Genomic DNA, 72089 nt, shown 5'->3' with positions numbered 1-72089 from the left:
TTTGACTGGTGGTACAGCAACAAAAAATATTTATTGCGTCGTTCCATATCGATTTTTTCCGACCCACCCACTCACTTCTCAATTATGTATGTATGTACGTACATGCGTTTTGTAACTTTCCAATGAATTTATTATAGAAAGAAAAATTATTATCGAATCAAATGCTGTTGTTGTTGCTGTTTTATGAGTTGTAATTTTTCGAGGCCATATTATGTGGCGGATGTTGTGCGAAATTGCGTAGTAACTTAATTACAGCTTACATGAATTTTAAAATTGCAAAAAAAAAAAAACAGTGAAAAAAGTTTTGTAATTTAGGTTAATTACTTTCTAACCTAAAAACAAATAAATTAGTTATAAAAAAATCAAAGTAATTTCTATTACAAAAACACATACAAGACCCTGCTATCAAATAAAATACGTATGAATAATTTTATACTCAAAATCCCTAAAATTTATACATAAAAATCTTAGCAAATGTTGGCCCCTGTAAAAAATTTTCTTAAAAAATCCACACTTTAAGAGTCTTTTAAAAAATATTCACGCCTATGGTGGTCCCTGAAAAAATATTCTTTAAAAAGCCAAGTCCTCTAGTCCCTGAAAAAATATTATTAAAAACTCTAAATTAATAATCCTTGTGGGTAGCGTCTTTAAATTGGATACGAATTTCAGGGTGCATATTTCAATGTAATGGTGTGATATATCCTGGTGTACTATACCAGTTTCCAATTGATCTTCCTTTTACATGCAGTTGCTGTTGGTATTTCGGTGAATATTTTGGGATATTCAAATCGTCTTACCTGCAAAGAAAAAAAAAAAAACGATACAAATATATATTAAAAAATGCCATCAACAAATTTTAAAAACAATTTTATTGAAACAATAAAAAATAATTTAATTAAATTACATTTATGTTTTTTTCTTTCGAACCCTCTCCCCTTTTATAATTCATTTCCTCAATAAAACAAAACTAAACACGTTAATGGGTGGATTACCCTCTATGATGAACCACATCAGAGACAACAAAAACAAAAAAGTTCAATCAAATGTGTTTTAGTGAGTCATTGTACTCATGATTATGATTAGGAGAGCCCCCATACAGCCAACATCCATCCAACCATCAATCCAATACACAGCACAATCGAACATACGATCGGCCAACACAAACAAACAAAAAAAATGCAAAACATCAAGCAAAAGCAAATGAAACATCACCTTCCTGTTTCTTTGTCTTCTTCTTTTTCTTGTTTCCCCAAGTCAATCATCCGGCAAATGGTGCGGCGGTCCCCACATCGAATGACAGACAGACAAACAGACAGCGAAGACAAAAAGTCATTTCATTTTACATTTGAATGCAAAACGTCAAATCAATATTTGGCGCATTTTGTTTTGCAGCAATGCGTCTGGGGCTCTGGCAGTGAGTGAGTCAGTCACTTTGATGATGACGACGACGTCGTCGTAGTGTGAAAACCAACAAAGGGGGTCAGTCAATATTTGTGTTTGCAAATGTGGTGTAAAGGTTTGACTGCCTGCCCCGGTGGTATGACATGCATGCATGAATGCGCGTTCCCAGCACCATCATTGTCATCGTATCATCAAATAAATTTATAGGCGAAAGGAAATTGGCAAATGGGGGGAAGTCGACGAGAGAAGTTGAGCCAGCCGTCAAACGTTTGTTAGGAGCTGGCTTTAAGTTGGAGAGATCCACACGGAAGTGACGCCATATTGTATAGTTTTTGCTATATCTATCTGTTCGACTGTCTGTCCTGCATCATGTCAGTTGGTCGGCGGTTCGTTCATACTGCAGAGTTATCTCCCCATCGTCAAAATGTGGAGATTTTGTTTGTTTTTCGTTTTTTTGTCGCTTCGAACACCACACCAATGGCAATTCACATTTGTCGATATTTGCAATCTCTCTGTTCATCGGTGTTGTTGTTGTTTTTTTCGTACTACTATTATTGTTTATTTTGTATGTTTTTGTAGTTGTTGTTGTTATATTTTATTGTAAATATTTACATTAACAATTCTCAATAAATATACATAACCTATGGACACGAACGGTTGTGTCTGGAGAAGGAAAAAAGTACAATAACAACAAAGTTACCCTCCTATAGAATATACATGTGTAGATATGGTATATATACACATTTTCATATATATATATATATATATATATAAGGTATTTATATTCGAGTAAATAAATATTTGTATAGGTACATATGTATGCATATACAAGAATAAATAACAAACGAGAAGCAAACACGTAAAGTATATATTTGCATTTTGGTGAAGTGTTAACATAAAAAATTGGGGAAAATTATCACATGGGCTAGTTGTTGATAGTTTTCAGATTAAAAAAAAAAACACGCATTGTAGAGGTCATTGCTAAAATATTCTTGTTTCCAAAAAAATCCACGACTATTAGAGTATATACTGAATACAGAAAAAATGTTCTTTAAAAATCACACACCTATGATGGTCCTTATAAAATTCCTTGCCACACTCTTAAGGTCCTTAAAATCATTCTTTAAAAAATCCACGCCTGTGGCGGTCTCTGAAAAAATACACACTTTGTAGAGATACTTGGTTAAATATTGCTAAAAAATTCCGTTTTTTGTTGATTCCAAAAAATATTCTTTAAAAGTCCACGACTTGTAGAGGTCCTTGAAAAAAACAAATATTCAAAAATGTAAGCCTATAGTGGTCCCAGAAAAATTATTTTAAAAATCCACTAGAGGTTTGATTCCTGAAAAATATTCTTTAAAAATATTACACCTATGATAGTCCCTAAAAAGAAAAATCCTAGCCAATGTTGGTCCCTGAAAAGGTTTTCCAAAAAAATCCACACTTGTAAGGGTCCTTAAAAATATTCTTTTAAAAATTCACGCCTATGGTGGTCCCAAAAAATATGTATAAAAAATCCAAGCCTATAGTGGTACCAAAAATATTCCTTAAAAATCCAAGCCTTGTAGAGGTCCTCGAAAAAATATTATTTAAAAATGTAAGTATATGGTGGTCTAAAATTTTTTTTTAAACCCAATATTTGTAGAGGTTTGATCCCTGAAAAAAATATTCTTTAAGAACCCCACGCCTATGATGAAAAGTATACTTTAAAAAAATCCTTGCTAATGGCGGTCCCTGACAAAGTTTTCTTAAAAATCCAATTTGGATCTTTATATTATAAATATAAGTCGTTGAATAAATAATAAAAATCCACGCTTGTGAGGGAACTTAAAAAAATGTTCTTTAATAAATGAACGCTTATGAGGATCCCTGAAAAAATATTCTTAAAAAACGACGCATTGACAATTGTAATAGAATTTATCGTGACTTTCGTTTTTCTTTATATGGATCTTCTTTTTGTGAATATAATTTCGTGACAAGCTTGTGTAACCGATTAAAGTTCAGTCTTCTAAAACGTATAGTATAAACTCCCCTTTACATTTTGTGAGTTCGTAGTTCACGAAGGAACTAGTTCAATTTAACGATTCACCGCAAGGAACAACTGAACTAAGTTAGGTTAGTTAAAAATAAGGACAAAAGTTTCGGAATGACAACCGAAACTTTTAATTCCTAGCCCCAATATAAACACGGAAGTATTTTAAAACTTCATTACTAAATATTTGGTCCTTCGAGCAGGCAACAATTATTTCCATGGCTTTTACATATGTATCGTTTTTTTAATTTACATCTTAAATAAGATTTGGAATTTCCATTTTCTAATTGCTTTTTTTTGGTCCTTTGACCAGTTTTGATTCCATTTTTATTCTTATTTCAGAAATATATTTCTATCTAAGCAGGTATTAGAATATGAACATTGGTCATTTGAGTTTCCATTTCCATTTTTATATTATAGAAAAATGGAAGCCTGAATTGTGCATTCAAGTACTTTTTGGGGCGTTTCAAAATTATGAAATCAGCTACTGTTCCATAAAAAAAAATTCATTACTGTGAAAAAAATTCATTTGCGTACGTCCCTGTTTCAAATTTATTTCATGTCATCGGTTCGATATCAAAGTTTTACAATTGTTGGTTCTTCAAGTAAACATATTTTGTTAGCAATCACCTTAATTTTTGCGTCACTTCGATTTAAAAATGTGAAAGCAAAATGATTATTTATATATAGATGGGTATATACATATATACGTGTATATCATTAACAACAATGTTGTGAATACGTACGTATATATATATATATATATATATTCCCATCTGCTGTTATACGGTTGATGTCCTTGTCATTGATTTGCGTCTGCTGTTTGCTCGGTCTCTTATGATGATGATATTGACATACCAACCAAGTGCGTCTGCTGCTGCTGCTATTGTTTGTTCCACATTTCACAAAAATAATTAATTTGCATTAAATAAATAAATATTTATAGGAATGCAGTGCAGATATATGTATATATATATATATAAACAATTGTTATTTGTTTGTATATATGTATACAAACAAATGTTAATACATATAAGTATATACAAATTGTTATATGGCACTTTGCCATATATAACCACAACAACAAAAACATCAAATAAAAAAAATGATTATTTGGCAATTAATTTGAACCAGAAATTTGCAAAACACACAAAAGCAAAAAAGTGCAAATATAACCAAAGTTATATATGTATTTGCTGCTGTTGCAGTTTATGAAAGTGAAAGAAGAAGTAGGAAAAAAGACGAGACATATAAAAACAAAATTTTGTTGATAAAAATAAAACAAAAAAAAAATGTCATTTTGTAATTAGTGTTTTAAAAAGTTTAAACAATGATATTTAAGGCAATAAAATTTTATTTTATTATTGATTATTTATTTTTATTAATTACTTAAAATTGTATTTTAACTAATAAAGGGGTTTTTTGTCATCGGCCAAATCGGTAACTAACAAAATTAATTTTTTGACTAATTTTTACTCTGAATTTATTTAGTTGGTAATTTGTGCTCGAAGGACCAATTTGTTATAAAGCGAAGATAGCCAAAGAACCACTTTTAGCTATATCATTTTATTAATCGATGGATAAAGACAATTTATGACCACAATGGATTAATAAAACAGGAATATTAATTGTTTAGAATGGGTCGAAGGACCATTTAAAAAATAAATGCCTCGTTGAATATAGGTATAGGTATCCAATTGGCTATTATGCCTCGAAACGCCTAATAAAAATGAAATGGAACACCACCATCATTCAATAGACTTAATGAAGTACGTCGATGAGTCAAAGCCAATAGGTCGAAGGATCAAAACATATCCAGAGAAATTCCAGCGCTTTGATTTTTCAAAGGATCATTTTATGATACCATTGTATGTTTACCGTTTCTCTTGGCTATTCGGGGGACAAAAAACGTTTAGAACAAATATATCGTCACAAAAAATGATATCGAATAGGTCGAAGGGCCATTTCTGTGATGTATGAGATTCGCTGTAAGACCATATAGGTACCCATTTTCCATAACGGAAACAAAAAAAATATTTTATAAATTTCTGACAGTTATATGCAGAAAAATCAATCAATACAGTCACAAAAATGATATCAAATAGGTACCATTTCTGGGAATTTTCCCAATATATATATATATATATATATATATATTATTTAATATAATATATGTAATATAATGTTATACGAAAAAAAAGTAGATGTAGACAACAATTTCGTTCCTGAAGCGGTCTGTCTCTCTTCGCACCGCAAATATAATGTTCACGTCAGTTATCGCTGTCAATTAACATGTTGAACTAGGCGAAAGGTTGGATCATATGGAACTAGGTGAATCAGAGCAAAAATGAATGGTTGGAGCAGAAGGAACTAAATGAAAGAATGGACTGGACCTGGTACAAATCGTTACTTTTGCGGAATAGTTCCTTTGAACTATTTCGTTCGGGAATGGACAAGACAAAATCCGTAATAAAACAATAATATTAAATGTTTGGAATGGGCTGAAGGAGCCTATAAAAAATAAATGGCACATGAAATATAGGTGTTTGACATTCACTTAGTTCCATATTTTCTCTGAGATCAATCGTTCATTGGTCACTAAATTCTTTCAATTAAACTAAGATTAACTATGCGAACGATTACATTAAATGAAACTATTTGATCTAGAGCAAAAAGGAATGATTGGAGCAAAAGCAACTAAATGAACGAAGGAACTGGAAGTAATACCAATCATCCCTTTTGCATAATAGTTCCTTTGAACTAGTTCGTTCCGCATCGATACGGCTCTAATACAAAATAACTATTATTTCCTGCTTAAATATAACCCTACCTATTCTTTCACACCTTCCTGCAGACGTGAAGACATTTCTTTTGTCAAATACAACCCGGCAAATACCTACAAACCTAATATTTCAAAATAAATGGCGTCATTTTTATGAAGGCAACTAACTCAATTCCATTGTTACATGTTTTGAATAAACCAAATCTTTCAAATAACTCTTTTGTTCACTTTTTTTGTTTTGCTTTGACCCTGAATTGGATACTAAAACGTTCATTGCCTACATATTTTTTACAAGTCTCAAGTTAAAGCCTATCTTAGCCAAATAACAAATGCCGCATTTGAAAGAGCAAACAAACATATTATCCACATAGCACAAAAACACATAAAATTTTATGTTGGCGGTTCGCGTTCGCTGACTGGCTGGATCACAGTCATGGTCGTCGTAAACATTATTATGGCATAACAACGCTAAATGATGAGCCTCCGCCGTAAATTCGTCTGTACACCTGTGTACGCCGCGCATACACATCAATTAACAAGTCATGAATACCTCTACGATGATATTTGAACGGATGGATGGCGGATTTGATGAATTTACAAAAAAAAAAAAAAAAAAATACAAAAATCAGGCATGAAATCCAAACAAAAACCCCTCAAAAGCTATTCCAAAAACAAACACATTTTTTCCTCTTCTTCTTCGTCTTTGAAACGACGAATAGATTTTTTGCTGCTAATGTTTTTCAGGTTATTTTCAGTTGAAATGCTAATTAAGGATGAGGAGGGGAAATGAAATGAAAAGAATAAACAGAATATTGCTAATTACTTTTTCAGACTGGCAATAGTAGTTGTGGTATTTGCCGAGTCATGGTGAAACTATTAGTGGAAAGAATGAACATGCGATTTGGGTTTTTGCGGAATGACAACAACACATGAATTTCTAATGAAATTCCAAGAACCGATTATTGCAAAGTGTGAGGTTAAGGTTGTTTTTTGTTTTGTGCAGAAAATTTTAAATTTTTATTAATGATGTCTCAATTATTTCTAGTCGTGTTTGAAGGATGAAATTATTATTAATGAAGTTTTTGCTTATCGAAGGACCATTTTCAATACAGTTCAATACAACGATTCACTGAAAGGAACACACAGGTCAGGCTAGATATGATGGTTCATAAACTGATGGTTACTAAACTGTAGTTTGTATTGTTTTATATACCATTTAAACTCTCAAAAAAGAATATTTCTAATACGATCGGTCAACGATTGATAATTTAGATAGGTTAGTAGTAAACTAGTTCTATCAACGGAGCCTAACACTCAGAACTCCAGTAATATTTACTGTCTCGAAGGACCAAGTAGTTTCTTTTTGTTTATTGCAAAATTTTCTCCAGAATAGATTTCCCGTCTCCAAAGTTTCATTTGCTTTTAGAAAACATATTTTTCCAATTCACAATCATTTATTGGCAATTCATTAAACTTCGAAGGCCACAATTGACCACCACCAGGCAACACATTGTTGTAAAGAAACTACACAGAAAAAATTGCTCAAGCTAATGAACCTCTCGCTACAATGAACCGACAATAAAAAATCCGAAGAAAAAACTGAAAAAAAACGAAACGAAATGCCAGTTAAATAAAAAACATTGAACAAAATAACAATTTGTTACAATTTCAAGGTTGTCGGTTTTATGTGTTGAGGATTATTGTTTGGCATTTTACTTCGACAGCTTGACTCTGCACATTTTCTCCGCAGTTCTGTGTGCTTTTTTGTTTGTTAGTTGTGAAGCTGAAGCTATAAAAACTCGCTTTACAAAATTGCCATGAAAGAGAAATCATTAAATTGTATGATTTGGCTTGATTTTCGTTGTTGTTGTTGTGGCTTCTTGTTCATTGTTGTGTGTTTTTTTTTTTTTGTAATGCCATTGTAAAATAAAAAATGGATATTAGGGTGTTTGTGGTTATAAAGCGAGGAATCATCATATCATATTTTTATTTTCAAACTTAATGGTATACATAATAATATTTACGATCGTTCAATAATAAAGCTCGAAGGACCAAAATCGATACAGAATGTTTTTTTATACTTGTTTAACAAATAAGATATCTTGGTCGAAGGACCAATATTTCTTTCATATCATAGTATTTGATGTACGAAGAACCAAATCTATTGTAATGGGATTTTATTATATATATGTGGAATGCATATAAGCCACTAATTAAATTTAAAACTTGAGTGGACCATTTAAATTATGAGTTATCACAACTATGAGAACTCAATAAAAAATGAACGAATACAGTAAGGCCTATGCTTCTGCTTGGTTCCATGATGGTGTAAAAATATAAATATATATATTTAAGAAAATAAAGTAAATAGGTCGAAGAACCATTCCGGAATATTTGTGCTATGTGACTACAAAAATAGTCGAAGGACCAAACATACTTTAGTGCACTGAGCAGTAAAAATGGATGATTGATAAATTTTTAGAGTATCTTGGTATAATTGGCAGATGTCCCTAGCCTAAATTGAATATTTCTTTAGGTCGAAGGACCATTTGATGAAGTCAGTAGAGACATAGCAATTCTATATGGAGCTCGAAGGACCAAAAATACCACAATTACGTTTACATGTGATTTGTGAAAAACGCTGAATACTCGAGGAGATGAGAGAGGAGTAGCTCCGAAGCTATATTCCTTAAGAAGCTCCACTTTGTTCCTCTATACATAGGCCTCTCCAGCAGTATCTGCGGAAAATCTTGCAACAAAACCGTGGTTCTTCGTGCATAAATTGAGTGTTCTGCACTAAAGTTGGACAATCTCGTTCCTAAAGAGCTTAGATTTTTTCGAGTCACTCCACAAAAATAATCTAAGCCATTCAGTTAGTTTCATAGTTCAATCCTTCATTGGTACACGTGAATTATCCAGTCAATAAACGAGTATATTAAAATATGCGACTGAATCAAAAGGAACTAGGTGAACGGGGCCGAAAGAAGCGACTGGAAGAAAAGAAATTAAATGAATGAAAGAGAACGAACTGAGTACCGATCATTCCTGTTGCGGAATAGTTCTTTTGAACTAGTTCATTCCGAAACGACAGATCGACAATCTTAGAATAAGTAAGGCCGTCATTCTGCGTCATTCCCATAGAAGGAATGGATCCATCCCCTAGAATGGAATGCATGGATGGAATCCATACCGAAAATAACATTCTACACAACGATGTCTTTAAGGAGTTCCCCAGGCTGTTTATTACCGAACTTAATGGTTTTGGCCCATTTGTATAAGTTTGTCAGGACGAACCGAATATTTTGATGATAAAATTTAATCAAACAAGATCCGATCGACTGACAACCAATGAGTTTCACTGGTTCACACTGGTGATCAGATCGGTTGCCACTCATCGATCTTCGTAAGCCCCTGGCTGAGTAGCAGTGTGCCTTGCCCCTATTCCGATCTCTGGGATCTCAAGAAAAGAGTTTTGACTTTCCGCTTCTCCTTGCATCTTTTGTCCGGGGTCTTCGTCGACGTAACCAAGGCAGTTACTGTGCTATAACCGCTAACGTAGGTCTCATTGCGGTTGTTTGCAGCTCATCCGTATGAGGTTTTTCCCCCGAGTTGCGAAGCCGACACTATTGTGGCGAGTTCTTTAAGATTTAATGGACAATGGATGACATCTACAAGTGCATCGTCAGAATGACTTAGGAGGAATCATAAGAGAAGCTTTCCCAGATATTTTAATTTACTATTTCTGTATACAGAATTTAATCTTTTTGGTACCCACACCAACATTTCAACAGATTGTTGGATGGAAAGTAGTAAATTTGAAATTTCGACCACAAATTCTTTAGTTTTAGCGTGAATGTTATAGTCGAAATATATTTTTCTCAGTTCAATATTTGGAATATTGGACAACATCGATATACACTATAGGATCAAACCCAACAACTCTCGAGAATCTTGAAATTAACCTCAAATCTATATCCTTCATAGGAAGATGTTTAGGGTAGTAATCCTCTAGACTCCTAAACTCCATATTGATATTATTTCAAATCTTTTGGTCCTTCGAGCCAGCCCATATATAAAATATCTCATGATTTGTCCACAAAAAAACTATGTTAATGGCTTATGGGAATGTCTTTGAAATTGAATGGAATTTGTTCTTCAAAATGTATAACCTCCACCCCTCCTCCTCGCCTTTCAAATGGAAAATAGTGGAAAATTTAAAAACAAAACAAAAAATTATTATGTAAAATATCCATTAAAGTATTTCAACCATAAAAGGCAAGGCAAGCATAGCAAACGATAAGAAGAAGGAGCAGCAGAAGAAAAACCAAAACACATTCAAAGAAACCCCATGAAGATGAAAGAGGAGACACAAAAGTAATAAAAGATGTGATGACAAGGCAACAAATAGTTTTTTGTTTCTTGGCTGTTGTTGTTGTTGTCATAGTTGGTGTTGTTGTTGTTGTTGTACGGTTATGTGGTTGGTTTGGTTGCAAAAATTTACATAAAAAAATGTAAATGGATCTCAGCAAAGACATTCTATACCACAAGTCGAACAAAGTCTATAAAAACAGAAAAAAATATTGTTGAAATGAAAAAAAAACACAGAAAACAAAAAAAAATGGAAATCAAATTACAATGCTCTGAAATGGAGAAGGCTACAAAGTATCAGTGTTTCCATTATTTCCATTTCATTTATACAGAGAAGAACCATATTTTGTATTCTGTATTTTGATGTGGTTGTTGTTGTTTTGGTTGTTGCATGGTAACCGCAATAGAGACGACAAATGACAAGTATTTTTGTTGCTGTTGTTGTTGCCTTCTCGACTTATAACCATAGATATTCAAGCAGTCGTGTAAAACAGTCAGTCATTTCGACACAGTCATCGTTATTTTCGCCATGGTTTTCCATGGAGAAGTAAGAAGAGAAATGGGAGGTGGATGGGTGGGTGGATGGATGTTGGTTGCCTTCTCTGTGCAAATATTTGCCCCACCTTCAGCCTCTTTCCCCAGTTTCTACAATGTTACTCAATTTACATTCTTTCTATGTTTTTTTTTGCTGTTGTTTTCCTTCATTCTATTTCAATATTTATTCCCCATATGCAAAATTTTCTGGGTTTTCTTGTTTTTTTTTTTATAGAAATCATTCATACATATGCAAATTGAAGCCGCACACATATTTTTCCATCACTCGTCGTTATATTCCATGTTGATGATGGAAATGGAACTCGATATAAAATATATAGGACCATAGTCGCGTACATATGTTTGTATTTGAAAACAACTTTTGGCAATATAATGGCATTCTTGTGTGGAAGGAATAAATTAAATGTTGTTTTTTTCTCTCTCGATAATTAAATGCCATATTAGATTTCCGTTTGCATATGTGTAAGTGGGTGGAGGAAGCCATTGAGGAATTTATATCTACGCATATTTTTTTCAGAATCAATTTTGTAATTTTTATAGCAAATAAAGAAATGTAGGAAGTTCGAACATTTGTTAGATTTGCCAGGGAAAAACAAATTAAAACCTCCCAGCAAATGCTACGTAAGACAGGAATAAAAAAATTTGGTCCTTTGAGAACAGGGAAATATCGTAACATTAATCTCACAGTTGTTTTAAACCGTATATTTTGGAGGAATGTGTGTGTGACCTTCCCCAAGTATTTTGATCCTTATTCATAAAAGATTCCCAGGAAAAGTTTTTCAAAGTGAGCATAATAACAATAATAATGAATTTTGGTCCTTCGAGCTCAATATTGTGGAATATTTGTTTCAAAATATGGAGTTTGAAATCCTTTGGTCATGTTATTGGTCCTTCAAGGTAATAAACTAAAGATTAATTGAAATTTTCAAATTAATCTTAAAAAACTATGCCTTTAATTGCATATGCATATCGATTTTCATTTGAATCTTGGTCCTTCGAGCACAAAAAAAAAATGGAGTTGTAGAGTTGAAGATTATCAATCATCAAAGTAGTCATCGTTGAGTCCTATCGTCTATTAAATTTGTAATCGGTTTAATGTCTAATCGCAAATTTCAACAACGATAGGATTAATTTTTTTATAAATGGCGACCAATTTGAACATAGCCACAATTTTCTACGATCTTCCAGACAATGTGGGCATTACAGATAATATCTAGATATGTTAAATATCAAAATCATCTGGCTGAATTGAATTAAAATATAGAAGCACTCTCCTGATAAAAAATTGTGTAAGACATTTCGATTATATCTTCTTCTGGAGATACAGGTTGCATTTTTCGGCTTCTAGAACTATTTGGAATTGTAACATCAGGTAAACGATTTTATTTACGTAATCAAGTCCTGACACGTCTCTTATTTTACGTATGATTTTTTTTATATTTTGGTATATATTAAAAAGTAGCATGTGCAATAAATAACAAGTGGTAATATTTTTCATTCAGAGATGCACATAATTTTAATACATATATTGTAGTTCCATTTATAAAAAGAAATTTTGCATGTGAATTAAATTTTTCGATTTTCGAAGGCCAAATTCGGGTTTGATTCACTTCTCAAAATGCTCGAAGGACCAAATTCTATGATAGATAATTTGGTCCTTCCAGTATTTTGAGTAGCGAATCAAACTCGAATTTGACCTTCGAAAAACGAAATATGTAATTCACATGTAAAATTTCATTTTATAAATGGAACTACAATATATGTATTAAAATTATGTGGATATTTGAATGAAAAAAGTTACCAATAAAGGTAATTTCGCGTTAAAATTTGAAATAACCAATAAAATGTGAAATACTGAAATTGATTTTGATAATTTGTATATTGATTTATTTTTATTATCAAATATTTGGTCCTTCGACAAAACCAAATTCGGAATTATTTGATAATCTTTTGTGCACTTAAAAATTTCAACACCCCCATGGAAAATTGTCCTTTCAATCTTTAAATCTTTTATTATTTCAATGCAATTTTAAGATTTGTTCATATTTTTTATTTTTATTAAATATTTGGTCCTTCGACTAGTCAAAAATATTGATATATTTTATAGTTTTTTTTGAGGAACATAGACATTCAACGCTCCAATAAAATGTAGAGTCTTCATAGAGCAAAATATCATTTGAGTCGTTTATTATAACCCCTTGAAAGATTTTGGTCTTTCGTCCTGACAATCATTCGTTATATCGGGCATTAACTGTATAAAATATTTGGTCCTTCGACTATCAAAAAAACCCCGATTTATAGGGTGAAACTAGAATTTACTGACTGGGCTATTGGACAGGCTTGTATGGGCCTAAAATTTAACTTTGCACGAATTTTCTACACAATGCGAGTCATGTCATGGAACCTTAAGTTCAATACATGGCATCAATATTTTTACCACACCAAGATGAGCTGGGGGAATATTTTGGCAACACTTGTGACTCTATGGACCTGACCATTATAAAATTTTATATCTATATAAGATGGTTTCAAAATATTTCTAATCTATCGTGTTTTTAATCCAATTTTGGGACATCTATTCTGTTCTGAGGATGGCGTTTCTCTTCCTAGTTATTTGCTGTCTTGCTGGTCCTTTAATTTCCATTTGTTAATAATTATAAACTTGAAGCATACAGGGGAACAGCAAAACAAATTATTCCCATTAAGTATTCAGAGTGCGCTGTTCATCTTCGACTATATATTTATATAAACTGTGTGCATATATATATAAATTATACATTGTATATAAGAGAAGCAACCACACCAAAAATGCCAAAGCATAAAATGCAATTTATTTCAATTGTACACAATCATCAGCATCATCATCATCATCATCATCATCATAAAATGCAATAACAATTTATACTGCAGCAGAACGAACATACAACAATTTGTTGTTGCTCACATCCTACGGCTACAACAAATACATCTATCTAGAATATATACAGATGTATATCTGAGAGTTATTTTGTGTGTGTGTATGGATCGAAACATTTGAATGGGTAGATATTTCTTTGATTGTTGCAATAATTGTGTGAAATAAATTAAAATTGTCGTTTTGTGGCAATGCAACAATAATGAATGGACAGACAGACAGACAGACAGAATGAATGAACGTTCGAACGGAGCAACGAATGACAAACAACAAACAGATGTTTTCCTATGCTGATATGCTGGTAACATCTGATGATGCTGCATCTTTGTACAGTGGTGGTCAAAAGTGTTGGAAAGGAAATTTGAATTGAAACTAAAATTCCATTAGACAATGGTTGTGAAAATTAAAAAAACTCAAAACGGAAGAAAATACATTCCTCCCAATAAAAAGACTCATTACAATGTAATGAGTGTGTAAAGTAATTTTTGACAGAAGGGCAAGTCGTTGTATTCCACACATAATATAAATGGTATAAATCTCTAAGAAATTTCTAAAGAGTTTGAACCAAAAATCAAAAATTTTTGAATGTAAATATTGAAAATTGGTCCTTCGACCTTCCACAATAACAATGATATTGGTTGTTTGGCACAAATTTCCTCTGAATAAAAAACCGAAATTGAAAAAGGACATGTCAAAGTAAAAAAGACAAAATATGTTGATGTATCAATTTCAATGAATTGTTGACAATTTTACCTCACCACAGACACTTATTTTGGCCAATGTCGGGATAAGGATCGGACTTTTCTCATTACATGGTATGTAAAGAAATCATTTTTCGTGTATATCTTGCTGTCATTACTATGTAATGCATTAAATAATGCTAAACACACCCAATTTTTTGTGCGTCACAGTACCTGAGCTCCCGGTATAACCCCTCATCTCTGTTTTTATTTGGCGGATGATGATGTTGATCAGTATTATAAATTACCCGATGTTATGTGACAATAGAACACAAAAAATAAAAACAAACTAAAACGATGTCAATAGACTTTCAAAGCACCATAATAGCAACAACAAAAAATTGCACACAACAATTGCGCAAAAAATACTGCGCTATATCACGAAAGAATGTAAAAGCCAAGATAGACGCGCGTGATTCAATTTAATTTAATTTTTTCCATTCATTTCAGTTTCATTGCAACAACAAAAGCAATTTATTTTTATTTTTTTGCTTTGGATATTCTTCTTCTCAATTTTCAATTGATTTTGGAATGTGTTACCATGCATCCATCGCGTCAGGGCAGCCATTGTTTTATTATACCACCAGCACCATTACCGAAGGAAGATGCCCGGGAAATGGGAAGCAAGATGTAGAACAAAATGTGATTTTCTGCCAAGAACATGACAGAAAAATCCATTTTTTCATTTCAATTGATGAAATGGCTAAGAAAGAAAATATGTAACATCATAATGGAATTTTCCTCCGACATCAAAGATATATTCATTCGAAGGGAATTGTAATTTTCTTTTGATACAATTTGTCAATGCCAGCCATTAAATGTTGCCAAAATGCAATTATTTTATTTTATTTTTTTTTGAAAGGCTAAAAGAAAATTAAATTACCGGATATCTTCGTCATTGCAATGTTATTTCCTATAAATCCTTTTTATTCTTGTTAGAACAAATATCATTGTATAATTTGGCACTGACCAATCATTAATATCGAAATTAGCTGAATAATTCTCATTGAGGTAAAAAACCCACAGCCTATATATAAGTCTGAAATGTAATTTCAGGTGAAGACATTGAGAGTCTTCTTAATTTTCGTAACTGAGGCGGGATCTAAGGATGCGAATAAATTAGGAGCCTTTACTCAGTTTATCGTTGGTATCATTTGGCCTTTCGAGCAATTTGGTCCTTCGAGCATTTGGTCCTTCGAGCAATAGTTCTGAACATATTATAGCCAGATTTCGGAGTCACAGATATTTTATAAAATTTTAAATACCAACTATTAGACCAAAATCTTCAATTAAATTACAGAGAATTTGACCTAAAAGCAACAATTGAAAATTGGTCATTCGACTATCCACAATAACTTAAAAATTAATTGTTCGAGCACAAAAGAAATTCGATTCTTTGAGCAAGTAGTCCAATCAAATTAATCCCATTAAACTTCAAAAATTTAACTATTAACATCTTATAGGACTTATAAAGCATTTGGTCCTTTTTATATTGATTTTTTGAGCATAAAAGCATTGGGTCCTTCGAGCTATGACTCTACCCATTCAACTTCACAAATTTAACTATTATCACCATATATGACTTCAAAGTCATATATAAAACTAGCAACTTCAAAAACTTAAGTATAGATCCCTTACAGAACTTCGAAGTCCTTGAAACCATTATTAAAAATGGCCCTTTCGAACCAATTTGCTAATAAATTTCGTGAGAGTTTGACCATAAGTAACATTTTTCAAATGTAAGTATTGAAAATTGGTCCTTCGGCCTTCCACAATAGTACAATATTATTCCTACATAGTTTTTATCGATTTCTCGGATAACAAGGGACAAAAATCTTATGGTTCTTGAGTATACAATTTTTTTCGTGCATAACTTTAAAACACTAAGAAATTTGTCTGAAAGTCTTACGAAATTCTAAAGTATTAGATGAATGTAATTAACAAAAAATTAGTCAATTCTAACATTGGCGTAGCAACTGAAGTACAAAAAAGGACCAGGATGAGTGGACTCAACTGGCCAGTTCAATAGATACAACATGACATGTGGCCCTAATGTTAGTTATCTAAACATGAATTGAAATTGTTGATTCTCCTCTGCTGCTACTGATATGGAAAGGTATCCGAACGGTCTGGAAAATTAGATTTTAAATTCCGAATCCATTACAAAAGTAATTTTTCAGAAAGTACAGTTAAATGTTTTTCGGTTCGCAATAATGGACTTGGTCTTTCATTTAGTTCCATATTTGATTTTATTTCCAATCGTTCATTGTGTCCTGTTCCAGAACTTACAAGAATGTTCAATTAATCCAAATTCTTTTCGATTTTCCCTTTTTAATTTTGAAACAATTTGCCCATGCATCCAAAAGGAACTAGATGAACGAGAGCAAAAATTAGCGACTGTTACGAAAGGAACTAGTTGACCAAAAAACCGGAACTAGTACCGACCGTTCCTTTTGCTGAATCCTTTGAACTCTTTTTGAGTAGTTCGCTCAAGTCAAGAATTCCATGTTTCTCCATCGGATAAAGAATACGGTTTTCAATATTTCCGTTCATCTACAATATGTACATTGTGCAAGAATTAGTTATAAAAATTTGAGGATCTAAAGTTATCGTTCAAATAACTTACTTGAAGTTATTTTTTGAAGCCCTCAAAATTAGTAACAAAAACGAAAAAAACATTTAGTTATCATAAAGGATGTTCTGCATTGCAATTTGTAAAATTACCACATCCGCCATTATTGCATTTACCTTGCATTTCCCTCCCTGCCAGGAAGAAAATGCCTCAAAAAAGAGAATAGAAATGAAGAACAAAAAATAAAACTTTTTTCTGTAGTTAGCGGAAAGCCATAAACTTCCGCATCCTTTCATTTGTTTTATTCCCCCCTCTGCATCTGTTTTTCATATATAGAAAAAAAATTCAGACTTAATTAATACAAAATCATGAGACCCATGGGCATCATTGTTGTTGTTAGCTGATGAAGTGAGTGAAAAAGCGGCAAGGGGTGCGCGGATTTCTCAGTTGCATTTTAAAGTTGTATTTAATTAAGCATGGATGGTGGCAGGCAGAAAAAAACAAATTGAAACCACAGCCAAATGGTGAAAATAAAAAGGTAAAAAAATAAAATTGCTGCGGAAAAAACAATGCCTATGTTATAATAAGATTTTCCGAATGAAAGCCATGGGGAAAATACATATAGACAGGGAGGGCAAAAACAGAATTAAAAAATAATAATAATAATAATGAAATAAGTAGAAATAATATAATAACGCCAACCAAACAAAAAAAAAAAATAGATGAAATAAAACCGCCGCCACCACAAATACTATTTTTTCTTTTTTTGCCAAGTATTGCAGTTGAAGGCAACCAGCCATTTCAACAATAAAAAAAAACAAATTGTGCCAAAATCAAGAGAAGTATGCCAATACATAACAATGGGTTTAATTTAGAATAGACATTTTTAAAACAAGTAAAAAATTAGTAAGTTCGATCGGGCTGTACTTTTTATATCCTTAACATTCAAAATACCTAAAATCAAAGGCATAAAAGTGTTAAAAGGCATAAAAGTGTTAAAATTGTTCAAATATGTCTAAATATATTATTTTGTTTTTACAGAAGAGCTTCCTTATAGTACTCCATATCTCAACACTACACACCAATTCTGATCGCAACAGAAATCTAGCTCTATACCCCATTCATACTCTCTAACAGTAATCTCAATTACAAATTTTAAAATTCCAGCTCTATCGGTTCACCCAATGTTGGTACAATTTATAGTACACATTAGTACGAATTTCCAAAACATCCTATATACCCCAACAACAATGATCCCAACTCCAAATTTCAGGATCCCAGCTTTATCGGTTCACCCATAATTCAAATTGTACCAGATTTAGTACACTTAAGTACGAGTACGCTATCTGTATCATGCAACCAATGCAAATCTTATTTCCCAATTTCAGGATTCCAGCCCTATCGGTTCACCCAAATCCAAATTGTACCACATTTAGTACGAATTTCCAAAACTTCCTACGTAGCCCAATCTTAAGCCGCAACAATGATCCTAACTTCCAATTTCAGGATTCCAATTTATCGGATCACCCAAATCGAATTTGTAACATTTAGTACACATAAGTACGAATTTTCAAACTTTCCACACACCCAAATCCTACAATGATCCTAGGTCCAAATTTCAGGATTCCATCTCTATCTGTTCACCCTGAATTCAAATTGTACCAAATTTAGTCCATTTTGTACATATTAGTACAAATTTCCAAAACTTCCTACATACCCCAATCCTACAATGATCTTAACTCCAAATTTCAGAATTCCAGTTCTATCGGTTCACCCAAAATTCAAATTGTGGCATATTTTTAGTACCCATAAGCATGAATTTCCAAACCTACACTCACAACAGTAATCTTATTTCCAAATGTTAAGGCTCCAGTTCTATCGGTTCACCCAAATCCAAATTGTACCAATTATTGTACGAATTAGTACTTTACATATGCCAATTCTATAATCCGACGAAATTGTAAGATTCCAACTCCATCCGTTCCTTCAAATTCAAATTGTACTAAATTTAGTACCGTATAGTACTTTCGTTTACATGAGTACACTCTTTCAAAGCCATCTCCTTACATCGCACAGTGGGAAAAAATACCGATCTAGCGCGCAGAAAATCAAAAAATGAAGTTGAAGGAAACTTTATAACATTAATGCAGTTTTAAAGTAGAGTGTTGAGAGTACTTAAGTCCGTATAAAATAATCCGAATTAATAAGCTAGAACGGAATAACGGTACATTTAAAATAGAAAATTTTTCCAATGTTAAAAATGGCATTTTTTAGCTATAAAATTGCGATGGTCGTGTTCATTCTGTGAATATATTATTATAAAATTTTGTCCATTTTTGATATATAGTATTGGTATTTAATTAAATTGTATAGTTATATAACCCATAAGTTATTTTAATTTAGGTGTTCCGGGCTAAATATATGTAAGGTCCGTTTTTTTAAATTCCTTCAATTAAAATAGGGGTTTAGTATGGAGTGCAGTCGAGTTCAGCTTTGATTTTTGTTTTATTTTTCTTGTGTGTCTGTCTAGAACATCATACTAAATTTTTTCCTGCGACTTCCTGCGATTCTCGGATTTATGGCAATTTTTTTGAAAAAATGCCAATTTGGTGTAGGAAGCTTTTTTAAGGTTTCCTTTAAATAAAATTAAAAATTTGTGAATTTTTTTGATATAATTCATCAAATATGACTTGGAATAGATCACAGCATAGCAGATAAGAAAAAAACAAGTTCAAAATGTCCATCCTAAGGTTCCAGAGTACTGGGTGTGAGTAGGAAAATGAGGGTATTTAAGTAAGCTGCTCCAAACGTTGATTTTAAACTCATGCCCTGAATATACATTTATTCCAAATGTCTTTCTAAATAAAAAATTGAAATTACAACGAAATCGGTTATAAGAGTCTTCTAAAATACCGCAGGTAAAGGGTCCACTTTATGAACCCTGGAAAAATATCATTGGTGTAACATTCATATATACACTGTTTTACCTATATTTATGATTTTCGTGGAGGTGGAGTTTATGGACTTTTATTATACCTGTTATGGAGTTTCCAATGACTGACATGACTTCGGATGACTTTATTTCTTTGTCATACGAATTTCGTTAGGGTCGGATACAGGTATCAGTTAATTATGAATGTAAAAATACATATTATTTATAGACTTTTCTACCTATGAATGAAAAATCCGCATTTAACAAATGTTCATTCATAGATTTTTCTCATTCAATAAGTGTCAAAGAACGGGATTATACAAGTTATAAACAAGTGAATGGCGATTTATTTTAGTTCTTAAACAAGTGAAGTGGAAAAATGTCAATTTTGTACAGAGAGCTCTTTGGCTAAAATCTAAAAATGGCTCTGATGTAAAGGAATATGCATTAAATAGACTTGGAGTTAATGCTACCGATTATGCAAACGCTAAAGGGATTTGTCGAACAGTTACCACGCTATGTACGCGATTTAAAACGAAATGTATGGCCGCCAGAAGGAACAAAAAACAAATGGAGCGTCAGCATGGAAATTGGCTGATATAATTAAATGTGCAGCTTTGCCCATAGGTATGTTGTCTGAAGAAGCCATGGAATCCAGAAATAAGGACTTTCGGAACCACAGGGAACTGTACACCAGACAAATTAGTCGTGAGGAAACAATGAGGGATCTTTTTAATAGGTTGCTATTTTCTTCTGATCCAAAAATATCAAGTTTGTCTCGTAGTACATCTCCTAACCATCGATATAGTAAGCCACTATCTTAAGAAGTCCTTAAACTACTGGAGGATACAATGCTACCAACTAATTCAGATCAAAACTCGGATTCTGAATGTGATTAGTATTTAATAAGTAACGCCTAAATTTTGTAAAATATATATAGTTTAATGTTTTAGATATGTAATATTAATAATAATAAAGATATATATAATAACAATAGTGTTTGCCCTTAACCCACTTTTTACCATCCAAATGTTTCGGAATTTTTAAAAGAAGCTCCCGTTTTAGGAGTACTATTAGTTATAACGAAAAATGTTGCTTATTATAAAATGTTTCAAATGCTTCAAAATAGTAATTTTCACCTAAAAATTTAAGTTTTTCAAAAAAAAAAAAAAAAAATCGGCGCTTAATGGGTTAATAAAAAAAAATTGCCAAATTTTTTCATAAAATAATTAAAATTGTCCATCTAAATCTATTCTTATCCAAAATATCGATAAACATACAGTAAAACATCTACTTTGATTTTCTGCGCGCTAGATCTGCATTTTTTCCCACTATGCATCGACCCTATTTCTTATCTTTGATTCGCATTCCAAATTTCAAGTTTTTAAACTATCGTTCATATGCTACGAAATTGTACCAAATTTAGTACATTTTAGTACCTTTAGCGATCTATAATTTGATATAAAAAAGCTTTTAGTACATCTATTCTGCACTCCTTCATCCTGATCCTCATTCCAAATTTAAGAGTTCCAGCTCCACCGGTTCGCCAAATACAAATGGTACCTTTTTTAGTACTTTTCGTGCCATTCTGGTAGTAAAAAAAAGCCTTTCTTATCTGACACCTTCGCCCAAATTTTTAAGATTCTAGCTTGAGTCGTTTCATCTGGCCGTTGATGAATCGTTAAGTCAATCAGTAGATCAATTATCTTTTAAAGTCAATGAGTAATTCACTTCTTTACAACAAATTGGGCATCCTTCCCGCTAAATATTGCAGATGATATTAATAGAAGGCCTCTGTTTTTATTTTATTTTTTGTTTTGCTGCTATTTTTTTTTTCTTTTCATTTCTGCCGATGATAAACCCCTTTTGCGGGTTCTTTACACTTTTATAATAATTTCTTTGTATAATTTGCAATTTGTTGTTGTTGTTTCTGTTTTTTTTTATTTTTTTTTTTTTTTTTTTTGATCTCATTTTGTGTAGAGTACCGCCCTCCTTCATCCTACCACCCCCTATCATTACAATATGTACTACGTATACGCCACCATAGCTTCAAAGAAGATCTCTGTGAGGAATTCAAAATACAACAACAACAGCAACAACAAGAACAAGAATAATGAGCAGTGAAATCGTTCATTGCCAGCCACACGGCAAGAGTACGTGTCTGTGCCGTGAATTGTGAACGGGTTCATCGTGACAGTTTGCCATTACAGTGTAACAACAACAAAAAAAATGCAGCAACTACAACAACAAGAATAAAATGCAATCAATTTAAAAATAAAACAAAATGCGCGCTTCTTCACACAGCAGCAGCAGCACCTTTTTTACACAGAAAGGTATTGTAATCTGTCTGACCCCCACTCCTCCCATTCCCCAAATCACCTTCCGTTTCCCCCTTGTGCTCTTCGTTGGCTTCTTAACACAAAAAGAAAAAAAAAAACAATTTCGTTGGACTTTAGAATTGCAAATTCACTTTTCTAATTATGTGTCGCATTTTCTTGAACCAAGTAAAACAACAACAAAAACCGATATAGAAGACGAACGACGAACAAATGGCAAAAAAACGGGCAAAAAGACGCGGCATTGCAAGCGTCGTTGTGCAATATTGTTTTAATTTGCTTTCAATTCTGACGTAAATGGGGAAATGTTTTTATTTTTTTCTGGGTGTTGGTAGTGGTGGAAGTCGTCTTAGTTGGCGTTCGCGTTTCTTTTCATGCTTATTCTTCTTCTTGTAGTTCTGTCATTGTCGGTCGACGATTTTTAGGGTCATCTCAGTACAAACGGCAGTTGAAGGTGATTTCATAATAACAACTAAAACAACAACAACAACAATGCTGTCATTTACAAATTACAAATAGTGGGAACAATGAGTACATTAACATTAATATTCGAGAATTTAGCACAAATACATAGTAGCATTATCTGCTCCCAATCAAATTAGAAGGTAATTTATGTGCACAATTAAAAAAATACAATTATTTATTTGTTTATAGAAATGTACTAATCGTAGCCTTTCATTTCCATTGGTTCCAGATTTGACATTTTTAGGGTAAACATATTCTGTATGGTTTGACGTACCATCATGTGTTATGTTTTTACAACGACATGAAAAATCAATTTGTCAAAAATATGAAATTAACACATTAAAATTAGGTAGTTCCGGAACGAACTAGTTCATTGAAACTATTCCGATAAAGGAACCATAGGAACTAGGTCCAGTTATCGTCCGTCCTGCAGTTGAATTCTGTAGCTTCCGAATATTGTACTAAATATAAATTAACTAAAATCAAATATTTTGTATTTTTTGTTCAATTTGTTTGCTTTTTTCAACCATCAACGTATCAACTCGGAACTATATGATATTAAGGAACTGTTTCCATTTTTAAATAAAAGGGACGAAACTGGTGGATTCAGTCCGTGAATTTGGTTGGCTAACTCTATAACACATCCTCCTATCAAGGAATAAATTTATTGTGAGAATACGTCGATATGCAAATAATTTCACAACCTGGGCCAGCCAGTCCTGGTCACCAGGATTGTGTGATTTCGATTTCCTTCGGATAAAAATGTGGCTTTTCCATTGGAAACATTTTCGTGGTTTAGTATAAACGTACTCAGTACAGTTTTACGTACGAACATTGTTGTTTTGTTGTTGTTGTTTTGTTTGCAGTAATTTGTGAACATCTACGTGCAACCCTATTTCTCAAATTCAGGAGTCGAATTTCTATATGACGATGGAACTGTGAAACCCAGTTTTAATGATTTCAGTTTTGGACGATTCTAGGTCAAAGACGAATGACAATGAACGTGAACAGCAAATGCAGTGAAATAGTGACGTCCCCTGGCTTTGCTCTTACCAGCATACATTCGAACAGAGACCTATAATATTCAAACAGAGTAGCAATCGAACATGTGGGTCTTCGAACCTAAGCCAAATTTAACAAAAATTGGTTACCTGCGACTATTTCGTTTGAACGATTTAGGACGGATTGTATGATTTCGATTTTTTTCAGGTGAGGATATCCAATGTCTAAACTGTATGCAGACATAAAAAGAGTCATCGAAATCTGACATTTCCATTGGAAAGATTTTCTCTGTTTAGCATAAACGTACTCAATACAGTTTGTCGTGCGAACGTGTGTTGTGTTGTTTACAGTGAATTAATTTATTAATTATCGTATGATAATTTTTCACAAATTTCGAAGTGGTTTAACACGGCATGAGCGCATCGATGAACTTAAATATTTGTAATGCGTTGTAGCTTCATATTATAGGCCCATGGGAAACTGTTTTAATGTATTCAATCGTGACGTGACTATCTCTGAGACAAACTACTGACACTCAGGTTGGAAAATTGGTCTCGGACATTATATATCCTTGAGGTGAAAAAATGAAGAAATGTTCCTGGAAGAAGCATTTAAAAACAAATCGTTTCAAATTATCGACATAACTGATAATGTGGGGACTGTTCCATACCAATGCCATGTCTTACACATCTGCTTATTTTTAATCGGCCAAAGCCCTCATTTATTGGTTCATCCGTCATACAGCCCTGACGTGACACAATCCCAAATATATATCCTTGAGGTGAAAAATGAAGAAATGAATTACTTGTAGGAACCACTTTCAAATTAAACGACCCATATACTAAATGTTCCTTTGAAGAAGTTGTGTCGCTTTGTAATACAAAAATAAATCCATTAAGTTTTGGAAATACGTCTAGGACCCCCAGATTACCTATAAAGAAACTGGAATGGTATAGCTATCGACATGTATTGATAATTTTTGGAAGAACCTAAAAGTGGATCGATATTGACAATTTTTGGTAGGAAGAGAAATTCAAATATCAAATTATAACTAAATCGTTTGCGCTCTTAATTTTCCAGTTTGTAAATAAAATTTTCCACAAAATTAAGACAGTTATTAATCAAACTAAATAGATTTAATTCATCCAAATCTTTCCCAAATAATGTTATTTCCATCCAATTTGTAACAAAGTCTCTCACAACAATGTCGGACCTACGAACATGTTTAGAAAAAAAAAGTGATAACAATGTGAACAATCTAAAATAAAATAAAAAATTGTGTGTTCACAGTTCTAAGGTGTTCGTTGAGCAAACGGATTGGTACTCCAGTAATTAATTTCTGGGAGTGCGGATTTTTTATCATAGAACAAAATTATTCATTGTTGCAGCACTCTTGCCAATACCCAACAAAAACATTGCACCTACATTTTCAAAATTTCTTTCCTTCATCACCCTCACCTCCTAGTCCCTCACAGTTATACTGAAGAGGTGTGAATTTTCGAATCGAATATCGAACAAAAACTGTCTAAATTCCCGTGAATTTCAAAGGTGGCAAGAGAAGACAAGAAAGAGGTGCAATACATGAACACAAATGACTTAAGCTATTTATTTTTGCAAATTGTCGTTGTTATTGTTTTTTCGTTTATTTTGTTCACAGTATAATTGTCATTAGTGTCAACAGTCTTAATGGATGACTAGAATGAATGTGGCCAATGGTATTAGCAGGCAGGCAGGCAGGCTATTTGGCTGACTGACTAGCCGGCCAGCCGACTGACTGACTGGGTGAAATGCTCTTAAAATGACATCGTTACAACTTGTCATGTTTTGGGCCGCTTTTCAACGAATGCTTTCTAAAGTCAATCCGATGCCCCTCACGGCTGCCTTTTCCCCCTTTTGGCATCGTAAACTAATAATAAGTGTGCGCCACCACCCACCATCACTGAGAGGGTGGTGTATGTATGTCGTTGCCATTGTCGCCTAACTGTTGTAATCTCTAAAAATAGTTTTGACCATTTTGTATAAACATGCAAACAACAGAACCCCGAACGACTTAGCTGTCATCCATCCAACCAACCAACGTAAGCTGCTACAACAACAACAGCAATAAACAAAAAAAGGTGTAAAAATTATTTAATTTGTATGGTTTCATTTCTTTTTCTTCGTTCTACATTCTTGTTGCATGTCAAAATGCTACTGACCGGCCCACCGTCCTAGCAGACCAAGCCTTTTTACAAGGTATTTAAATACCTCGATGGCAAGACTCCTGCTCCACCACCTGCTGTGTACACATTTGTTGGCCAATTTTACATACATATATCGTCTTGCATTAGGGTGTGTTATTATAAACTGTTTGAACAAATATGGCCTTTTTAAACAAATTTCATAACAAGGTCACTAAAAAAGAACACAGGGGGTGTTGTCACGAAATACCAAACATTTCTTGGAAATATAGATTTTTTTAATGCCATGCCGCCAAACACACACACACACACAGTCACAGATACAATATTCAAATGGCAAAATAATTATAAGACCCATAAATTAATACCTAAGTCATAAGTCCATTTGGAAAAGCTAATATTCGAAGTTGGGCCAAAAATTTTTCGTAGAGGCAATGGGTTACAAATATTTGAGGGTGGTCGGTACATGTGATTAATATGTATGTTTATATCGCACTTCTATATCCTGAAACTTGTAATACTCCAATATTTTTCCAAGTTCACAAGAATGCTTTAATATTCCATACTCACGACCTTTAACTGGCAATTTGTAATAATGAAATTTACCTGAAAAAGAAAACAAGAAAAATAAAAAATTATTGAAAATGTAAAAAATTAGAAATATAAAACTTTATTATAACCTCAGCCTTATGGCTAATGAGGGTATGTACACTTTGATAGGGCAAAAATGTGCACCTCAACTCAATATTAATTTCAGACATCATGATTCTTTAGACCAAATCCGTTTCAGATAAATTGGAGTCAATTTTCAAATTTCGGTCCGCCCGTCCGTTTGTCTGGCCGGCTGGTGCACACAATACCTCTCGAAGGGAATAAGCGATTTCATCAAAACTTTGCACATCTTAATATTGCTTCCAATCTTAGTTCCAGTATGAAAATGGGGAATATCGGTTCACACTTTCTGGTACCTCCCCCACAAAATGGTCAACATTTTGCCGAAGATTAATTTTATAATATCATGCGAACGGACTATCCGATTTCAACATAAAAACTTAGTCAAGTGCAAAGATGGGACCCATTGGCCCCTCCTACTGGAACCTCTCCCACAAATGGTAAACACTTTCAATATGTTTTTAATTCCAATATTATGCGAACAACCTGTTATTTTTACCAAGCCGAGATTAAACATGAAGATGAGACCCATTGGTCTACACCTTCTGGTACCTGCCCACAAATGGTCGAAATTTTCAAAATTTATAAATCCAATATTAGGAGAACGGATTATCTGATTTGAACCAAACTTTGTATAACCTAGTATCTTCTCCTTTTGGTATCTCCCTCACAAAGAGCCAAAATGTTCAATATTTATAAATCCAATATCAATATTAAATCCGAAACCTATTTTATATAAACATATGGCCTATATAATCCGAATAATAAAACTTGTGTGTACATCCGAAGAGCTCCGCAAACAATAGGCTGAGGGTATATATCTGTCGGCAACACCGACTGACACTTTCATACTTGTCAAAGTTTTATTTTGAGTGTGATCAACATTTTTGCAGACAATTTTCGGAAAAGATTCTCGTTTTCAAATTGGCTCCATATAAATTTGCCGCCCAATTATCCGTATTTTTTATGTGCGGAAAGCTGATACACATATTTGCAAATAATTTTCGAAATAAGACCCCGTTTTTGGTATAACCCCCAAAATAAATGTGTCGGACCTTTTTTTTTGGCATTTTGAAGGTCTTGGTAGAAATTTAACACTAACATGGCTGTAATATGGCATTCCGTGATTTTGTTTCCAGAAATCTTTTGATATAAGTCCACGGTACGTCCTATTTTAAATCACAATATAAAGTCCCGACTGATTTTAGGACCTTTGAATACAGGGTATAAAAGGGTGAAGGGTATAAAATGTACGGCTCGGCGCGGAACTTAGTAGAGGAAGTTATGCCCTGAATAATTTCGCGATCAAGCTATATCGCCAAGATGCTGTCATGCTTCCTCAATTATCTGACGAATCCTATGTTTTAGGTGTTGAATCCACGTTTAATTGACCAAGTGAAGAAGCAATATATAAATTCAGTGATTCTAAGAGACAATTTGTGACCCCCAATGATTTTTCCCGCAAAGGAAAAAGTTTCACAACAATATCTCTCGGCTTTTCCAAGCCGCGGATGTGACAATTTGTTGAACGCCCAATTTCAAAGAACCTCGAGGAAAAGACAATCCTGGATTTGCTTCAACACTTTGAGCAATATTCTCAGTTCTTTCCATGTTTTTCTTCACATCACTAACTTCTTCGAAGAGCTTGAGAATACACTAATGTCTGCCTGGCGGTACGACAATGTGCTTCATTTTTCAAGGGATAGAAACGCCCTTGCCATAATTCAAAAGTAGATATCCAGTTTTTAATATTTTAAGGCTTTTGCAAAATTTGGATGGAACTAATTGGCTACAATCTGGGATTTATTGTATCCTTGGAAAAAATTGTCAGTATGGGTCCACTTTATAGTGTCCTTCGTTATTATGAACATCACACATTTATTACACAAGGCATTTACAAACAATACCATACCTTCCCCCCGGTTTTTTTCCTTAGACTATTATCAGATTTTTTTCTTTGATGACTGATGATAACTACCAGAGCTACAGCCATTGGTTTTAATTTTTTTAGGGACTGCCAGAGGACAGCCGCATATTTTTGAACACGTTTGCCCTTTGAATTGCTGAATTACAATACCGTATTAGTAGTGGGATTTTAAAACTATTTCTGAAGTACTATCAAAATATAGAGGCGTTTGGTCAGTAGATTCTTTAAAAATATACAGCTATATGTACCTGTTTTAGTTTGGATTTACAAAAAACCCCAAAATGTATTCTGAACTCCAACAACTTCATGAATAATTAGCAATAATAAAAAAGTATTATAAAATGCTTAATTAAAGTAAAAAGTTCTTTCCGAAAATACTTAAATGAAATAAAATTTCCAGAAATTATAGAGAAAAAAAAGCTCTTGTGAATAGCTAGGTACTGAAGATCAGTACATGAGGTCGGCCAAGTGGCTACAATTAAATAAGAGCTGCTCTCTTTGGGGGGAAAGAAGACTTAAGCGGAATAACAAATTGAATACGAAACACTATTCCTCTTAGCACACTTAGCAGAAGTAGTTCCGCATAAAAACAAAGGCTGTTCCATTTGTTTTATTATTATATATATTTTGTTAATATGTGAAATTATATTTTCATGTGAATAATTGCAAATGTCTGTGTGTGTGTGTGTGTTGTATTTTATTTATTTTTTGTTGTTTACCGGTAGCAATTAAAATGTATACGCAATATCGGTCAAAGTTTTCAGCAAATTCACACAAACACATCGAATTATATGCATGCATACACAACTTACAAATGTGTGTGAGTGCAATGCGATTTTTTTATTGTGACAATGAAAGGTATGGAAAAAAATCGTGTTATACTCCTGACTGCAATTTCACGTTCCGCACACATACACACACCGCCACAACAACAACAACAATGAGAGTAATATATTACCCATAATACTTTTTTGTATTTTTAAAAACCATATTTATTATACCCTTTTGTTGTTGTTGCCATATAGATATTTATTTGTTTGTGTTGTCGTTGTTGTTGTTATTGTTCAGCAACAACCTTGACCGTTGAAAAACAATTAAACAAAATTAAAATACAGAAATATTTTAAATAGCAACAACAACCATAACCACAACAAAAAAAAACTTGTACAGAAATAAATTTCAGAAAAAGAAAAAAACAGCAGTGTGACAGCCAGTCAGGCGCTTAGGGGCTGGGGGAGGGAGCTGCACAGTCATATGGATGGACATACAAAGGCAAATGCCATCCGTTCATTGTTAAATGTGTCGAGTGGAAAAAAAATCTACGAATACAAAAATAAAAAGCCCCCGCCTGCAACTCTTACCCCCCACACATACACCCAGAGAGTGAGTGTGAGAGATATCTTCTAGGCAACCCAACCAAGCGAACAATCAGCTAACCGGCTAGTCAGCCAGCCAGCCAGCAAGTCATGCAAACTCGGAACAATCATTAATAAAAATAGCAATAATAGCAACAAAAAACAACAACAAAGAGATGTGCATGCAATCGTATTTATTTATTTTTTTCTATACAATGGAATGAGATTCATTTTTTATGAAAAAAAAATTATGAATTATTATTTGTACTTTGCAAAGCCCGTTTTTTATCAATCCACTCATTTTGCAAAAAAAAAAAAAAAAAAAAAAAAAAAAAAAAAAAAAAAAAATTACAGCAACAAAAACAACTAGTGTGGAGATGAGTAGAAAATGTATATATTACACAACAAGGGCCTTTCGTGGAAGTTTAGGTTGGGTATTGCTTTTGAATGTCCTCCAAATAAAAATCTGAGCATGAGATAAACTACATCCTGTGGCCATATACATTTTGAGATTTGTAAAAATAATAATTAAGGATAAAAACAAACAGATTTGGAAGTGAACAATTAGAAAATTAATTATTTGGAATTTCTTGACTGGAATTTTTGCAATAAAAATATTTATGCGTTTAATTTTCCTCTGACCGGTATTATCTAATTTATACGATCGGAAATTAATAATTCGATGAGTCAAAGATGGAATGGTGATTATATTTGGTGTAAAGATTACTCGCCTAATGGGAAACAAACATTTCAAATTACACCGAATTTCATTGGAATATAGAAATCGAAAAATTCTCAAAATACCGCAAATTGTACGTACCGATGTTTGATAGTATGAAATCAAAACAAAACAAGTGAAAAAGCGTGGATACCCTCCACCATAGATATACTGACCAGCAACGTACACAGGATTTCATTTCGGGGGGGGTCCGGCAGTACAATATGAAAAAAATTCGCCGTTACAAACATAAATTTACTGTGAAAAAAAATTAATTTCGGGGGGCCCGGGCCCTCCATCCCTGATACTGACAGGTACTTGAAATGAAAATATAGGGAAAATACGAAAAAGTGGACCTATATCGACATTTCCACAAAACCGGTTATGTAAACAACAATGCAAACTATAAAACAAATTTCAGAAATTTTTAATGGACAATACCCTCTGCTTTATGGATAATGAGAGTGTATACACTTTGACTCCTTCTGGTACCTCCCACCCAGGGGCTAGGTCTAAATACGGGTTACAGTTCATATATAGTTCATTATCGAACCTTACGTTCTAGTTTTTTATCTCGATATCCTTCGAAGGTGATATGATTACAACAGAGTCTTAGAATCAAACCCAAAACGCGGAACAAATTGCATAACAATTTTAATATAAAAATTCAGCGAATTCGGTTGAAAAACGTGCTTAAGAACCTCAAAATAGCGAAAATTGGAGATACCCTTATATGGGGAATACCAGACAAATTGGACCTATATTTATATTTTTTTGTGGAGATATTTGATACCCAATAAGAACCAAATGTACCAAATTTCAGCGAATTCGGTTGAAAAACGCGCTCAAGAACCCCAAAATACCGACATTTGGGGGGTACCCTTATATGGGGGCTACCAGAAAAAAATGGACTTATATTTATAATTTTTAGTGGACAGATTTGCTACCTAATAAGAATTCAAAGTAATAAATTACAGACAATTCGGTTGAAAACTACGATCAAAACCCGCAAAATACTGAAAATTAGAGGGTACCGTTATATGGGGGCTACCAGAAAAAATGCACCTATATGTATAATTTTTTAGTGGAGAAATTGAGTACCCAATAACAAATCAATAGAGCAAATTTCAGCGAATTCGGTTGAAAAAAGCGCTCAAGAACCCAAAATACGGAAAATTTGTGGGTACCCTTATATGGGAGCTAGGCCTAAAAGTGAACCGATATATCTCATCTTCGAACTTGACCTGCAGACAAAAGACGACTCTGTGCAAAATTTTGGCGATCTATCTCAACTCGTTTAGACGCTAGAGTGATTACAACAGACGGACATGCTTAGATCGTCTTAGAATTTTACTCTGATCAAGAATATGTATAATTTATAGGGTCGGAAATGATTATTTCGATGAGTTACAAACGGAAAAACAAAATTAATATACCCTCCATACTATGGTGGAGGGTATAAAAAATCAAAATGCAAAAAATGGATGTACCGTCATCTGGGTATTTTACCTAAGGGGATCCCTTTTCCCATTCGCGGTTTCAAAATATCATTTTTTTATACTCTCAGCTTTTTGTCTATATCCACTTTGGTTTTTGACCCCATTTGATTTCTGCATGTTCGTCCGTCTGCTGCGCACCATAACACTCGAACGGAGTAACCGATTTAATCCAAACTATGCTCATCGTAATATTTCTTCCAAACTTAGTTCAAGTTCGAAGATGGGAAATATCGGTTCACTCCTTCTGGTACCTCCCCACAAAATGGTCAAAATTGTGCAAAAAATTTATTTTATTATATCATGCGAACGGACTATCCGATTTTAAACAGATTTTGTAAAACATATTATCTTAGCCAAGCCTAGATCAAGTCCAAAGATGGGACAAATTAGACCTCTCCTTCTTGTACCTCCTCCTCCACAAAGGGTCAACATTTTCAATATTTGTTAATCAACTATTAGATTTGAACTTAACTATGTATAACCTATTATGTGTACCAAGTCTAGATCAAGTCCAAAGATAGGACCGATTGGTCCTCTACTTCTGGTACCTCCCCCACACAGAGGGTCAAAATTTTCAATATTAGTTAATCCAATATAAGGCTAATGCAATGTCCGATTTGAACCAAACTTTGTACAACCTATTATTTTTACCAAGTCTACAACAAGTCCAATGATGGGACGCATTGTGACTCTCTTTCTGGTTCCTCCCCCGCATATAGTCAAAATGTTGAAAATTTATAAATTAAATATTAGGCAAATGGTATGTCCGATCTGAACCAAACTTTGCACAACCTATTATATTTACCAAGGCTAGATCAAGTCTGAAAGTGGAACCCATTTGTCCACTCCTTCCGTTAACTCCTCCACAAGTGGTTAATATTTTATAAAGTTGTAAATTTAATTTGAAGCGAATTGAATAACTGATTTGATCAACATTAAATCCGAAACTTCTTTGATAAAAACATATACCTTATATAGCGAATAATAAAACCTGTGTGTAATTTCGAAAATTTCCGCAAACCGTAGACTGTGAGGTTATATATCTGTAGGCAAAACCAAACGAAACATTTTTACTTGTTTTTTATTTAATTTAATTATAAATAGGTTCCAAATTTTAAAACGCTATTCTGAACCTACATAGCTATCGTATGTACATAGATTTTCCTTATTTTCCAAATCCTTAAGAATTAGATTAATTATTGAATTAGATTCAGTTCGAATTGAATCGGGAAAAGGTGGGGGTGGGTTGGGTTTCCCCTTAAGATATCTTTTCGATTATTGTAGCTAATATTTTAATAATCACAACGATATTTTTTAATTTTTTATTAATATTTCTATCAAAAATATTCTTAAAATCTATTCCCCATTATTTATTTCTGTTGGTAGTCTTTAAAAGTATTTCAAAAAATTTTTTTATTTCTTCCGCTCAAGATTATAAGCCTGATATATTGTAATGGCCTTTTTTGCAGCAAATCTTTGCCATTTCAATTATTTGTTTTTTTTTTTTGCATTTTACAAATTAATAGCCTTTTTTCATTTGCTTTCAACAAATTTTCATTCATACATTTCAATTTAGAATACATTTTTTTTCAATTTTTTTCTGTTTAGCATTTAAAACAAAAAAGAGAAGAGAAGATTGCAATTGAAAACAACAACAAAAACACATCATTGCGGTGGCCTAGTTTGTGGCATCCAAAGTACATTGACACTGTAACATGGCCAACCAACTAACTAACAAACTAGCTATGGGAGGGAGAACTGATGATGGCGATGATGATGTTGTTGTTGCTGATGGTTCCGAGCAAAACTTACAGCTATAGTTTTGCATGCAAAAACAAATTACAAAAAAATATATATTCACACATACACTGTCACACACACAAAAATCATATATTCATATTTTACTAATTAAATGTTGTTATTATCGCTGCACAGAACAACGGTGTCGGTTAGTGGCTGGTAGGCAGCCAGGCAGGCAGGCCAACTATAACAACCGGTGACTAAGGAATTGCAAAAAATAAAAATAGCAACAAAACAAAAGCTTCACAGCAAACAATCATGTGACAGAAACGCTCACAAGAAAAAAAAATAACAGCAAAAAATCCAAACTAAACATTAGTTGATTTTTCGTTGTTGTTGGTAAATATATGGCACCTCTGACTGACGCCGGGACTATTGACATGCTGTTGTTTTTTTTTTATTTTTTTGTGGAACCAACTAAAACTAGTTTCGTATAATGAATGAATGTTGAGTTTTTTTTTTTGTTTTTGTATTGTTTTGTGCCAACACAATTATTTGTTTTTTTTCGCACACAAAAAGTCCCCCTCCTCCCTTTTATTACCAACCTCCTTTAAAGCAATTAGGTGGATGGCGTTATAGCATCAAGGTAGTTGCTGTTGTTGCTATTATTATTATTGTAATAGATTTACATTATACAATTTTTAAATGTGAAATTTCTATTGTATTCGTGTGAGTGTATAGAGTGATGAAATGTGAAGAAAGGTCAGCAATGTGGAGATAAGGTATTGGGAACATGAAACACTGGGTGAAGAGGGACAAAATCAACGAATATTGTTGTACACTCAGCCTTAAAGGCTAATGAGGTTTTAGACCTATGTTCCTTTGGTCCAAATCGGTTTCAGACACTCACGAAGGGAATAACCGGTATCATCCACATTTTGTATATCGTATTATTTCTTCCAAACTCAAGTCCAAAGATTGGAATATCGGTCCACCCGTTCTGATACCTCCCCCACAAAATGATCAAAATTATACAAAAAAATATAATTTTATAATATCATGCGAATGGACTATCCGATGTGAACCAAACTTTGTACATCCTAGTATCTTTACCAAGCCTAGATCAAGTCGGAAGATGGAACCCATTGGAGAACTCCTTCTGGTACCCCCCCCCCCCACAAAGGGACTAAATTAGGTAAACTTGTAAATTTAATTTGAAGGGAATTGAACAACCGATTTGACCAACATTATATCCAAACCCTTTTTGATAAAAACATGTACCTGATATAAAGGAAATAATCAAACCTGTATGTAATACCAAAGACCTCCGCAAACCATAGGCTGAGTGGGTATATATCTGTCGACAACACCGACTGCACTTTTTTTAACATTTCAAGTTATTGAATAAAAATTATTAATTAACCCCGCCAGTACCGAAAATCATATTATGGCCCTTAAAATGATTTATAAATCTTAGGCTATATATCGGGTAGTCTTACTAACAACATTATTCAATGACTTATCTATAGATTCGAGACGTTTCCAGCTTCTATCATAGCTATAAAAAAATACACGAAGCGCCATCTGTTTGGAGTAATTCCGTCACTTTTTCTGTACTATTTCAGACACTAAGTGTTGCTTAACTCCATCCGATATTTCCATTGGAAAGTTCGACATTTTTTGCATAAAAGTACTCAGTATGATTTGACGTACATCCATGTGTTGTGTTGTTTACAGTGGCTTCAAAAATAAATTCGATAAAATCTTGAACAAATACTGTAGCAATTCGAGAGATGTTTATTGGATAGTCCCAATTGCCAAAGCATGGACTTATACTCATCAGTCCAAAACAAAGCAGAATTCCACCATCAAACAGTCATACGTTGGGGAGAAAAATAGATTTCTTAACTCCTGGGCCACAGATGACACAATTTAGCTTGTTGTTGCTTAGCCATCGGGTGGGGGAAATGGAGTCTAATATGTCAAGATGATTTTCGATGGGACTTCGGATCATTCACATAGATTTCAAGGACCCAATCAGCAAAACCAAGACGATTTTAAGGATCGACTTTTATATTTTGACTTCTCATTGGGTATCAAATCTTCCTAACAAAAATTATTGATATTGGTCCAGTTTTTAGGTAAATTTCGTTATTAAAATTTGATGTATTTGCTTTTACTCACTGCTCACGTTTGATCTCTTCTTGCTCAGTTTGAATGCATAAATATATATATATATATATACTGTAAACTTCAATCAAATTATCTATAATTTAATTATTTGACAATGTTTTATACAAACCACTGAGCGGAGCAGCATAGCATACCCTATACAACTACCACTGAGCTCTAAGTTTCTGCAGACCTATTTTTGCAAAAATAAATATTAACCTTCATTATAATGCAGGCATTAGAATTAGTCAGGTCAGATCGTCTTTCCCATGGCAAATTTGTGATGTTCGGCTTATAATTATGGCGTTTGGAGCCATATAATATTTCTCCGAAACATCTCCTGATCATCATCGTCGTCCTTGGCCATTACCTGAACTCATGCAAAATCTCCTAGCATCAGTGCTACATTTCCAACTCCTAGTGTGGCAATGGTAAATATAATGGTAAACAATTTAAAAGGGTTCCAATTTAAAGGTAAACCACTTCCCTTGGATGTACTCTCAACTTTTCGGATCTATATCCTTCAGGCTTAAATATATATGCAAATTTGGCCATTTTTCACACAAAAGTCTGGGTCCATATTAAACGATCATAATCAAAACAGTCATGCTTATGCCATTTTCAGAGCTCTTGCCATGTGTAAATATTCGTGATTTTCAGATCAATATTGAGGCCTCTGGATCGATTAGAAAAAACATATAAAAATTACGTTTTTGATCCCGTCCTACATGCAAAATTTCGTGAAGATTAGACCATAATTTTAGCCTAAAAAATATCACACAAACAAATTGAAATATTATTAAAACTTACTTACTACATATCCTATTGGGTGGTGGTTCGGAAATATCACGTAAATTTTAATGTTTATTGCGATATTGATTTCCCCTCCTGTTTTTAAATTCTTCTGGAAATACGGAAGCTATTACTTAGTATTTTCTTGGCAGCTATACTATACAAAGAACATTAAATATTTAAGAGATGCCTCCGAGAATTGAAGCTCATAAAAAATTAAGCAAACTATTTTTGCAAAAAGAAAAAAGAAAAAACGCTCTGCTTTCTAATGCCTGGCGGCTAAGAACAAACAAAGAACGCAGAAAAAACAACAGCAAATACTGCCGTAGGCGTCATCGTTTTCCGTTTCCTGCCTTGGATCTTGGGAACAACAACGACCCAAGAAGAGGATAAAAGTGGGATGCCTGCAATGGGCGGCTGCATTATAAATATCTAACAGGGGAGTATAATGGGTATAACAACCCGCCATGGCAGTCATCTCTAGAGTAGTCTAAGTTAAAAAAAAAAAATCTGGCATAAAGTTTTGTTTTATGATGGCAATGTCTATAATTTATGACTCACACGTGGATTTCCTTGGAAATGTGCAACAACAACAACAAAGAAGAATGAAATGTTTTTTTTTTTTTGCATAACTTTTGGCGAAAATTTCAATTGTTCGTTCCATTTATCATGAGGTATTAGGGAGGAGGGCAAAAAGGAAAAAAACTTGGGAAAAAATGTTGCCAATTTTTTTCTTGTCTTTATTTTTTCCTTCTGTGTTCGCGTTCCGTAAGAACAAAATTTGACTAATGCCAAAAAGGAAAGGAACGAATGCCAGAGATTTTGTGCCAAACAAAGTTTATGCGTTTCGCCGCCGTTACACCCCGCTCTCTTTATGGCAATTTGACAAAAAAACGAAATACATTTGTTTAATTTTTTTTAATAGTTTTTTTTAAGTAATTTGTAAATGTTTACATTGTTGTTATTGGCATGATTAACAAAAAAAAATTATTTTAAATAATTAAATTTAGAAATGTTTGCTGTTATTCTACTTTCCTATTCCGATTTCCCTTAAAGAGGTTTGGATTCAAAACCATAACATAATAAACAATTTTACTGTTATATATATATATATATATGTATATATTTAATTATTTTTTAAGCGTATAATTTACATTAATTGTTTCTATTAATTTATGTTATTAATTCATATATAGAAATATAGTTCAATGCCTTTTAGAGGAAGAGAGATTATGGTCATTTGAATGGCTAATGAATATTTATGTGAAAAAAATGTTTTTTTTTCAAAACCAAAATGATATAAAAAAATATAACAATGACTTAACGAAAACTTTTGTGACTACCATTGTCATTTTGTTATATATTTAAATATGAATATTAAAAACACCATAAAAATATTTATTTATAGCCAATCACAAAAAAATATAAAAACATTCCGTTATAAATAAAAACTGTTTTTTTTTCTTTTAGTGGAATATTTATTATTTTTTTTTAAGTCAAATTATAACAACCGGTTTCTTTAACAACCAACTTAAACTCAATTAATGGAAAAAATAAAAACACCTAAAATGTGACACAAACAAAATCCGTTAACTGTGCAAAAATCAAATCGGGGGGCTGGTATAACGAAATCTAATTTTAAAATTAGCTCACTATAGAGTTGCCCCACAATCATTTTTTTTTCTTTCATCATTAGACATTTGGCTTTTTCAATGACATCACTGTGACCACCACAACCCACCGAACAAATCAGATATCTATTTTAATATAAAAAGGCGGTTATATGGGGACTATCCCTAAAAGGATGCAAATATTAATAATTTTTGGTAGAGGGTAAATTTGGTGGAAGTAATAACATTTTAAATATAGTGCTTCTAAAAATATATATTCAGGTCAGGTATATTTGTTAATCCGAAATATAATAAAGATCTAAAAGAGAAAAAGACCTGAGTTTCGGAATTCCATCAGAATATCATCCGATACTTCTGAATACAATCCAAAACATAACAATCTAAGAGACTCTTTTAGTATTTTCCCGAATCAAACTAAATGCTTTTAAAACGAGTAAACAAGTGTCAGTCGGTGTTGCCGACAGATAAAACCCCTCAGCCTATTGTCTGCGGAGGTCTCCAAAATTACACACAGGTTTTATTATTCGTTTTATAAAAGAGATTTCACATTTAATGTGTTCAATTCGCTTCCAATTAAACTTACATCTTTATAAAATATTGACCCTTTGCGGGGCAGGTACCAGGAGGTGAGGGGGTCCCACCTTCGAACATGATCAAGGCTTTGTAAAGATAATAGGTTGTGCTTGCATTCGCCTGATATTGCATTTATAAATATTTTTATCCTTTTACCCTTTATTTATTCAACCGAAGTGGTTTCAATTTGATATTTTGGATTTATATGCAGGAATATATTTTTATCAATATTGAGATGTTTCGGGGTAGCCTCCAGAGAGCAGTCATGGGCGTTTTTTCATAGAATTGATTGTAATGCTTATGCTTCGGAGGCGGGTTTAAAGTTCCGACCTATTTTCGGTATTTTGAGGGGTTTAGCCGTATTCTCTGTTAGGGTAGAAACTATTTATGCGGACAACTTCTATATTTGATCATATACTCCATATAAAATTTCCGTCCTATTTGCATACTTTTTAAGGTTTAAAACCCTTTTCCCCAGTTTGTTGGCTGTAATTTTTCGAAGTAGGTCCATTTTTTGACATAACTCACATATAAAGTGGGACGTGACCCATTTTTGCTAATATGAAGTGGCTATAATTTGACATTCCAGAAAGTTTATAGTTTAGGTTCATGACTGTTTTTTTTTTCATTTTCCCAAATAAACAACCTAATACCAGACAATGTCACAGTCACCATATGGCTCAATAGGTCTATGTGGAATCGAAAAACGGCAAATTTTTGGTATAAAACCAAATAGTCGGAAAATTTTGAAAATATCCAAAACATAAAAAAAAAATTCTAAAAAAGATGCTAGGTGCTAGATCAATTTTTTTGGTGCTAAAGGAGTTTAAAAAGTGCTAAATCCAGCACTAAAAGTGCTAAATTGGCAACACTGCCGACAATAGACCGGCTCAATAAATTTAGCACTTTTGATTACTAGCTTTCTAATGAAATATTCGGTTCAAAAATTAAAAAAAACGGTTTTTTTTCCTCGAAATTTTTTTTTTACTTGTTTGACATAACTATATATGGTTTTAGAAAATAATTCAGACGAATCCGACAGTTCTACATAATAAAGAATGTTCAACGAATCTATTGAAATACTTTTAGTGTTTTAGTGACAAGAAACGGGTAAAATTGAGAACAGACCATTAGAACATATCGAATATCGATTTATCATCTTTGACGACCCCACATAAAATGTTATGAGCAACATTTTTATAGATTATTGCGAGGATAAAAAAATCGCATAATGTATTAATTGGAGTTCGGTTCCATAAATTAAGGTCGAAATGGACACACATGGAATTGATTGAGAAGGACGAAATATTCTACGAAGAAATTACTCAAGTAAAGTAATCTCATACAATACCTACAAATAAAAATAAAATAGGGTCACCAGCAAAAAAAAAATAAAAATGATCACGCCAAATCTCCAAACTTTGACATATGACGAATTTTTCCTTCTAGGGTTTTCACCAATAGAAATTTTCGACCCCCTAGATCATCTTATGGTAAGGTGATTTTTTTAATCCATAACGACGTGTGTGGCATGAACACACCACAAAAAATAATCGTATGAATTAAAGTCATAGACTATGAATCATAATAAACGTTCTTTATAAATATAATAAATAAGCCCACTATACTGTCTTCAAATAAAAATAATAATAAAAAATCCCACAGTAAAAAACATTTCCAAGAATTTTTTTTATAAACCACTTTTTATTCATTGCTGTGTTGTTTTTTAAGTCACTTTTAATTATTTATAAGACATAAATTAAAAATTATTTGATTGGAATTGAATTGAATTTGAAATGTTTTTAAGCAAAATCAAGCAGCCAATTATAACAACAACAAAAAATACAAGAATTAAAAATAGAAATAGAAATAATTATAATTGAAACGTCATTGCAAGCAGCAGATTGATAAGACACGAAAAGTATTTCTATTGTTTCGGCAAGACGTAATTAATTATTGATCACAGGGGGTGGGAAGAGGAGGGATAAGGCGGCGAAGTGAGTTGTGTGGCCACTTGAGCAAAACGTGCTGATCTCAAGAGAAAATTAAAAATAAATAAAAACACTGGCTTACAATCATTTTTTGATACTTTGGAGAGATAAATAAACGACAAGAAATTAAATAAATTCCTTTCAATAACATTAATGAAAAAACTCAAAAATAATGACTTTAAACAAATTTTAAAGAATCTAATTGTATTATTTCTTTCAAATGTGATCGTCGACAATGAGTGGTGCATACTTTTAGGAGAATTATATGAAAATAATAATAACACTTGTTTACAACTATTTTTTACTAAATTGGAGGAGCTACAAATAAAACTCCTTGAATGTACTAAAAATAGTGGTTTTGGAAGAATTTTAAAAAATCCTAAGATATAATCGTCGACAATGTGTGATGCATACTTTTAGGGGAATCATATGAGAAACGTATGGCCTTTACAAAATACGACGCAAATAGAGCAAATAGAATACTTTTTATGTATTATATATTAAATTTGTATTATTTATTTTTTAATATTATAGATAATTAAAAAAAAACTTCTGCATTGTTATGCTTTTCTTCTAACCACTGTAAAATAAATCTAGAAAAACAATTCAAGTGTTGTTGCCGATTTTTTTTGTTTTGCAAATTAATTATTATTTTTCTCGTCTTTTTTTAACAATTCAAATCGCATAACAAGCATCACAAAACATTCCTCACTTCAATTAATTTCCGTTCAGTTCAGTGAACTTCAAGATTTAGACATGAGCAAGCAATCGAATCAGCCAGCTACCAAGCAAACTGTGTAGAGCTATGGAACGGTGAAAGGCTACCTAGGTATTAATCAGAATAAAAAAACAAATTGTAAGGCATTGATAATCGTAAATTCGAAAATATTCCAAAACACATGTCATCAACATTCGATGTGATTGTTGTTGTTATTGATCACGTAATTTGGGTGTTTGACTCTTTCTTCTTCTTCTTCTTTATTTCTACTTTGCAAACATTTTATTCTTTTATTTTATTTTTTTTTTTTATTTCTGGGCCATGTTATATTATCTTTGTATGGATTTTAGTCGCATATCATATATAATAAAAAAAAACAAGAACAAAAATAAATAAATTGTCAGATTACGTTTATTAGCGTTTTTTGTTGTTGCTCTTCTTCATCGTTGTCGTTTTTAGCATGTGTGTTTATTTAATTCATTGTTAAATTTCATTCCCCGCTTTCCAAAAAAAAAAGATTAGATAAGAAAAAAAAACAAATACAACTTAAAAAGATATCACTCTGAAGTGCAGATACTTCAACTAATCAGAATATCAACAGACACGAAAATTAGAAGAAGAAAAAAATAGAATAAAATAATATTTCTAAATAAAAAATCGCTTTATATGGGTAAGGGAACTTAGGAGCAGAACTCCATTAAAGTGAATAGCATATTTCCGCCTTTTAAAACCCTTAATATGTATCCCAAAACCATGATTTGTATCGAACTTAGAACAAAATTCTGGACACATTTTTAAACTTTTTATTAAAATTTGGGTAGCATGATTGTATTGTCGAGCTTTAAAAATTCAAATGCAGAAAACTTAAATACCCTTTCTTTCCCGGGTTCTTTTAACTTTTCTCGTATTTAACTTATGTGCCTATGTGGGCAGATAAAAGCGATATTCTGATTTAAATATTTTTAAACAAATATATCGAATGCTTTCTTTTTCAGTTGTAGAAAATGCTATTCTATCATCAATTATTAATTCTACGTTGGACACTAATCCAAGTGTGACTTGATTCCTTCCTTGCACCCTAAGAATTCAATATTTGTTGTGCAGCTAAGTTCAATTGTTAAAAATCGTAGAAAAAAAAAAATATATATATATATATATATATATTTTGTGATCGTTATGTTCACAAAATACTGCTCTGGAAAGAGCATTAAAGAAATAGCCATAAGAAGCAAACGAAAAAGTGTCTCATATTTATTTGTTCAGCTAAGAATGATGCAGGTAAACATAAATTGCTGCATTTTTAAATTAATCCATTTTTAATGAATCCAATATTTCAAACAAGTTTAAAAACTTAAAATTGGCGAACAATCATCTAAAATGTTCAATAAGTGAGGAAATGATATTTGTTAATCGTGAAATATTGCTGTTCATATAGCAGCAATGCTATTACTCTCAATTATGAACGTTCTGCAAACTGATCTGCTTGTATCCAAGATCAATTTAATGACGGGTGTATGAAGTTATCTAGTATCTAGAATTGAGTTAATGGACAATGGAAACTCACAACATTTTTTGGAATAGCAAGGGGACTGGGAAGACACAAAAAATTTATGGGGAGACCCAAATAAGGATAAGACAATGAAAATCTTAATCCTTAACAACATAGAAATTAGTAATCTGGCCGGTACTACTACTGGACATAACAGCCTGCAGGCCAACTTACAAAAGATTGGATGCGAGGGAAGCAACTAGCGTAAAGCGCGTGGCGAAGACAGCGAAACATTAGAAGATATCCTGTGTCACCACCCAGCTTTTCAAGCTTCCCAATTCTCAGGAAATTACATCTTTCGTGAAATAACCGACCTTATGGGGTGTGAATGGAAAACCTGAAGGACTTCACAAACAAAATAGAATTAGTAGCAGTTTAGGACAATCAAATCCAAAGATGACTTCTAAATTTCTCCCACCTTTAGAGCGCACAAAAGGCCACTTACAGGCTTTAGTGTATGTCCAAATATAGGACGACGTTTGATGATGCAAACCTAAACTATCTACTATTCTGATCCTGGTTGATTTCCCTTCGATGGCTGATCTTTGAGTTTAAAATTCATTTGAAAATATGATACATAACACAATTTGGATGAAATCGGTTACGCCGCATTCGAGACTTATGGTGTGACCCTGCCAGCCAAACATATAGACGGACCGACATTTGTAAATAAAAAGCTTTCCACATTCTAGTAATACATTTATCAATCAAGTGGGCCAGCAGTCGAGCAGGCAGGCGGATATGAAACAGTCGAGTGGGAATGAATGAGTAGTGTCGGCGGCCTGATTGCTGGTGCTTGAACTGCAATGAAAATCATTAGAGATAAGATTTGAACTTCAATTGAATGAACTGGCTCTGACTGGCTGGCTGACTGACTGTCAATAATAGTCTGTTGGTCACAGAGTCACACGAGTATGTAGATAGCTGGAAATAGCTGAATAATATATTTATTGCTGGTTATAAATATTATTATCATTGTTGTTGGTGCTATTTGGAGGGGGAATAGATCGACCATTATCGTTTGTAACAATCGCCACCATCATCATCAAATAAAGTCATTCACTTGAAATGAATGGCAAGGAGAGGAGGGAGGGGGAGGTAGGTAAAGAATAGAATGCTATATATTTTGTACAAGATAAGATAAGATTAGATTTTTTTATTTTTACATTTTATTCTTTTTTAAGTTTATTATTATTATTGTTATTTGTATGATTATAGTCATTGTGATTACCTTGCCCAAGCGATTAGATAGAACAAGAGATAGTCTTGAATAAATATTTTATTTTTTTATAATTGAGGTCAAATGGTTAAGTTTTAAAATGGAATGGAATTGGTATCGTGATATTTGTTTGATATTTGAAAATTAAAAAAAAACACACACACGCTGTTGAGAGTGATGACTTTGTTTCGAGTGTTTTTGATAACAGTAACTATGCGTCATATCGACAACTAAAAAAAGAAAGATTATGTTTAACTGATAACATGGCTAATATAGTATTGGTCACATTTTTTCTTTTTAACGGATTTTCGTCAATGGTTTATGAATAACATTAGATAATTTATGTACGTCATTTGGATAAGATGGATAATACCCTGTAGGAGGTAAATGATGACAAAATAAGGGAATTCAATTCGAATCAATATCAAAAGCACAAACCTATTCTACAGTTTTTGATTATCAGGTTAGTCCTGGTGACATAGAGGAGGTGATAGATACCAAGCTACGGCTCTGATTGGCTTTAACATGGATAAGTCCAGGCTTATCTTTAGGCCCTCTTTCATACAAATTGTTGACTATGGCCGGATTTATGCGGATTTATGGTTACATAAGAAGTTATTGGATATTGGATTGGATTGGAAGTTATTGGATATTAGATTGGATTCACTCCAATAAATGGGCGTATTACTATAATCCATATAAAAAATAAGTTCTTCTACATCCGGCTGATTTGCGCCCATGCTCTGATGGAAACAAAGATGAGCAGACCAAAGACATATTTTACGACCTGGCCATGAAATTAACATTCTGCTAATCACCGGGGAAAATAATTTGGCTAGGAAAATTCAGCTCCCATGTAGAAACATTCGACAAGGGCATGAGGTTGATTGACTTTGCGACAGCAAACAACATTGTAGTTAGCAGCACGAGATTCAATAATCTCATAAAAAAAGAAATCAAATTGAAAATATTGTGATAGGCGGAAGACAATCCTCCAGTGTTTTAGACGTTCTACAGATCTGATGAACGAATATCGATCTGAACCATTACCTTGTAGCAACCAAATTTCGCACTCGTCTTAATATAGCAACAAATGTGCGATCTAATGTAATACGGAATCCCAAAAAGTTGCAAACACAAAAGGTAGCAGAAGCCTACTCCGCTCAACTTACCCATTTGCTAGTCAAAAGCACTCCTTGTTGCGATAATAATATAGAAGCACAATGGCAAAGAATTGCCACTACCTACCAACTACAGAAAAAACAACATTTGGTTACCAAATACCACCATCCCAGAAACCTCTCACTTGGTACGTAATGCTACTGATGTATAAAACGCAGCATATAGGGCGATCCTGCAGACATTAACAGCACGCAATGCAAGGGAGAATTATCGGGAGAAAAAGAGATAGATGAAACGTTTTTTTTTTCTTTCAGAACAAACGGAATGAAGTCCGGAAATTTTACCAACGTGTCAAACACCAAACCTCCTGTAGAGCTCGGCTTATGGAAAAAATGTTCTGCCTCAAGCCAGCTAAGAAGGCAAGTAATGTTAGTCCTGAAGCTCACTCTAAAAATAAACATTTTTAGAAACTGATTTTTGATACCCGGAAATATCGAAAATCAATTGTGTATATGATTGGACAAAATCGATGGACAAAAAATTCGTTCGTAGTTCGTTTTACAAAAACCGATATCTCAATCGGAGACCACCAATTTGGTATTTTTGGAAACTATGAAAAAATTAATAAAATCGGTGCGCACTTCGTAGTATTTTTACCAACCTGATCAAGTCCCAAAATAAGACCCATGGGTCCTCCTCTAGAAAATGTGTTAAAATTTTGAAAATCAAAATTGCAATATCATCAAGCGCGTCCGATTTAATCCCAGGTCTGAAGATGGTGTCAATTGGTCCGTTCTCGAACCTCCCCCACAAGAGACATACAATTTAAATAACAAATTTTAAATCCCATACCAAGCGAATGTAGATTCCGATTTGAACCAAAGTTCAACTTCTTATAGATCCAAAAAAATGTATATTCGAAACCTACCTATGAATTGGTGATGCACCAGCTTGTATCCTTTGCTGTTGTTGCTGCTGATACGTTGACATATTTGCGGCAGCTTGTTGCTGCTGCTGCTGTTGTTGTTGCTGCTGTTGATGCTGAGACTGTTGTGAATGATGTGAGGGCGGTTGTTGTTGTTGCTGCTGCTGGGACGTAGGTCCATTATCAGCAGATTGTTTTTGCTGCTGTTGTTGCTGCTGCTGTTGTTGTTGTTGTAAATGATGATGGAGATGAAGTTGTTGCTGATGCTGGTGATGTTGATGTTGTTGTTGTTGTTGTTGTTGCTGCTGCTGTTGTTGTTGCTGTTGACTTTGACCACCATTAGGTGGCGGCTGAGGACCACCAACCTGTACTGATGAACGTATGGCTGCTTCCATTTCATGCCGAAATTCATAGAAAATATTTCTTGTTTTTGTTTGTTTTCTATTCTATTAGCCGATTACGCCTCATCATCATCATTACTATGGGCATCATTAGCAAAACAGTATCAGGACAAAAAGGAATCACAACAACGGTAATTGTGGTAGCGGACCGGACCTGGTGCTGGAGGTGGTGATTTTGAAAAATACTCAAAGTTCTTATTAAGCGGCCGGGCAAATAATGTGGTTGCGTCGTATTCTTTTCTGCTGGCCTTGTAAAATGTTGAGAATTGGCTTTGTTGTATTTTTTAATGATTGCAGCACATTTTTGTGAATAATCTTTAATTTAATTTTATTTCTTTTGCTCTGCTTTTTTACAACACTTGATTTTTATTTTTTTCTTTTTGCACTGATTATTATTATTATTATTTTCAGGAATAATATTAAATATTATATATTTTTTTTCTTTTTTACATTTAGAAAATGATTTTTCCAAAAAAAAAAAAAAAAAAATTTTTTTACACTTAAATATTTTTTCTTTCTTTTTTTTTTTTGAAATTTTAGCTTGAAGCCTTAAAACTATTCTTCTTTTATATAATTATTTTAAACACTTTTTATGAAATTTTTTTATAAGATGCGGCTTTTTTATAGATATTTTTATAAGATTATTATTATTTTTTTTTTAATATTTTGCTTATTATTTTTCTTTATCGCTTAAATTATTATGAAGATTTATGATTTTTTTTTTATAATAATTTAATTTTTTTTATTTAAAAAAGAACACAAGTTTTCTCCAGTAAAACTAACAATTTCCACATACTATTTTTTCATTAAGCTATTTTTTCAAATTTTCTGCCGTATTCAATAATGAATTGAATTGATATATATTTTTTTAATTTGCTTCTTCTTCTTACTTTCAGAAAGATATTGGAGAGATATCATTGAAGATTTTCACATCCTGTAAGAGAAATAAAAAATAAATTGATATTTGAAAATAATAAATAAAAAAACGAAATTTAATAAAAAAATATATATTTTTTTTTGTAAAGAATCACACCACGGCGTTTTTTTTTTCTACGTTGTTTTGGGGGTATTTGAAAAGACAGTTTCGTTACGGGTTTTAAGAATTTTGTCGATGCACTTGAGAATTCGTTTTTGTATTTTAAGATTTTCAGAAGGGCCACAAACACAACCGTTTAATTGTGCTATGTATTTGAATATTGTCCCTCGTCATTGTCATGCTTCCCATATAATTCGCAAAAAATCTGAAAAAGAATAGAAAGAAATTGTTAGTTTTTTATACAACAACAATAAAAAATAATATAAATAATAATTATTGTTATAAAAAAGAGTATTTATATTTGTTGAAATAATTTCTACAGTCCAACTCGAATTTTCTGAGATGACAGAGCGAGCTTCGGATTTGCCATGTTTTTTTTTCTTTTTGCTATGTTAAAGCCAATCAGAGTCGTTGCTTGATATCTATTTTCCCAAACGCCATAATTAAAACTACTGACATCAGTTTTAAAATTCAGAGAAGGATAGTATTGACCAACAGAGCAAGGTCCCCTCTCGCCAGACCAAACACACACTCTACAAAACGCTAATACTACCCGTGCAGGGTTATGGATCTGAATCATGGGCACATGCGCAGGCATGTGAGGCAGAAGAGTCTACGGGCCGATTTGCGTCGGCGGTAAATATCGTCGTCGAATGAACCATGAGCTATACCATCTATTCTCTGACATCAACATAGTCAGACGTATCGAGCTGCAGCGACTACGGTGACTAGGTCATGTTGTGAGAATGGATGACGATGCCCCAGCTGAAAAGGCAAATAAAAGCGAGCGAAAATTCGATGGAAAGATCAAGATGTAGATAACATATTGAAACATAGTCTTTCAAATTGGCATGATTTTTTAAGCTCAGCTTATGGAACAACTTTTCTGTCTCAAGCCAGCTAAGTAAGTATTAAAGTTGGTCATTCGTTTGGGACGGTAATAGGCCGGTCCGGTTATATGGATACTATACTTAATTAAACGTGGAACTATGTTAAAAATTTTCAGCGAAGACGTTTTCTCTCCATGAAGAAAACATAATAACAAAACAGAGGTACTTTGATTGGACCATTAAAACAAATTTAAATAGGTGGGACCTTTTTATGGGGGCTATGTCAACAAATAGACCCATATTGAAAATTTCCTGCATAGGTGTTTTTTATTATCCAAAAATCCCAAATGCAAATTAAATACCGAAAATGGGTTGGAGGTCATGGTCTGGGGGTCGAAAATTCCTATTGGGAATGAAAGTCCTTCGTGAGTATTTGATAACCCCAAAAGGAAAAATTCGCCATAGTCCAAAGTTGTTTTTTTTTTTTGCTGGTGACCCTATTGTACTTGAATATATAGCATAATATTTTCATTTGTTTGTATTGCATTTTAAGTGGGGTCCTCAAAGACCAGAAATCGAGATTTTAACATTTTATTGGATAATTTTAAATATTGTCTTGTTGTGTACCACACAGAATTTACCGCCCTATACTGCCAAAAAATCGTCATACGAACCCTAGCGACCTTTTGCTTTGAAGTTCTTCTTTTATGAATTACTTTTGTTAAATTCGAGAAGCCACACGATCGATTACAGTTCTATTGATTGTTTTCTGGTCGCTTAGAGGCCATAATTATGGCCCGAACTCCACGAAATTATACACCAGGAGAGGAATATGGCCAAAGAATAAGCATGACTGTTTTAAAGATCGGTCAATATTTAGCGGGTCCCAGACCCTTGTGTAAAAAATTAGAAAATGAGTATTCTGGGGGTTACATATTTACTCCTAAAGGACATAGACCCGAGAAGTTGATGGTATATCCAAGAGGGGTTGTTGTCCTTTAAATTGATACCAATTATTATTGAAATCATTGAACAATTTTTTCAGTAGAATAGTGCTTCATATCCACCCCACAAAGATTTACATCGCTTGCACTCTTGTGATAATTTGATTTTATTTGCAAATTGATATTTTCAGGTCACTGTGTGAGCAACACAATACATGGTCGTACGTTTATGGCCAAAAAAAAATTCAAATTTTGAATAATGCCACTCAACACATTTTGAATAATGCTCTCACCGTACATCAACACATAGGTAATGCCTGACACAAAGTTTGAAATTTCTAGCTAATAAACTTATTTAGTTACAATATATATTTCAATTCCACTTCGTAAGTATTTCGCGTATAAAACTTTTTAAATTTTTAAGACAATATTATTAAAAAGTGGTTAACTTCCATTATTATAGAAATGTTTAAAAATATAATGTTTTTAAAAACTGATCGAAAAAAATGAAAAAAACTATAAAAAGTAACACACATTCATATACAGATTGTGCAATATTATCTTAAAATGTTTTTGAGTTTGTCTTTAAAACTAATCCTTTAATATGGTTTGCATATATAAGATCAAACGTATTGTATTGACCACCATTTCTGATGTTGTGTGTGACAAAAGTAAAAAAAAAGCCCTATAATTCAAACATTGTGTGGCGTAAAAACCAAATAGAGCCTTTATCAGAATTTCAACCAGACTGATAGCGATGACAATTACCCGGCTATTCAAAAAATTCATTACAACAAAACTGTAAACTTTTTTAACTACTAATTTTTTTATATCTTTTTGGTACTAGTTTTTATAATTAAGTGTCATAGGAAAATATTAAGCCATAAAGTTGTTATATATGTTGAATAAGTACTGAGATATAGAGCTCTAAAAAAAAAGTGCCGAAGGTGCCCCAATCTCCCCTAATGTCCCCAGATTTGAAATATATTTATTCGCCCTCGTACTTCCAATTTTCTAACAGTTTAGTAACACATCAATAGATTCTTAAACTTGTTTTCAAAACTATTTTCTACCACAACAAAATTAAAAAAAAAACGAAAACCAAGTCATCAGTCTTAACCAAAATTCATTACAAGACCTAAAATAATTCGCCAAGTTTTTAAAGAATTTTTATTGAATTACTATCGGATAACTTTGACATTCTCGACAACAATACACATACAAAGAAGAATAATAAACGTAAGAAGAAGAAAAGAAATGTCCTTAGCAAGAAAAAATAAATCCCATAGTCAAAATAAAGGGAATGATGACAACTTTCTTTAATCAATACCAAATCCCCAAGAGACCAACAAGACCACTAACAAGAATTCCAATATAAGGATAAACACACATACACACACATCTATGTATATACTTTATATGTGTATCCATGTGTAGTTATATACAAGCACATATGTCTCTTTGTATATACAATAAAATAAAGAAGAAGAATAAGAAAAAATACTTTTGTTCAATGTCTTGGCCTTTTGCTAAACAACGAACGACGCAATAAAATCCGTTTTAATTTTGTTTGGGGCCACACAGCCAGCCTTCAACGACCTATCCTCTTGACGAGGGATGGTGGATGGATCTCTTCTCCTCTCCTCTCTTCTACAAATATTTCCACACACAGAAATTATAACGAATTCCAATTATGTTGCCACACGAAATCTTTTTCGTTTTTTTGTTGTTTTACTGACGTCAGTGTTAATAAGAAATACAATAACGAAATAAAACAAAAATTGGAACAAAATCAAATAAAGGAAGGAACATTTACCACCTTTAATATATATACATACAAACATATACATATAAACACTACGTGTATATTAAAGTGGGGAGAAAACCCCGAGTATAACAAAAATATTTACGCAGTAAATTTTTTAGGCCTTAATATATTCCTGGCATGAAACCTTTGTCACTCTGTCCCGTCCCTAAAATAAATATTCATAACCTTCGTGGTAAAATGAAAATCAATTCTCTTTCCAGAGGTGGTTTTCCTCTTGTCTATATTCATTCATCCTCCAAAAATATTTTTCCCATCCTTGAAAAAAAAAAATCCACAACCTTGTTGACAAATAGAAAATGTCTCCACCTTCCCCGGGCAAATTAGAAAATTTTACCACTCCAGAAGTTTCCACACTGCTGTCTAATGTCATTCTATGAAAGAAAAAAATTGTGAAATATTTTGCTAATTTATTGCATTTCTTAAAATAAAGTTTAGATTATCAATTCTTATCGGGCTATGACAGCCAAAACATTTGGCACGTTTGCAAAAGAAAATAAAAAACAAAATTCGCAAATAAGAATATACCCTCCTCCCAAGAATACAACAACAAAAAACACAGCTATCAAAAGTGGGTTAATGATATAAATATTCTACGAAAAGCAAAAAATACGCAACGCTCAACAATAAGACAAATGAAAGAAGACAACAACAACAACGAACAAACATCAGTGCCAGAGAGATTATAACCAGATTAAGTTTCCGAAAATGACAACCTAACACGACCCGACTAGCCAGCCAAACCAACAACCCAACTCAAAATTGCCATTGGCAACCAAAGAAGAAGAAGAGGACAACAATGTCGATGACAACAACGTTACGTCCGTCCAAAGAACCCATAAAGCGACAAAATGCGGGTAAGGGTATAAAATTAACTTCTTAAGAAATACCAACGGAAAAATGGAGAAGAAGAAGATACACTTCTAATGCTTCTTCTCCTTGGATGGATGTATGGATATTGTTCCACATCCCCACATCTTTCGTCGTCGCTGCTACTGCTGTTGTCCATGGCAGTCAGACATTAGCGTAATTAAGATTTAAGAAAAAACCGGATTAATAGGGGGGCTGGCACAACTTAATAGCAGCACAGAGACCGGTGGCAGAGGCCAGATAAGTCCGGGGCCATAGTACACAAAAAAAGATCATGGAAAATTTCCAAGTGGTATTATGAAATAAAAAGAAGTTGACGAACAAACATGCATTTGATATTCAAAAATAAAAAGAACAAGAAATGTGTTAATTAAAGAAAAAGACAATCACAGACACACGCACGCACATACGTATTTGGGACATTTCAGATTATTGGAGTTCACGAAAAAGAAAGGAGGAAGGAAATTAAACCTGATAAACAAGAAAATTGTCAAAATAAAATTACCAAGATAATTGACCCTAAGGATCGAATCCAACAAAAAAAAATAAAACCTCATTACCAAGTAATGGGCTAATGAAGTACTTAATGGAGGCTATAACTACATGCTCATGAGAACCTACAAATTCATTACAGTCATGTCTGTGTATAGTAAAACCCTAAATTAATACAGCCAGTACTCTAAGTACTCTTTCAATGAACTTGAATAACATCATGGATACTCTGAACAGTAACAGAGCTCGCAATATTAAAATCAGTAAGGAAAATTCGGACGGGGCCGACTATGATACCCTTCACCAGTTTGAGTGCACACAATGGATGCTCATGTGTACAATATCCAGTAGGTAGAACAGACAGCATCTTTGGAAGACCATTTAATCATATATGAGAGCTACATCTAAATCTGAAACGATTTTAAAATGTTGTCTCCATCGGACCAATATTGAGAGTTTGATGCACCATTTATCTAAAATCTGAGGAAACTATGTATGGGTGTTATTTCTAAATCTGAACCGAAACTTCTCTAGACCTAATTCAGTACTTTGTGCAAAATTTTGTCTCTATCGGACAAATATTGAGAGTTTGGTGAACCAATTAGGTAAAATCGGACAAAAATATATATGGGAGCTATATCTCAATTTGACAGACGTTCTCGTTTTCTTTTTGCCTGTTATAAACATATGCACAATAGCCCATTTTCCATTTTTCAGTCAGTCCATGGTTTCGTATAGTACCCACATAACGATGCCGCCCTATTTAGCCGCATTTTTCAATCAAAGTGGCTGCAATTTGGCATATTAACATATTACATATTTCGATGCTGAAAATTATCAATTTTTTTGAAGTTTGTTGCCCCATTTTTCAACCCAATTAGCGATAATACATCTATGCAGAGAATTTTCAATATAGGTCCATGTTTTGACGTAACATGTTCGCTATTCTGAACTTCATATCCCCATTTTCCCTTCAAAATGGCTGTAATTTGCCATAAGGGTTCTTGTAGAGTGAAATATCTATACAGAGAAGATTCAATATAGGTCCATGTTTTGATATAGCCCACTCATTTGTAGCATTTCTAAACGTTTTAGCCGCATTTTCCAAAAGAAGTGTCTTTGACATTTGGCATATGACATACCGGGTTCTTGAAGGTTAAAGCGTATCTTTGCGGAAAATTTAGATCATAGGTCTACGTTTTGATATAGACCCCTACCCCTATAACGCTAAAACACAATGTTCGATCCAACATAACGGGCTGAAAAAATGACATTCGGGGTTATTGGGGTGTGAACATTTGTTAAGGCATAGCTCCCATTATAAAGTCCCACCCGATTTCCAATCAAATTGCTGAATTTCATCATTGCGCTAAATTTTCCATATAGGTCCCGACCCATCATAGTGTATACCTGTCTTCAAATTTGACAACAATATAATATTGAAAACAGCATCTCTTATTGAATTATCGTATATTTGATTGTTCGAAGCGAAATGACTATAAATTTATAATCCCAAATATTTGTTTTCGGAAGAAATTGATTAAACACATTTAAATTTATATCATAATTTTGAGGTTCATCTCAATCTTTGTTTATATTATCATAAAAATCAGTGAATCACACCACACCTCCATCTATCATTCACACAAAAATTACATTTAAATATCATTTTTTAAATTTAAAATTAAAACATTTTGTATTGAAAATGACTCAGAGACAAACAAACAGGCCATAAACTAAAAATAGTTTCATTTTTATTGTTTTTGCTGACTTTGGTGGGCGTTTCAGCCAGCACACAACAACACAGCATGTCGTTGGGGGAAATTTTTAATGACAGACACGACAAATTCAATATGTATTAAAAAAATACATTTTTAAAATAATGGCTTTAAATTATTCCCCAAAGGCATAATTATAGGGACTCACTATTTTTTGCCGATTGTCAAATTAGTAAATATGCCATTAATTAATGGGAATTATAATAATGATATTTTTCTAATTAAAAGAAGCGAAAGGGAGAGGAGTGGGGGAGAGTGGGTGAGGGATATTGTGAAAAAATGAATATTAATGAATTATTTATTTACACGTGTTGGCAAAAAAACAAACAAAAAAGGTTTGAAATTCAAAAGCTTAACAAAAGCAAAACAATATTTTTGGCTTTAATTATACAATAACGGATTGTATAATTTGAATGCAAATAATTTTGGGGGCTAATTAGTTGATAAATGTCATCGTATATAGAAAATAACGCCATCAAAGTAACGTAAACGATTTAACAAGTGGCCATGTAGCTTCAACAATTTCAGTACTTTCAATCTAAAAAAATGATTACCATTAACTGCTTCTTGTATTACCAAACAGCTTTTAGAACATTGAAAATATCTTTACTGGTTTAAAAGTTATCGAGATCTACATCTAAAAAAACTGTCCATTACACAGATAACAAACAAATATGTAAAATTAACATGTGACCATGCAGCTTTAACCGATATATATTTATGTATATTTGGCAGTAATACCCCATGAACGCATTGACCTCCACACACCACTTTGTGTATTTTTGTTAATCAATCTAAATCAAAAAAAAAGGAAAACATACATATCATTACAATTCTCCCTCCTTCTCCCCACTCCCACAAACTCTTTTTTCTATATGCCACTCTTATCGTCAGTCATTTGTTTTTGTGTTTCTTTCCACAATTGATCATTATCATCGACAAAGAGATGAACTCAAAGTTCATGTTTGGCCACCGAACGAACAAACAAACGAACACTCACTTAGTCGGTCGGTCGGCTGATAGCGTATCCATTACAAGTTTTCTTCTTCTTCTTATATACAAATTTATTTGTTCATACTTATTGTTTTTGTTTCATGATTAATCTTTAAATACAAGTTTTGTTGTCTGTGCAAGATTTACATAGTCGTTGTTGTTATTGTAGCTATTCTTGTTTTTTTTTGTCATTTATTGCGTGCCGTTTTACAAGAATTACTTGCAGAGCAAAAGGGTAAAGAGTCGCCCCTCTCTCATCCATTATCAAAATAATGCCTAATCATCTACTCTCTCACTCACTAGCAACTCTCTGTCCTTCTCTCTTCCTCTTCAAAAAGAAAAACAACGCACGCTATGCGATGATTGCATTGATCTATTAAAGGCCTACTACCACTGTTTGCTTATCAGCTCTGCTAGCTGAGCGACGGACTGACTAGATGGCTGACTGAGTGACTGACAGAATGGTCGTAGTAGCCGGTTTTTTATGAGTAAACAGCCGCAGCAACAACAACAACAAAATCCTCATACACTTGTGCTTTGGACTTTGTTGTTGGGTATGGCTGACTGGGTCCGTTTATTATTTGTTCTTTGTTGTTTTTGTTTTTGCTTTCTTCTTCTTGTTGTTCGTCGTGGCTTAATATTTCATTTCTGTGTTGGCTTGGTTGCCAGTCGAGTAAATGTGTGGTGTTGTTGTTGTTGCCGTTGTTTGATTTAAAACATTGTTGCTTATAATTGCCTGCCTGCCAGCCGGCCTGCCCGACAGTCAGTGAGCCAGCCGGCCTGCCTAACAACCGGGCAAAAAATGTGTGTGTAGGTCTTGTCTGGTTTTTGCTATGTTGCCACATTTCATTTTGCACACTCACTCACACGAACGAACGAACCAACCATCAAGCAAACGAACATGAATTGTCGGTCGTTTATAAAGTCTAAACACGTCAAACGATACAACATACCGACATACACAACGGCAACAGCAGGAACAACAAAGAGATTTCGTGCATAGTGTTGTTGTTGCTGTTCAGCCAGTCATTCATACACAACAACGGCAGAGCCGATGACGACGAGTAAAATACCAATAACAGCAAAAGCAAAAAAATGAATTTTTTGCTGAGCTGTTGTTTGTCCGTTGGTCCAAACGACCAGTTTGACCATTGTCCCGGAGACGGGACGAATACAATTATTTAGTTTGTTCGTCAGTCAGCCCGTCTGATGGTCGAATGGTTGGTTGGTTCAGTCAGTCATCGTTATTCTTTGTAAATGTGTCGTATTTCGTTTTTTTTTGTTTATGTCCATCGACATCACTATGTGTGTTGGTTGTTGTTGCTGCCTCATGTTTTGTAGGTCTTTATCGTTAAGTCGTCATCATCATCGTCGTCGTTGTTGTTGCTGCTGTTGTTGTCGTCTTCGTCGTAATACAACACAACCATGTCATTATTTGTTGTTTGTATGTACATATGTACGTACGTACGTACATATGTATGTAGGTTTGATTGTTTTGTAGATTGTACGCGGGTATGTACTGCTGCTGCTGCTTGTCCTACCCGGCAACATGTTTTACTTCTTTCTTTCTATGGTTGACTGGTTTTTGCTGCTGTCGTTATTATTGTGTTCATTTCTATAATTTAATGTTTCTTCTTCTTCTTCATTTTGTACTTAACGCTATTCGTGGTCTTCCTTCTATGGATGGATTGATGGTATGTTTACATGTTGTCATCATACCCTACTCTCTGCACTCAATGAAAGGGAAGTAGAAGAATTTCATGTAGATGTTTGTAACAAATTTAACGGCATTTAGATGAGAGGCAAAGTGAGACCTTGGCATTATTTGACACGAGGTTCGATTTTCGTATGGATTGTCAAAATTGGTTTTTACAAGAGAACATTACTTCCTAAATAAGGATCCAAGTTAACGAAAGACAGGGAGAATGTGAACGGCAAAATGAGCAAAATATAATCATGAAGAACTCGAGGACAAATTAGTACGAAGAGCCAACATATAATTCTACTATTCATGGGATGTTAATTCACGAAGATCAATCAGATGTTAGTATGAAGATCTATGATTCTATAATGTATCGCAGGGAGAAAGAGAGGGTACAAATATAAATGAGTATCTCTGTCAATCGTTTGTTTAACAAGCCAAGACTTGATAAAAAAATCTATGTAGATCTAACGGAAATTAGGCGTGATTCCAACATTTGATGTATTTGATTGTGAAAAATTGTGATTTTTTGAGTTAATTTTGCAATTCAGATAAATATCGCATTCCTCGGATATCGAATAAAAATCGAAAAATCAGTCCATTGTGGTAATTTAAAACATTTTACACGAATTTTTAAACGAAAGAGGGACATAGTACATTTGCATAACCCAAGGTTTAGAGATTCAAAAACATGTTCAGATTGATATAGATCTCTTCACACATCGTCATTTCAGAATCTGTTCCGTACCATACCAAATATCTATAGGTCAGAATTGGGACTACTACCTTATTGTACAGCCAATGCATGATCTGTGATGGTGTTAAATGCGGTGATCTATTTTTTTTTTTTTTTTGAAATCTAAAATGTAAAAGAACGTGTTTATCGGAAGTTACAAAATTCTACGTTATTTTTGACCCTTTCATCTATAAGTATGGAGAGTTTAGAGGAAATGTTTTTTCAGAAAATCGTTGAAACCTTAAAGGCAACTAGGATAAATATACCCTTTTAAATTACAGTATAAACTTGATAATCCGGACCTCGACAAACCGGATTATTCGGTAATCCGGACTGCATTTCACAACCCATTGCATATCCTATAATCCGGATTGATTGATAAAAAAATCCGGATTGTAAAGATACGTTACTTTTTATTTTAATAAAAAAATCGTTGCAAATTTAATTGAAAATGGTACCTATTATATTAAAAGTTCATATTTTTGAAAAGAATAATTTTCATTTTTAATAAAAACATAAAAATAATTAAATTATCACCAAATTAATATAAATTTAAACCAATTAATAAAACTCGATAATCCGGAAATCTCGGTAATCCGGATTGCGGTCTGCAATCAATTATCTGGATTATCGAGTTTTTACTGTAATAAAATTGAATTAAAAAACGTGCCGAAAATTGTGTTGCCGAATTCCTTATATGGATTAAAATATGAACTCTGAGAGATTTTCAGGCCCTCACATGTGTAGGGGTACGATCAGAATCACATGGTTGGCGGCAACAATGACTAACAAGGTAGGTAGTCCCCCTTGTTTTTCCTTTACAACTTTTCACTTATGGTGTACGGTGTATGTATGGTTTTGTGCATTGCCTGTTTTTGTGGTCATATTTTTGTTGTTGTTTTCTCCTTTTTTCCTTAGCATGTGTGTTTGTGTGCAAGTGCGTGTAATTTTTCTTCTTCTTCTTCGTCGTTGGGTTTTTTTCTTATTTGATTTTTAAGCCTATTTTTATATTATAATAACACCGAGTCTTTGCCGTTGTTGCTGCTTCTTCTTCGTCTTCTCTGCCATATAGTACTCCCCAAAAGGAAATGTGGCAACATGGCATGAATTTGTGTGTATGATGGTTTTTGCCTTTAATATATACTACATACATAGTTGTAGTAGTTGTTGTTGTTGCTGCTATTGCTACTGCTGTTGAACTCGTTACGCGTTTTTGCCTTTTAAGCTTTCTCGTTTTTCTTCTTCATCTTTGTCGATGTTGTTGTTGCTTGTATTTTCAAGAAGACAGCCAGAAAAAAAAACAAAATTGTTGTTTGATAGGTACTCTGTGTGTGAGGATGTTGCAAAACCAGAGACAACAACAGCAGAATTGTACGACGACGATCGCGCCAACTGCAGCAGCAGAAGAAAAAAACAGCAACAACAACCGGAATGTTGACAACGTTGTTGGTGAAATTTGACAACATAGCATTTCGTCGTTGTTGTGGTCGTCGTCGTTCGTTTGTCGTGTTTCTCAATTTGTTTAAATTTCATTTAATCAAAATAAAATAAAATTCCTTCTGTGCAAATTCTCTTGGCTGTCTGTTCTCTTTGTGTTGTTGCTGCTGTTGTTGTTGGCTGTGTTCTATACTAAGTATGTGTGTCGCCGCATACAACAAATCATTCTGTTTTCTTTAATTTCTTTGACCTGTTGTCGTCGTTTGGTTGGTTGTTCATTTCATTTGCTTTGCCGGTACGTCTGTCCGTCCGTCCGTCCGTCCGTCCGCCTGTCATACAACCATCCATCCGTCTATTGTTGCTGGTATCGTCTGTATCTGTCTGTCTGCTGTTTGTATTCGTTTTTTATTGTTTGTTTAATTAAATTTTATTCTCACCTTATTTCTCGGATATGTGTGAATGTGTGTTTCCTAGTAGTCGGTGTGGTTCTTTTTGTTGTTATTGCTGCAATTCGTTAAACAATTTCAATTCAATTTGAAATTGTTTTCCTCTTTTGCAGGGAGAAGAAGAATACTTTTTTCCTCTGTCAGTTTATTAGAATGCCAGCCATTGTTGTTATTGCTGACAAAGAATATCTTGCTTTTTTGGCACATGGAGGAGGAGGAGTGAAGAGAATTTAAATTAGAGAATTATATGACAATCAGAACACCCGCACCCCCACCCACCACTATTAATCCAAGTACTCTTTTAGTGTCGTCTCTGTCAAAAGTGTTTTAATTGAGAAACAAACAAAAAAAGAACTCCCGTAATTGGGTTTAACCGTTTGTTGTGTTAGTATAGTAGACAGAGAAAGAGGGGCGGACAGAGAGAGACCGGTCAGTCATTTAAGACACAGAGAGAAAAAAAGGAAAATAAATACAAGTCACGGTTTTATGAAAGTGCTAAAATTATAAACACGATATTAAATAATACATTTTTTTTGTTCAAAAATATCTATGTAGGTATTTCTAGTATTGTAGTTGTTGTTGTTCGCGTTCGCCTTCGTGATTTTCAAACAGAATTAATTGTTAGTGCTTTTGCATAAATAATTTTCACTTTATTAAATATTCATTAACGTTTGTATAATAATTTTTTGTGTATTTTTTTTCACAATCACTCACACCTCATCATCAACAATGTGGGTTGGAGGGAAAATCGAAGTCAGGTAGGAAATTAAATTCATTGTACAGTATTTTTCGGTTAATTGCACATCAAAATTTGCACAAATTTTTGTTCACAAAATGTATTTTTGACCCATCGTGTGGTTCAATTAAGCGTGGAAACCAATTAACCGTAGGTTCAATTAACCGAAAAATACTGTATATGCCAGCCATCTTATGAAAGAAGAAAAATATTCCCAAAACTAATCATAATTTGAAATGAACGAAGGAATTTCGAATATTTCTCAGTATTCAAAAAAAAAAAAAAAAAAAAACAAGAAAAAGGAAGAAAAAGGAAGAGAAGTAGGGTAATAAATCAGTAGGGTAGTGATGGAGCCACCTCGAAATACATTTTTGGGATTTTTCTACACTCTTCAGAAGGTAAGTAATTTGGAAACCTGTGTTGCTAGAACCCAAATTGGCTAATATTTTGCCTTTCAGAGCAGAATACAAATTTCATCCCTGGTATATGTGCTCACCCCAGACCTCATCGGGTATGTTAACTAATTAAATAGGGCTTGGAAAACCCCCATTTATTCGGTTAAATCGTCTAAAGGAAAATACGCATAAAATGTCAATAGCAGCCATAATTAATGTGGCAGCGGAGGCCTTTGTTTTATTTAACTATATTTATACATAGTTTTGGCCACCAAATAGGTGTTCGAAAAGGTTAACTATTCTTGGTACACAAAAACAATTAGAATGGCATTTTGAAGGATACAATAACAAATGAGTCCATGTTTAAACTCGTAAAACTAACAAAACCACATTCGAGATTAATTTCATACGTTTTTTTACTTCAAGTCGTTTGCAAAAAGAAACTTCAAATCCACAAGAAACCGCAACTGAAGGTAACAGCTGTGAAATTAGAAACAAGATTTATTTTTTATTTTTGTCGCTAATAACCGCATGCTAATCACCTTTGCCATAATAAGAGGAGAACAAAAAATGAGACCTCTTGAGAGATGTCTATAAAGTGAAGACACAACAAAAAACAGAAATAATCACACAGCTGAAAAAAATGACCACCAACTGCGTGTCTTGCTTCTTCTTTCCCTCCATTTGGTTGTATTTTTTCCAATTATATGGAAAATTGGGTTTCTATTCGCTAAAGTTGTTTGTCGGTTGTCTCGTTAGAAGATTTAAATAAGCAACATTCGAAAAAAAAAATGGTGAGCACATAATTAAGATATTCAAAATATCGAAATATCCTGAGCAATAATAACCGTGTTATTGACTAAATACTCAGATAAATAACATTTGATAATCATTTCAATGGAAACCTGGAGATTTTAAACCGATGAATAGCTATATATATACACTTTATACATAAGCCACGCTATATCTTACTCTTATAGGTATCCAGAATAAACCAACAAATGAAACATAAATATTCGTTCTTATTTTCGGCCCGTCCCGCATCATATAACATGAATTACCATAAGTGTTCTGCAAAGATCCTAGATGCGGTCTTCAATTTCCAGTTTTCGAGGAAAAGAGTGCCTTTTTGCCATCATCGAGGAGAACGTCACAGACGATTTATATCTGACACGGAGAACCGGTAAAATCAAGTCTTGAGGCGAACAATACATATTTGGGAAAAGGTTATAGAATGCAATGAACTGTAAAATACATTTTTAAAATCTAAAGATTGCGACCCGACGTAAAGCTACAACCTAGCCAACTCTAGAGAATTAGTTCTGGAGATCTTGTTTAATTTCTCAACACGTCAGGATGGATATATTCACCAAAAAAAACCCCCAACCGAGTGACTGGGTTGCTGCGGGTTTTCTAAACAGCATATACCATCCTAATAGTGGTTATAAATACCACAATGTTAACCAGCCGAAAAGGAGCTAGCTGGGAAATGTGGCGTCCATGTTAACGACCAAGGCGCCGAGACCTTAAGTTCCACTGTTTGGCGCCTCAGTCTCCTACCGGGCAATGCCACAGGAAAAAGTTTGTGGTCGTACCATTCTGATACAACCAGAAAACCTGAAAATAAAACTATAGACTGACCTCTCTAGGGTTACAATCCCAGTGAAAAACAGAGTCATACAAAAAAACGAACATGTAAGAAGAAATTAGGAATGAACTTAAGTTCAGTACACATCGTTCACGTCCAGTCGTGGTGGTTGCCTCGGTGGTTGCTCAAAACGCAGAGGTATTTGGAAAAATTAATCTTCAACCAATCTTGACATCTCATCCCATTTGGAGGTGAGAGACCTAATTCTCTGGATCTGCTGACTACTAAAGTAAGTTTTTCTTTCTCCCCTCTCGTTTATTCTTTCAGGATGAACACAATGGTCTCCGGGTGAAGTGAACGCCAAATTGACGGACACGCGTCCTTAAACGTAGCCTAAAATCAGTTTTAACTTTTTCTTCCCAGACTTTACAATGAGGTAGATTTATATGGTGAAACCTCGGTCCCCGGATGTATTTTAATATTCTGTAGGTTCCTCGAGCCATCTAATGCCTACACAACATACATTACGGATATTGCCAAAGTAACATATGTGGTCTGACAGGTAGTTTATCCCGAGTTCTATGATTAAATCAGCCGTATTCGCGATTGTTAAAATGTCGGTCTGAAAGACGCTACAATATTCGTTAAGTTTAAATGAGTTGCTTTCGTCGATTTTGAAGCCGTTTTTAAGCACTGACACGACCCGCTAGAGGTCCAATATTCCTTTTTCGAATTGTAATGGTGAAATCGACATAACTGAGGTATCAGATGCCAGAATCCCGTTAACGATGCTAGCCTTTCACAGTGCGAAATACGCATTGACCTATGTTTCTTCGAGCCTCAGGGTACTGGTAGCTAGAAAATCACTCCTCCTGCCAAGTCTACATGAGCATATAATTAGATCTCAGCTACATTTTGAACTCATCAGTTTGATTTTTCCACAATTGGTTTGTCCAACTCACAATTTCAGTTTCCCTCAAATATCGTTACCAATTATTTTAATAATATTTGAATTGGATTCTACAAGGGAGAGATTGAGAGGATAGAAGAACTAAACAAAATTGTTTTTTCATTGATCAATAAGAATGATGATCGATAAAAATAGACTTATAAGATAGCCCTTTTAACTATATTAAATTGTTCGTATTGTCCCCATGTACAGTCCATGTTTTTCTAACCGATATTATAGACTTTCAATTTCTTTTTAGAATTTGCTATAAAACGTTCATACATATACAAACATATGGAAGTTTGTATCTAGGCTTTTTTATTCTTGGAAATGGAAATTATTTATGTTACAGCAATTAAATATTAAATACATACTAACCCTTTCCTCTGTTCTAAATATAAAGGCCTTTCTAATGATGATAGATTCATATTGAATGACTCGACGTTTCTATTAACTATAAAAAAAAATGTTTTCATATGGCGTGTATTATTTCCATCCATCAAAGACAATTGGCGGTGGTATAAAATTATATGGTAGACTAACTAACTGTCCATCCATCTGGACTGGCTTGTTTTTTTAAATAAGACTTATCCAATAAACACTCCAACACTTCTAGCATGGAACCCTTGACGATTTTCAGTTGGAGGAGGAGGAGGAGAAGGATGAGATCGGTTTGTTATCGCATACTAAGTATCGTTTTTCATTATTAATAGACGGATGAACTTGTAGTTAAGTGGTGGGGACATTGTTGAAAAATTCTGTTAAAGTTCAATTAATTGTGTCATTTATCATCATTTTGTGCATTGAAGGCAAGAACAAACAAAAGGGGGATTATTGTCTGTCTGTTGGAATGAAAGTGATGGGTTGTTAAATATATGTCCCGTTCTGTCCCTCCTCCCAACCTCTAGCTGGGAGCAAATATTATTGTTGCAATTATAAGATAAATGTAATTGAAGACACACACCATCAAAGGGGGTACTGTTTAAAAATTATGAAATTTTCAAAATGACTCAGAAAAGAAACAACGTTTATAATTACTAAAATGTCAGTTGAAAATGTTGCATTTTCATGATATTTAATAAGCTGCTACTATTCGATATTCTTTTGTACTTTTGTTTCAATTTTTTTGTGTGAATTCTAGTGAAACAAAAAATAATGAATGAATGTTTGCAATTTTCATATCGATTCGAAAAAAAACAATAGGTAATAAATTATCAATACACGATGAATGTATGAATATCTGAGTAAGTATATGTGTATGGTAGTATATTTGTTAGATTGTAATCCATTGTGGATTTAAAATTTTCTATAGTTTAATTATAAAGCACACACAGAGAAATTGTTATTGCAATGCCATAACTAACCATAGACCCGCAATGAAATAACAACGTTGTTGTTGTTGCTGATATTGATGATGATGATGACGATGATAATAATAATAATTCTTTATAGGTAGGTAGGTATCACAGCACCTGTAAAAATTCCACACAATGTCAGACAATGGCATGTCATAAATATTTACTTGATGTCATTTGGGAATATTAAATAATGGGGGGTTTTAGTTCAACTTGTTTGTTGTTGTTCTATAACCAAAAATACATTAAGGCTTGTGTGATGATGATGACGACACACTGACTATAACAAAATAAAAAAAATAAATTACAACCAATATATTAAAGTTCAATTATTTAGGAAGGCCAATTTAAAATTACAGTCGGAAGTTCAATAACTGGATTGGATTCAGAGGATGGAGAAAATAAACAGTATTTATTTTCCTTTGATCAATAAGGACATCGATAAAACACTTCAATGTCTTGTTCGTACTTCTCCAGAAGAATAATGCTTAAATAGGCTGTCGAATGTTCCAATCCAATATCTTGGGGTAATTGGTGGTCGAAATCTGGTCTCCATCGACAATTAACATCAGCCGGAGCTTCATTTCAGTCAACCAAAAGGTTAACAGTGTGGCTGTAAACTCAGCGAAAAAAAAATCCAGGGTCTGTGAATTTTTCATATAAAAAAAAATTATAGAAAGCAGGTCTGTGAATTTTGCAGACCTCGGTCAGTTGAATTTTTTTATGTGCTGATCCCAGTTCTACATTTTTTATAGAAATTAGTGATTTTTATATAGGAAAAAAAATGTAGAGCTGTTGTCTGATTTTTTTAATAGGACAAAAATGCAGAACTAGAATATGTACATTTTTTCCTGTAGAATAAATTGCAGAACTATGTTCTGTGTATGTTTTCTTATAAGAAAAAGTTGCAGAGATGGTCTCTGAATTTTTCATATAAAAAATTATAGACCACAGATCGGGGATTTTTTTTATAAAAAGTAGACTTTTAAGTTTCGAATTTTCTCCTACATAGGTCTGTGAATTTTTACCAATAGACAAAAAATTTCAGGCCTCGGGGTCAGCTGCATTTTTTGCATTTCCAATTTTACAGGGATCATTATAGAAAATTTTGATTTTTTTATAGGAAACAATACAGTGCGATCTTCTTTTTTCCAATTTTACAGGGATCATTATAGAAAATTTTGATTTTTTTTTATAGGAAACAATACAGTGCTGTCTTCTTTTTTAATAGGACAAAATTGGAGAACTGGAATATGTAAATTATTTCCAATAAAAAAAAAAATTGCAGAACTATGTTCTGTGTATGTTTTCTTATAAGAAAAAAATTGCAGATATGGTGTCTGTGAATTTTTAATAGAAAGAAATTGGTGACCTGGATATATTCAAGATTCTTTAAGTTAATATGAGTTGATTTCATCCAACTGTGAAACAAATTCAGGGTCTGTGAATTGTTCATATTATAGAAAGCAGACCTTAAGTTTCCGATTTTTTCCAACATACGTCTGTGAATTTTTTCTTATGGACAACTGATTGCAGACCTCGGTATGGGTTTAAAAAAAAACTGTTTTTTTATGAAAAATAGCAGAGCTGTCGTCCTTTTTAATAGGATAAAATTGCAGGACTGGAATATTTAAACTATTTTCTATAGAAAAAAATTGCAGAACTATATTATGTGTATGTTTTCTTATAAGAAAAAATTGCTGAGATAATGAGTTGCCTCCATCCAACTGTGAAAAACCCCAGATTCTGTGAATTTTCCATTTAAAAAATTACAGACCACAAATCACCTTAAAACACAGGCCTTAAGTTTCGGATTTTTTCCTACATAGATATGTGAATATTTTCCTATGGACAAAAAATTGCAGACCTCAGTCAGTTGATTTTTTTGGAAACTGATCCCAGTTCTACATTTTTTTAAATTTTTGAAGTTTTTATGGGGCAAAATGCAGAGCTGTCGTCTGTATTTTATTCAATAGGACAAAATTGAACTGAATATATCTGGAATAAGTATTTTTTTTTAATAATTCAAAATCAATCAATTATGCGATTTTCCATGAGATTTCCTTTAATAGAAAAAATTGGAGACCTTGATCTGTACATTTTTTCTAGGGGAAAAATATTGATCACATCAGATCTATGAATGCTCAGATTAGATTTTTTTCTAACATGTAGGATATTTGTTTAGGTCTTTGGTTCTGTTTAATACTTTTTATCATCTAAACCAAATATTTCGTTTGTCCATTTCAAAAATGGTTTAGCCTTTTGTAGATAAATTCCTAAAAAGTAGCCTTTCTTTTGTTATCGACACAAAAATTTGTTATCCCCTAATGTTTTCCGAAAGTGGCATTGATGGCCAAGGGGAGAGACACGTGTCCAGCCTAATGCAGGCTGCCTGAAGGTGAATAGTCATTTTATGAAATAAAAAAAATAGATAGGGAATTATCCCTCTTTGCTCCCTACACACAAAAACTCGTTCCAAAGACCAGGCCAATGGCTAGGAATTTGTAAGGGATATCACAAAAGTATTAAAGGCGATAATCAGGGAAAAAAGGCAATGTAGAATATTCCATGAAAAAATTATACCATACCAAAATAAGTGATTCCCATATCACTCATAGGTGCGGAATAGCAACAAATCCATGTGTATATAAAAACAGATGATATAAAAAGAATGAAGCAGATACGCACACACGAAAAAAGGAATTTATACTTAATTGCGTTTCACCTTAATTTGTTCTTATGAAATTGTTTCACATTTTTCAAAAGGATCGTTTTTGTTTCGTTTTGTGTTCTCCGTTCAGTTTCTATGGTTATGATTTTGGTGGTTATGTCCGTCCGTCGTTTGGTTCCAACAACAAAAAATATATTATTTGTATGTTCTGACGCAACAATTCGTAGCAAAACGAAGAAGAACAAGCAATCAAAAAATGTTTTATGTGTTTCAAAGAAATGTTCCAAGGGTCTCCCGAAAACCCAAAAAAGAAGGGTTTTAATTATATTTTTTTTTGGGGTTTTCTTTGGGAACCGGTTTATCTGGATTGCTGCTGGCGTAACGAATCTTAATTTTCAACATCAACAAAATACAGCAAGCAGCAATTTTGAAATAATAAATGAAGAGGGAAAAGGGGAAGGAACTTGAATGAGGGTTTTTTGTGCTTCTTCTTATTCTTCTTTTGCCAAAAGATAAGCCATAAATTAAAAAAAAAACAATCGACTGAGGTCTGGTTGGTTGGTATTAACCCTTGTTATTTTTCTACAGCTGTTCTTAGAACAAACGATAGATAGAAGAAGAACAAGTAAAAAGTAATAAATCTTAATAAAAAAAATGAAGTACAATGAAGTGAGTTATTATCTCTTGTGTTGGGAAAGGCCAGGAGGAATTTTTTGGAAATGTATTTTCTTTAAATACATATTTTTTTTTGTCAAATAGCACGCAATGGAAATGTCTAGAATAGAATAAGTGAAAATGGTTACTCATAAGAGAAGAAAATATTCTAAAACATATTCAGAATACAAAACGTTGAGATTGAGCATTTTCCGTAAATAATAATTCTAAATGCAAATATATAGAAAATCAATTTTTGTATTGAGTTTTTTACCAAATGGTTTTGCAATTGTTATAACAAAATCGAATTTGAATATCATCATTGGTCATTACAATTTAAATGACTCCAAATGGGGAAGATATTAATATTGACTGCTGCTGGTTTTGTGACCACGAAGAAGATATCGAAGTATTCAAATAATTACTCTGTAATAGTTTTTTTTAAAAGACTACCTTATAGTTACTTTGCAGTTTTTTATAAAATTTTGTGATTTTTTTCTTATAGGAAGAAATGCAGTGTTGTCGCCTGTATTCTTTTTTAATAGGACAAAATTGCAATATTTTTTTTGTAAATTTTTCCTAATTTTTTTTCCTATAATTTGCCTATAAACAAATTTCAGACCTGGGATCCATGGATTTTTTTCTTATGGAAAAAATTGCAGATATATATGTTCTGTGTATTTTTTTCTTATAGAAAAATATTCAGAGATGGGTTCTGTGAATTTTTCATATAGAAAAAAATTGCAATATGTAATTTTTTCCTATAGGAAAATTTTTTTCCTCACTTGTATGAATTTAAAGATTTTTTCTCAAAAGCAGTATATTTGATTCTTTTAAGGACAATCATGTACTAAATTACACGTTCCCACGACAGTGGGGTAGAGAATCCGTAACGGCCCGTAAATCAAGTTATGGACTGAATTCAAAGCTTTCGTGACACCAAAATAACTCGAAAGATTTTAGGATTAGTTCCCAATACAAATACAGTATGTGCTTGGATATTAATGTCGCAAAAGTTTTGACAAAGCCTTATCGACAGGCTTCCCCCGCTCATGTAAGTCAACAGTCAGATCAAAAGACATTACGCAAGTCTAAATAGAATTCGATTTTCGAGAATTTGGAGTTTGTAATTTTCCTGAATTGGGATACAGAGGAGACTGGACCAGAAAATGCATAATTATTCCGCCTTATGATGTAAATCTGGGGTCATGTGAAAACTACCGATTGTGTAGTTTAATCGTTTTTTTACCTTCACCATAAAATTTATCATTCCTATTGTAACACCTCGAAATATTCACCAGAATCCTCATGTCGATTTATAAGTGTCCTTCTGTCTTGCAATATTTAAATTTTGCAATTACATATTGGAAATCGGATATATTGTCCACGTTTTTGCATAGTCCTCAGGTGAGGAGAACTATAACTATTGGAGTGTATTTTTTTCTTATACGAAAACTGTAAATTTTTGAATAGAAAAAATTGTATACCTTGATCTGTAGAAAAAATATTTATCACCTCATATCTATAAATGCTCGGAATTCGACTAGATAATTTTGACACGTTTTAAGCCGGATTGGTTGTAATTTAGCACTTTGAGTTCCCATTGGATAGCAGATCTCCTAACAAATATGGATTAATTATTTTCGACACTTTTTTACCTGAAATGGATCTAATTTTGTTATCATTGGGTGTCAAATTTCCCTAAAAAAAATTTACCATATGAAGATCCAGATCTATTACTGTTTTTTTTTTAATTTTCATCTTATGCGGCCGGGCCGAACTTAACGACGTTCTTACATGTTTAATTTGAATTTATATACTTGAAGGCAAATCACGATCATCACCGGCATTTCGCTGTTCGCTAGACTTAAAAAAAATAAATTGTTACGTATCGAAAGCAAAACAGTTGTCCTTTGTGGACCGTAGAAATACCAGGGTCAACAATTCGAAGATCTTAAAATACACCTATATTACAAAATCTACAAATAAAAATTCGCAAATAACAGTTTATTATTCTCGTAGAAAATCAGTCACAGATTAGTCTGAATTGAGTTCTGTCCACCGCGTTATTACGTCGTCAGACTTAAAATCAGCAGTGAGACAGCAAGCACATTGCACTAAAACAGCTGGTCACAAAAGATTTCAATGTATTTTCTATACAAAACCAAAATTTTGAATTCAAAATACAGAATTTCTAGTCCTTTTGCCTTTCCATTGTACAAGTTTCCTGCTAGAAAATCAAAGTTCCATCACTCGAACTTTTGACCATATCTCAGACCTTCCCGAGGCATTTGTGTGTGAGTGGAGAGTAATCAAATACTCGTTTGTTAGCCCCAGATGCTAGATTGCAACTGATTTAATGGAAAGAATAATTTTGCTCTGTTATTTGCATTTTTACTAGCAAATTTCAGAAGATTTGGTAATAGTTTAATCAGACAGTTACAGATTAGTCTGAATTGAGTTCTGTTCCTTGCGACATAAAGTCGAAGAACAGCAAGCACATTGCACTAAAATTGCTGGTCACAAAAGATTTCAATATATTTCCAAATTGCAAAATTGGGAAATATAGAATTTCTTGTCCTTTTGCCTTTCAATCGTACAAGTTTCCTGCTGGAAAATTAAAGTTTCTCTCGAACTTTCGACCATATCTCAGACCTTCCCGAGGCAGTTTTGTGTTGAGAGTAATCAGATACTCGTTTGTATGCCCCAAATGCTAGATTGTAACTGTCTCTTAAAATATTATTTGATTATTGGTTTCCTTTCATTTACAGATTAGTCTGAATTGAGTTCTATAGCTTTGCGCCCAAACAACAAATTATAGCCAGCACATTGCACTTAAATAGCTGATCACAAAAGATTTCAATGCATTTTCGCCCTGCCGCAGAAGGATAAAATACAGAATTTCTTGTCCTTTTGCTTTTTGACAATAAAATTTCCTGCTGGGAAATTACAAAATTCAAATACCAAACAAGTTGATAGTTGTAGAATTTTCGATCATATCTCAGACCTTCCCGAGGCATTTTCTGTGTTGAGAGTAATCAAATACTCGTTTGTCAGCCCCAGATGCTAGATTGTAAATGATGGTTAGGGGTTTTTTTAATTCTCTTGGAATTGGAGGTCAGTCCCAGATTAGTCTGAATTAAGTTCTATCCCCTTGTGAAATAAGAGGACAACAAGCACATTGCACTAAAAATGCTGGCCACAAAAGATTTCAATACATTTCCAAAACTCCCAAAAAAATGGGTTACAGGAAATACAGAATTTCTTGTCCTTTTGCCTTTTGAATTACAAAAGTTATCCTGCTTGAAAATAAAAGTTCGAATGTCTCAACACGACGACATTCATTTAATAACTTTTAGCCACATCTCA

The sequence above is a fragment of the Musca vetustissima genome, unplaced genomic scaffold (genome assembly GCF_032173495.1).
Source record: "Musca vetustissima isolate MV318-11 ecotype Yass unplaced genomic scaffold, APGP_CSIRO_Mvet_v1 utg3953, whole genome shotgun sequence".
NCBI classification, from domain to species: Eukaryota; Metazoa; Arthropoda; class Insecta; order Diptera; family Muscidae; genus Musca; species Musca vetustissima.
The sequence above is the reverse complement of the archived record's forward strand: the minus strand, read 5'-3'. Positions refer to the sequence as shown.